At 46.7% G+C, this 60,948-nt stretch overlaps 1 protein-coding gene across 1 annotated transcript; it reads left to right on the top strand.

Annotated features, from left to right (window-relative positions):
- Positions 1-10,852: 10,852 nt before the first annotated feature.
- On the top strand, positions 10,853-58,804 carry PLXNB3 (plexin B3). Its single transcript, XM_081844505.1, has 34 exons — positions 10,853-10,922; positions 14,106-15,203; positions 15,320-15,499; positions 25,470-25,595; positions 26,362-26,462; positions 26,560-26,692; positions 27,146-27,302; positions 29,265-29,373; positions 29,891-30,002; positions 30,340-30,468; positions 31,280-31,490; positions 32,195-32,367; positions 33,356-33,507; positions 34,876-34,981; positions 35,843-35,973; positions 36,086-36,262; positions 37,731-37,929; positions 38,021-38,260; positions 40,000-40,161; positions 42,103-42,251; positions 42,381-42,481; positions 43,285-43,502; positions 44,159-44,337; positions 45,041-45,107; positions 46,898-47,219; positions 47,428-47,531; positions 47,856-47,943; positions 49,035-49,204; positions 50,827-50,987; positions 51,156-51,303; positions 55,019-55,083; positions 56,060-56,135; positions 57,574-57,648; positions 58,023-58,804. The coding sequence occupies exons 1-34, from the start codon at positions 10,887-10,889 to the stop codon at positions 58,125-58,127; spliced, it is 5,760 nt and encodes a 1,919-aa protein (XP_081700631.1). The 5' UTR covers positions 10,853-10,886; the 3' UTR covers positions 58,128-58,804.
- Positions 58,805-60,948: the final 2,144 nt, after the last annotated feature.

Below are 60,948 nucleotides of genomic sequence, written 5' to 3' on the forward strand. Positions count from 1 at the left end.
ATGATGGGAGCTCTGGTTCAATAACACCTGGAGAGCAACTATGGATTTAGGTCAATAGTTTAGGCCTGCTCATGCAGCAGGTTTCCCACTTGTGTAACAGAACTCCCTCCTCCTCCGTAGCACCTCTCACACCCTCCAAATCTGCTCCAGAGGGTCAGTGGATGCTCTGGTGCAGATTTTGGGGAGCACACAGGAGAAGAGTAGAAAGGGAAGTCCCCACAAGACAAGTAGTCAAATGTGGCCAAGCCTGTTTCGCTCCCTAAGGTGAGACGGAATTGTGCCACCACTCCATTGCTGAAACCTCATTTATCGGGTCGCACAGCTACGACTTCTGGGGTCTGGTGAGATATTACATAAGGTCCCATCAGATATTGCCAGAACCTGGAAGCCACAGATGCATCTCTAGCAGCAGTGACGGTGGGCAGCGGGGAGGGCACCCACCCACCCACCGACCACGGGAGAAGCAGTGGTAGCAGCAAGATCTCACTGGAAGCCTCCATTGCTTCTCCTCGCTTCTCCAGTGGGGGGGGCACACATGGGGTGCCATCCCTTGGGATTCTGCCACCTGAGGCAGCTGCTTCAGTCTGCCTCATGGGTGGGCCGGTCCTGCAAGTAGTACAATAACACCCATGAGAGGATATTCCCAAGATGCATCTGCGCCATTATAAAAGCTGATCAAAGGCCTTTATGTTATAACAGTGCGTAAAACACTGCACACTAATCAAGTGCGTAAAACACTGCACACTAATCAAGCACTATGCTTGGCTCCTTCTCAGTGTTGTCCTCCTCACCAGACTAGACTAGACTTGTTAGAAATGCATTAAGCACTAGATGGTATGTTGAGAGTGGCTTCTAGTCAGTCACATGGTTGTTTTCAAATCCAACCCAAGTAGAAGTGGCCAATGACAGAAATGCAGAGGGGTTCTAACCTGTGTGAGGGATCTGAGGTTTGACCCAGCAGTGTCAACTATTATTTTTGTTTTATTTACCAAAGAAATAAAATGGTTTGTGCTTTCCTCAGGCTGAGCCAGCAGGAAAATGTCCACAAGGCTCTTGTCCAAGTATTTGCCAATCCCAATAGATCAGTTTTTCTCTAGGCTTGATAAGGATGTGGTGATGTGTGCATTCCTCTTCTCTAGTGGTCCTTTCTCTGGTGTCTGGAGATTAGTTTAATGCTTGAAAACAACATTTCAGGCATTTTTTTACTAAGCACAGTCCAGTCCAGTGAACTGAACAGTAAATTCTAAAGCAGGGAGGGACTTCACCTTCTCAGTCAATCCAATTTTCAACCTTTTCTTACTACTTCACTGTCTCTGTGCTTTGTAGCCAGGTTGCTTAATCCTTATCGAGGGTGTCTGCATGTGGCAAGGGATGAAAAAGTAGTTGCTGCAGATCAAGCACAATCAGCAGGATGATTCTGATGACATGGGCCCTTTTGCTTTCACATGGCTGTCCAACTCTGTGTGTGTGTGTGTGTGTGTGTGTGTGTGTGTGTGTGTGTGTGTCCAGGTCTGATTATCAAGCAACACACAATTTCATTGGGGGAAATTCCACATTCAGAATTCTTTCTGCAACTGTTTTAAAGTTATAACCAGTCAGGTGATCTTCTGCATCACATGTGGCTCACCCCCAGCCTATCACTGAAAGCAGGGAACTTTCTTTAACAGATACAGGGGAGTTTCCATAATTTAGGTGCTGAGTACAGCATATTGGATAGATGTCAGTAAAGCTGACACATAGGCAAAATAGTTAGTAAACGTTTTCTGTTGTGGGTAAAATGCTGATATTGTCTCAATTCCTCTTTTTGTGTGTGAGAAACACCACTTTTTGTTTTGAACCTTGCTGTCCCTGCTCCCTGATCAGAGCAGGTAGGACTTGTTATCAAACCCTATGCTTAGTGCTGACCACGTGTCTTCATTTTTCAAAAATCAGCGATGGGGCTGGGGCACTCAATCTGCCTTGTGACCCCACAACACAGGGGATTAACCTTCCTTTACCCTGCACTGAAAATTCATCCCTCCACCCGGTGCATCTCTCTCTCTTTTTTAAAAAATAATATTTATTACTTTTCCAACAATTTAAACACTACAAAAAAGAAGAACAATACAATACAATACAAAAACACTACATAACACTAACACATCAAACTAACAAAACAAAACAAAAACAGTTTAAAACACATCAAATAATCTCAGTATCTTATCTTTCATTCACTTATTTCCACGACCTCCTCACACCTCCCTTTTTGCATTCCACTTCTGTTAATTGTTTCAGCAATTCCTTTCCATCTTCCTCTGTTTTCTATCCTATAATTATCTTAACACATTCTAACATTATTTTTTCCTTTAATACTCTATTAATCTGTTTATACTTAATTCCTTATAACATTTCTACTAAAGCCATATAACTTCATTCCAACATTTTTCTAACATTCATTAATTTTACAGTATTTCCGTAAATAATCTTTATACTTTTTCCAGTCTTCTTCCACCGACTCTTCTCCCTGGTCTCGGATTCTGCCAGTCATTTCCGCCAGTTCCATATAGTCCATCAACTTCATCTGCCATTCTTCCCGGGTGGGTAAATCTTGTGTCTTCCAATACTTCGCAATGAGTATTCTTGCTGCTGTTGTTGCATACATGAAAAATGTTCTATCCTTCTTTGGCACCAATTGGCCGACCATGCCCAGGAGAAAGGCCTCTGGTTTCTTCAGGAAGGTATATTTGAATACCTTTTTCATTTCGTTATAAATCATCTCCCAGAATGTCTTAATCCTTGGGCATGTCCACCAAAGGTGAAAGAATGTACCTTCAATCTCATTACATTTCCAACATTTATTATCAGGCAAATGATAAATTTTTGCAAGCTTGACTGGTGTCATGTACCCCCTATAAATCATTTTCATTAAGTTTTCTCTTAGGGCATTACATGCCATGAATTTCATACCTGTGGTCCATAACTGTTCCCAGTCAGCCATCATTATGTTATGTCCAACATCTTGTGCCCATTTAATCATATCAGATTTCACCATTTCATCCTGAGTGTTCCATTTCAACAGCAAGTTATACATTCTTGACAAATTCTTGATTTTTGAATCTAACAATTCTGTTTTCAATTTTGATTTTTCCACCTGGAAACCAACTTTTTTGTCCAAATTGTATGCCTCCATTATTTGATAATAATGGAGCCAATCTCGCACTTTATTTCTCAAAACTCTGCAATTTTATTCTGTCTCCATCTTGTTCCAAAATTTCCCAATATTTTGGCCATTTGGCCTCCATATTGAGTTTTTTCTGTGCCTTTGCTTCCATTGGTGACAACCATCTTGGGCTTTTATTTTCTAACAAATCCTTATATCTTATCCAAACATTAAACAATGCTTTTCTAACAATATGATTTTTTAAAACTTTGTGTGCTTTTACTTTATCATACCACAAATATGCATGCCAGCCAAAAGCATTATTGAAACCTTCTAGATCCAACACGTCAGTGTTTTCAAGAAGCAGCCATTCTCTCAGCCAGCAAAAAGCAGCTGATTCATAATACAGTTTAAGATCTGGCAGGACAAATCCACCTCTTTCTTTGGCATCAGTTAATATCTTAAATTTTATTCGAGGCTTCTTGCCCTGCCAAACACATCTGGAAATATATTTCTGCCACTTCTTGAAACAATCCATCTTATCCAAAATTTGCAATGTTTGAAACAAAAACAACATCCTTGGCAGCACATTCATTTTTATCACAGCAATTCGGCCTAACAATGATAACTTCAAATTTGTCCATATTTCTAGATCCTTTTTCACTTCAATCCAACACACCGGGTGCATCTCTTGCTTGCCCCAAGTTTTAAAAAATGAAGTGATTGCTAGGGAACCAAAGGTATGCCTGGTGTAGATATATCTTAATTTACCGTATCACTGAAATAAGGTGTCAGGACAGAATTCTGAACTGCAGTACTGCCTCAAATGCATTTCTTTGGTTCAGACATGAAGATGGGTGTTCTTGGCGATATGATGGGAGCATTTGGCTGCCTTTGCACAGTGCCAACCCCATCCCATGTCAATATGCCACTATTTGAGCACTTGCCTCCCCGTCCACCGCAATCTCCATCCCGTCCAAATCACTAGCTGGGGGCGACCCTCTCTTAGGACCCTGCCTTTGGGACTGGGGCAGTCTGTCCCATTTCACTGCCTGAGGCAAAGCAGGAAGGTGCCATGTGCCATCACCAAAGCCTTGCTTCTCAGAGTTGTGCAGCCGCAGAGTCTGGAGAAAACCCCACAAGATCTCCCAGGGGCCTCCATGCAATTTCGTGGGGCTCTCACAGCAGGGGTGCCAATGTGAATAAAATATTGGAGGGGCCCTGTAGAAAGATATGTAGCACAACCAAGAGTAAAAAGGAACCCATGGTGGGAGGTGGGAGGAAGCCAAATCATGTAGAAGGATAATGGAGAATATTGTGAAATGGATGTACCAATTTACTGCAAAAGCAGAAATTAAATGAACAAATTAAAAACTAGAGGGGCCCAGATAAGTCCTGTCTGGCATAACTGATCACATGAGTGGTGCACACACACTCTTTGAATGGCAATGCCCATCAACTGTGGAGGGCCCGGCCCCCTAAAAGTTTTATTGGGGGCCCAAAGACCCTTCAGCCCCTAGGAGTTGGCTCCTATGCCTTGTAGGACTCTTTAGCATAGCTGTCAACGTTTCCCTTTTTTAAAGGGAAATTCCCTTATTCCGAATAGGATTCCTCGCAAGAAAAGGGAAAAGTTGCCAGCTATGCTCTTAAGAGAGACCTCGCAGGAACCTCTTCTCTGGGGGCAGCAAAGTGGGAGGCGCCCCTTGGCTTCTGCCGCCTGAGGCAGCCGCCCCAGTCCGCCTCGTGGGCGCCGGGCCCCGCCGGGCCCCCCTCTCTCTCTCTCTCCCCGCCTTGCTCGCCAGAGCCACTCCTGCGCGCCGGGAAGGGAGGGCGGGCGGGAGGCAGGAGGCGCGCCCGGCTTCTCCAGCGGCGGCTGCCTCGGGGCGGCAGGGGGCGCCTGCGGGCCTCGGCGCTGGCCAGCCGCGGGGCTTTGGGAAGGGCGGGCAGGCTGGGCGCCGCGAGCGGCTCGGAGAAAGGGAGCCGCTCCGGAGTTGGCAGCGGTGCATTGTGGGGAGTGGCCGCCGCCGCCGGGACAAGCCCTGCTGCCGGGAGCGGCTCTGGCTGGCAGCGGCGGCCGCCTGCAAGTTCTTCTCGGCGCGGGCTGCCAGGTAAGGCGCACGGGCGGCGCGCTCGGCCAGGGCTCTCCGCCGGGCTCCGAGGCGGCGCGACGCCCCCTTTCCCTGCTCCCCGTGGCGGCTCCTTGCTTGCCAGCGAGCACCCCCGGCTGCCCCGTCCCCCCTCCGGGATGCCGCCCAGGGCGGGGACGGCGAAACTTGCCTCTCCTTCGCTCCCCCCGCCGCGACCTCTCCCTTTCTTTCTCCCCTTCTGCGAGCGGAGGCGCGGCTGGGAGTTGCCGGGGGGGTTCGGGCGGCTGGGTGGGCTGCAAAGCCCTTTCTCCCGCGGCGCCCCTTGCGCCAGCCGGCTGCTTTGTGTGCCTGCCTGCCCGCCCGCCTGCCTGCCTTGCCCGCCTCCCTGCCCGCCCGCCAATGGCTCTTCTGCCCGAATTGTCGCGCTGGGAGATTCCCAGGCCGGGCGGCGAAACAGGTGCTTTGGGCCGGGACTCTTTGGGAAGTCGGGAGTTGGCGGAGGGTCTGGGCGCGCCAGGAGTGGGAGCCGGGGGTGAGGCCATGTGGGGCTTGCATGGAGGGGGGGAGCCACTCGCCTTTCGGAGAACCAGCCTTGGTTCAGCGTGGCGTGTTTTTGGCGGAGATGTGCAATCGGAAAGGCGGCTTGTTTTCCGTGCCTGGGTGGATTTCCATACTTTGTTTCTGCTTGCATCACACCTTCTCCGGTAGCTTCAAAGAGGTGACAGGTGGGAAGGGCATCGTTTGCCTCTCCCGAAATGCCAGAGTTAGTAGGGGCTGTTTCTGCGTCCCTGCGAGCACGCCCCATTCATTTGCAGAGAGGCTGCTTGATTTGTGCCAGAGCTCGGCTCTGACCTCTTTTCAGTGCCAGAATATTTAAAGTAAGAGAAGACTGCCAGGCCCTGAGAAGGTGCAGAGTGCGTTTTCCATACACTGGGCAACCGCAGAGACGCCGCACACATTGGGAATTAGGAGGAAGGGCTGTCAGATCAGAGATTGGTGTTTCCAGGCAGACTTGCGTTTTGTCACCATGTTGCATGTTGTATTTTTAATAGGCAACAAGCACTGCTCCTTTTTCACATGTCCACATCACAGATAGATATGATGGATTTTCTTTCAGTTTTCCCCATTTAAAAGTTCTGCAGCTGAGCTGGCCAATCACTTAACACCATGATTTCAGGATAGATTAAGAAAGAATGAATGCAGCTTGGAAAGTGACGTCCAGTCTGAGATGGGGATGGGCAGTAGCTCCGTGGCAGACCCTGTCGAAGGTCCCAGATTCAAATCTCATCATCTCCAGGTAGGGCTGCAAAAGACTCCTCTCAGGAACTGAGCAAAGCTGCTCCCCATCAGGGGGACCAGAGACTGGAAACCAGACCATTGGCTGTGCTGACTGGGGCTGATGGGAAATGGAGTCCCACAAGACCTGGAGGGCCACAGCTGCCCCACCCCTGGTGTAGACAGTACTGAGCTTGATGGACCAGTGGTCTGACTTGGGATACGGCAGCTGAGCTTTGGTGGTGGTGGTGGTGGGGCTAAGTGTTCTCATTTTGCACAAAGAGGCAATACTGTTGCATGGTTTGCAAGTACAGTAAAGTACAATTAAACTAGTTGGAATGATGCCTTCACCGCAAAATAAATGGGTCCCCCAGCCTCCTTGCACCTTAACGTGATCCCACCTGTGCTGAAAGCGGATTTCTCTTTGAACCCACTAAATTCCTTTTTATTAAATTAAGCAGATATTTGCATACAGAAATTATAACTTAAAATACTAATAATTATACATAGCAAGGAAAGGCACACAAACAATATGTATCTATGTATAATTATTAGTGTTTTAAGTTATACGGTAATTTCTGAGTGTGTTTGCCCCCAACTCCACCTCACGCCTCAAAAACCTAAAACGTAGAATGCTCCTAAGGATATATAACAAGGAAAGGCAAGTGGTAGGCTAGCTATCAGCAAACTGGGGGAAAGGACCACGCCCCCCACCATTTGCTGAATTTATGGAGTAGGCTTGCTAGCAGTCCCATGCCGACTTGTTTTCTCTCCTCACACAGAGGTGGGATTCTCTCTCCTCCCTGTGATTTGAAGCTAGGACAGCCAAATGGATATGTTAAATGTGAAACTCCCTTTTTTCTGACGCTGGGGTTACAAAGGAGTGAGGGGGAGGAATGCTTAAAGAAACCAGATGTGAAGGTGTTAGTCTTCAGGGGAAGGTTTGCAGGGCAAGCTGCCACGTGTAGGTGAGGGTGGGAGTCTGTCTCTCCTGCCTCCCCCCTTTGCTGTCGACTGCAGGGCAAGTCCCAGCAGGCCTGACTGCTGCCAGTCACACAGTTATTAAACTCACAATGGGTGTTTGTTGGTTTGTCTCATCTTTCTAAAGTGGTGTGTATTTATCGGGGTGAGGCAGAAGGGGGGGGGGGGAGACCACCTTCCTCCCCAGAGACTTCAGCCAGTGCACGGTTAAGCAGTGGCCAGTGGGTTGGGTTGGGGAGAGGAATGGATTTGCCAAGAACTCAGAATCACATGATTCTAATCCTGTCGTTGTCTGACTCTTCCCCCTCCTCCCCTCACACAGCAGGGGGTGGGGGAAGGATTAGTGCCTGTCTTCCTTTAATGGGACGGTTTACCATAGACTGGCAAATAGTGCTTAATGTTTGCCTGGATTATATAACAAACAAAGTGATTATCCTCCCCTTGTTTTCCTCCTCCTATATACAAACTTGGGAATGTGGGGGCACTGGGATGGCTGTGGTTGAGTCTGGGATCCCCTCCTGGACCCCAGCTCAGGTTTTGGACCCAGTTAGGGCCCCTCTCTCCCCACCCACCCCAGCGGCCAGGGTGTGTGTGTGTGTGGAGACGCTTCTCGTCCTCACCCATATACCTGCCACACATGCTGACACTTTGGCTGTGGTTGTTTTTAGATCCTTTTCTCCAGTGGAGGGGGGCTGCTGTGGTTCCCAGCCCCACTTGCTGCTGCTGCGTGAGGGATTACTGAGGCCGCCCACGGTTTGCTCTTGTGGGCACCAGCACCAGCAATGTGTGTTGCCCAGCCTAGGAACCTGTGCGAAAGGCAGCAGTGCCAGGCACTTCCCAGGAGGAGGAAAAACCTGCTTTCCCGCTGGAACAGGTGCACGCAGGGAGCCTGAGGCCGCGTAAGGAAGAAATCCACAGGGGACGGTACCTCCGATGGCCCTGGGCAGGGTGGTGGTCGATTGTGAGTGGTGTGTTTGTGTGTGTGAAGGTGCCTGTTGCTGGAAAATAGATATGCTGAGGTCCGTCTGAGGGGACATGATGTGCTGCCGTGCTTGGTAGGGCAATGCAAGTGAGAAGGGTGTGCATCTGAAGCCTCAAGCGTTGAGGAAATGAAGAGAGGTTCATGACAAGGTCCCAGCCCCCTCTCTTGGCTGTGGTTCCTTCACGTCTGCCCCACATTTTCTCCTCTTGTCTTTTTTCCCCTTCACGCTCTGACTTGCTTTGACGCCCTCTTTCAGCCTTCCGCGCGCTTTGCTGCCCCAGAGCTTGTTACCCTGGGAGGCACTCAAAAGCCCCATTGATTTCCTCCCACGCCACTGTCTGTGTCCATAGGAGTCTTACCCGCCATGCCTGCGCATAAGTGTGTGGCTGGTTATACACCATGCATTTAAAGCACACACTGCCCCCAGACAATCCTGGGAACTGTAGTTTGTTAGGGATAATAGGAATTGTAGTTCTGAGATGAGCAAGTTACACCTCCCAGGATTGCTTAGACAGGATGTGCTTTAAATGCATGGTGTGCATGCAGGCAGGGTGTGTGTGTGTGTGTGTTGGCACAGAGGGAGAGATGTCAGGTTATTGTACCTGCAATTTCCCCCTCCTTTCCCCACTTTTCTGGTGGGCTTTGGCACTTGTAGGGTTAAACACGCTGGTTCCGAACTCCCTGCGCCAGAGTCTCTCCTTATTCCCTGGACTGTTATCAGGGGTGGCTCTGTTCCTGCCCCCCTACCCCGAGCCAGACAAAGGGGGCATTCAGCAGCCCCTGGACTGGCATGGCTCTCCCCACGCCTGCTTCCCGCTGTGGGGGCGGCTGTGCTGGGCGCTCGCCAGGGAACTGCAGCTTCTTGCTGACCCCGACACCTTCTCAGCCGAGGCCTCTGCTGACTCCAGGGCGCCACAGGAGGTGGCATTGTGGGGAGTGGCAAAAGCATCAAGGGTGGGGCGGGCCTGAGCTCAAAGCAAGAGTGTGTTGTGTTGCCCCAAACCAAACTTTGCAGGGAAACGGAATAATCAGGACCCATTGTGACAGGGCTGAGGTACCTGGGGAAGGCCTCATGGAAGCAACACACACTCCTGACACCTTGGCTGTTTGTACTTTCTGTACACTTTTTCTCTCTCTCTCTTCTTCCCTGTCTTCCCCTTCTGCTGCTTCTCCCCACCCACCCCCTGCTGGCCGTAACCTTAATCTTGCACCCACTCCCTTGTGGGGAGTGTCCTGCCCCTCCCCGCTCAGGCCAAATGTCCCCGATTCTGCAGCTTCCTGGGGCCGGCAAAGGGGGATCGATGATTCCATGAGGCTCTAATGGAATTGCTATTATGCTATAGCGTGGGGTGGGCACAATAATTGCTTGGGAAAGCCAGGGAGGGGTGCTGCTCTGAGAGATTGAGGCTGAAATGGCATGAAATGGGCTGGACTTGACTGAGCTGGATTCTAAGCTCATAGCACACTACACATAAAGGCTTCTGCCAGGTGCCTCATGGTGGCAGCTGCCTCCAGGAGCAGATTTTGGGCAGGAGAATGGGAGACAGGCAAAGCCCTGATCTGTGGGACTCAATCCCCCCTTTGAGAAGTTTTGCACCAGCTCTGCTGAAATGAACAGCTTTGGTCAGTCTTGTGTGCAGGAGACCTTCCCAGTTGATTAGGCCCCCAAGTTAATTAGGGGGTGTTAACTGACTTCTTCTCCCACCTCCTTCCTCAGGCTTTAGGTAGCCCTGTAGCAAAATGATCAGAAAGGTTTGGGAATCAATTTTGGAAATGGGCTTATCAGACAATATTCCTTGACTGGTTTTGCCTTTCTTAAGCTTTTCGTTTAAATGGTTTGTACTGCTTTATGACCTGTCCCCACCCCAAAATTAAAAAGGGGCGCCCTCAGGTCCCAGCAAACCAGGCACAGCCATCCCCCTCTCCCTGCCCCTTCCAGTTAATCAATAACTTCATGCAAAGAAATCACAAGGGATTCCTCTGTTCCCCACCCAAGGGCCAGACACAAGCCCGACCTGTCCGTCTCTTGCAATCTCAGGACCCCCCCCCCCACTCCCAGCCTGCAATAGCTGCCTTCTGTCTCTGGCAATGCCCTTCATTTTGCACCCACAGCCCCTCTCCCCTCCAGCCTGTTTCATTCTCTCTGGGGTGCCAGTGCTATGTGTATAAGTTGTGAGAGCTCTGTTTCTAGGGGATAATGGGCCCCTTTAGCCCCCGTGTGGCTCTGTGATGGCACAGCCGAGATGGAACAGTGGGGGCTTTGATTGGGGAAGGTTATCACAGCAGCCATTGATGCAGCCTTGAATTGCCATCTAACCTCTCCCCCTCTCCGTCCCCCAGCACCCATGTCAACTCACCCGCTGTCTTATCTCATTCTTCCACCCATAGGGATGCCTGCTGAGTCCTTCTGCTTGACGCCACCATGTGGGAGCTGAAATGCCCCCAGCGCAGCCAAACGGTAAGCCTTGGAAGTGTAGGAAGGGGAAATTGCAGAGGAGGAAAATGGGATTTAACAGGGGAGACGCAACTGTGCTGGAGTACCATAGCTCCTGGGCAGAGGGGATGTGCATGTGTGTGCATGTCATGAGCTGAAGCAGGTGCTGGAAAACCTTAGTTTGGTGTGTGACACATTTCTGATACTGCCCTGTGATATGCTTTGATGACAGACTTGGGTTGCTATTCCGTGCTAAGAAGCGGGGACCTGAAAGTGTGTGTGTGGTTCCTTTTGTCTCCCTTGCAGCCCCACCCCTGTGCCATTGTCTGCCTGTGTGTCTCTCTCTCACCTTCCCCAGGGATTTTGTGTGTGTGTTGGTGGTGGTGTTGCTACATGCGCTGCCTCTGCTCCCTTCCAGCTGTTGCCAGGAGGGAAGGGGTGGGGGTTACTGTAAGCTCTCGTTTCTGTGCTTCCTGCCTGCCCACCCCCACCTGAGACTGGGCGTAGGGGGAGATGGAGGGATGAGACAGAAGGTTTGGTTTCCAGCCAGGATGTTGAATATCTAGGTTCTGCACCCTCCCCTCCTCCAGCAGGCAGATGGGCCCATGTGCTGGGCAATGAGATAATATGGAAGGGTGGTGTTTGTGTGTGCTTTGCTGGGTTGGGAATTCCACTGGGGAGGAAGGAGTGGGACAAAGCACCTTCACATCTGTGTGTTTAGGCAACAGCTGGGTCAGGGGAATTGGAGCAGAGCAGAAGGGGGAGAGGTATCCCCCCCCCCCGCCGCCTTAGGTGCCATCTTCCTAATGGCATCTGTCTGGGCCCTGCGAGGGGGTGTGCGTGTGAAGAGGAGGCTATGCAGTTTCCTCGTTTTGAATTACGTTCTTTGCACACTCGTTTGCTTCCTGTGCTAACATGCAGATTGGCTTGCCAGTTCACACTCTTCTTCACTGGCGCTCTCTTTTTCCTGCCTTGGCTCCAAACTGAGATTGCTAAACCTGTAGAATATCCCACTCGTCTCCCTATCAGTGCATTATTGCTTTTTTAAAAACCAAAACCAAAACAACCTATTAATTAAAAAGTAGTCCCATTTCTGTCTCTCCTCTTCCTGCACTTGTGAGCACACATTGTGCTTTGGGTGTCTTGTAGGCATTGCCTTTGCAGGCCGTTTAAAGAATGGCAAATAGAAGCAAAGGCCAGAGTGAGGGGCTGGGCAGTGATGAAGTCGAGAGCATCCTTGTGCTGTTCATGCCCCCATTGGCCGCTCTCTCCTGCCTGAGTTGCTGTCTGAGCTGTGACCTCGCTAGAGGGAGGGGATTAATTCCGATGGGATGTGGCTTAATCGCCTTCCCTGGGCTGCTAAATCCCAGTTGGTGATGGAAAGGAGGGGGAGGATACTCATTTCCAAGGTGAAAGCGGACTGGATCCCCCCTCCTCTCCTTCCACTTCCTCTTGGGGGTAATTTGAGTGGCTTCTTGCAGCACCATGTGGGGAGACAAATGAAGGCAGGAGTTGGTGTCTGAATGATGCGCTCAACTCTTTAAACTATTGGCCTTCGGGAGGGGAGGGAGAATTCGGGCTGCTTCAGGCAGCAAAATGTCTTGGGTCTGAAAGGGCAAAGTGTGGGATCCTGGGCTCATTGTGGGAAGGAGGAACTGGAGTCACCTTTCTGCAGCATCCATTGTGGTGGGCAGAGCGGGGGAGAGGAATAATGTGCGGAACTGAGCACCAGTTGGGGAAAAGGGGCACTGAAACTGGACATCGAGAGGCATCCTAAGTCAGGGAGGTAGAAGAAGTGTGCCAGGACTCCTGGGCAGGGGCATAGGAAAGGGGGCGGGCTGGGGACGGACCGCCCCAGGTGCCATCATGGGGGGGGGGGAGTGACAAATTATCAGGGAACAATTACTGCCCTACGAGGGCGGTTCATAAAAAACTTTTTTTGAAAATGCCTGCTCCAAACGTCTGATCCTACTACACTAGGGATTAATTATATAGCTACATATGAAATTTCATGCATATCAGTTAATATCTTGACCCTCCTCCACGAAAACATCTGTTTACGTGGCCTTTTTCCTATGTCGTGAAGGCTGAAATTTCAACAAAGCACATGCCTTTGCTAGACTCTTTTTGGGCACCTGCTAAAAGCATTCTTCTTTAGGCAAGCATAACTAGATGCTTGGAAAGTTGAAGTAATTTTAATCTTAATATTTTAGCTTTTGTATGTTTTAAAGTAGGATTGTTAATTTTTCTTGATTTTACTGCTGCTGTGTTTTTTGTTTTGATAAACCACTTTGCAGGTTTTTAAAAATAAATTTTATTAAATAAATAAACAATAAATAAATATAAATAAAATAACACAAGCCAAAACACAATCCATCCTGTAGATTTAAGTATCTGTCCATAGTCGCCTACTTGTTATCAGAGGCTCAGAATCCACATTCCTTTGTAAGAAAATATGAAATAATGTAAAACCATTTTTGGAGGCAAAAAATAAATAAATATCAATGTGGTGGGGCGGGGGGAGACAAGAAATTTTCCACACCAGGTCCCACCTGACCTTCCTATGCCTCTGCTCCTGGGTTCTTGGTGCTGCCTTAAAAGTGTGGTGCACAAAGGATGCAAGATTGCACCTCTTTACTACAGACCAGTCTAGACAGTCCCTATCTTGTATTCACAAATGGTGATCAGGATTCCAACTTCACTTGTAAGTGCATAATTGGTGGAGTGGAAAGAGATCTTCTTTTGCCTCCTCATTAACCCACCCTGACAAGAGAAACCAGACAAAACATCATCAAATTGGCTTTGCATCTGTTTTGCACAAGTTAGTCTGGTTTTACTAGCCCTGGGGAGCAGTAAGGAGAGAGTGTCTGCCCAGACTTTTTGCCGAATGTTGATGGGTGCACTTCACTTCTCAGTGTCAAAATCCAGCAGCGGAGCCTTGATCAGCTGCTCCCCTTGGAATGTGGTACAGATCCTATCCAAGGAAAAAGATCTGGTGCAGAAACCAGACTATATCTCCAGCTTGGCGATTCCCACACAGCATGCTATGCCACAGTTCTGTGCTGCATGAGAGCGGCTAATGAGTCACGAGACTTATTTGAATAAGTAAATTAAATGACTCCTTTGAGCCTGGAGTTTCCACACGAAAGAGGCTGCCTGCTGTGTCTCTGAGTGCTAATCATGCCTTCTCTTTCTCCTTCTGTCCAGGATTTGGCCATGTTCCTAGGCCACTTGCTGCTGCCCTCGGTGGTTGCCCTGACACTCCTCCTGCCGTCATACCCAGCTGCTCGGCCCCCTTCCTACCCATCCTTCTTGGCCCCCAACACGACTTTCAACCACCTGGCCCGAGCCCGGGACACAGGGGCACTGTATGTGGGTGCTGTCAATGCCTTGTACCAGCTGAGCCCTGAGCTGAGGCTGGCAGGGCGTGTGCGAACGGGGCCCGCGCAAGACAGCCCCGAGTGTCTTCCTTTCCGCGACCCACGTGACTGCCCCCAGGCCCGGCTCACGGACAATTCCAACAAGCTGCTGTTGGCCAATGAGCGGGCTGGGGAGCTGGTGGTCTGTGGGCAGCTCTTCCAGGGAGTGTGCGAGAAGAGGGCCCTAGCAGACATCAACAAAGTGCTATACCGTCCCGAGGATCCTGGTGACAACCAGTTTGTGGCAGCCAACGAGCCGCGGGTTTCGACCGTGGGCTTGGTGGGGCAACACGATGGCCGTGACCTGCTCTTTGTGGGTCGTGGGCTAACTGCAAAGCTCTCCGGGGGCATCCCACCATTCACGATCCGGCAGCTGGAAGGACCCCAGGCGTTCTCCAACGAAGGGATGGGCAAGCTGGTGGTGGGGGACTTCTCGGACTACAACAACAGCTATGTGGCGGCCTTTGCCTCTGGGGGCTACGTCTACTTCCTGTTCTCTCGGCGTGGAGCAAAGGCACAAATGGAGTATCGCCCCTACCTATCGCGGAGCTGCGTGGACGACACTAACCTCTACTCCTACGTCGAGCTGCCCCTCGAGTGCCGGGACGCAAAAGGGCATGTTTACAATCTGGCTCAGGCTGGGCACTTGGCATCCGGCTTCCCCGGGGACGAGGCAACCCTCTTTGTCGTTTCAGCCGCTGGGCAGGGCTCCACTTCCTCCCCGACAGGGCAGACAGCTTTGTGCTCCTACAGCTTGGGCGAAGTGAACGCAGCCATGGAGCAGACACGGCGGCTGTGTTACACTTCGGCTGGAATTGGTGCCACAAATGAGCAGGAGGCCGCCATTGAATATGGGGTGACCTCCCGCTGCAATTATTTGCCTAAGGTGAGAGAGAGGATGGAAGTGATTGCCTTCTTTCCATGGGGGAAGAGGCAGGGGGCAGTGGAAAGGCTTCCCTAACCCAGAGGTGGCTGCATTCCAACCTTTCTGTTGATTTCCAGGAGTCGCCAGAGTCTTACCCTTGTGGGGATGAGCACACACCTAGTCCCATTGCTAGCCGGAAGCCACTGGTGGCCGAGGCTCTTCTAACTACCATGCCAAGACTGACAGCCGTGGCGGCCATGATAGAAGCAGGTCATACCATCGCCTTCCTTGGAGATGGTGTTGGGCAGCTGCATAAGGTAATGGGCGACGCAGTGACAATAATCTGAGCTGTGTGCTGTATTCCTGCTGTGCTGCTGATAGCTTCCACCCAGGTGTGCACCTGCTAAATGGGTTTTTGTGTTACTGTTTTCCTCCTCCCCCCTTATATATTTGTTTAAATTTATTTAGCCCATATTTCTGCATAGGTGGTTTTGTTTTTATTTTGGGTTCATCCTGTGTGTGGCAAGGATCCGTAGGATGATTTGGAGTGGAGAAGCAGCAGCAGCAGCAGTGGGGAGCAAGAGTACCTGCAGCTGCTTCTGTGCTCCAAATCACTGCTTCCCAAAGCTGTTCCTCAAGGAAAATTAAAAAGAGAACTCGTGTGCTTGTGTTCACATGTTTCATTCATATTTGACTTATTGCTTACTCACTTCAGTGTAGGCAACTTGGTCTGTCTGGATCCATGTTCTCTACATCAGTGTTTCCCAACCTTGGGCCTCCAGCTGTTTTTGAACTACAATTCCCATCATCCCTGACCACTGGTCTTGCTAGCTAGGGATGATGGGAGTTGTAGTCCAAAAACAGCTGGAGGCCCAAGGTTGGGAAACACTGCTCTACATTGACTGGCCTTGATCTTGAGAAGTTCAGGCAAGGTGGTCTCCCAGCCCCACTGGAGATGCTGAGGATTTAACCTGGGACTCTGCATGCAAAGCAGTTGCTATCCTACTGACCTATGTCCCTAAGTCTGTAAGCGAATCAAGAGTTAGACCCCAAACTGCGTGTGCCTTTTGATCTTGCTTTAACTTCTTCAATATCCTAGAAGGGGGAGGTACAGGGGGAAGGCAACTCCATACATTTCTGCAGTTTGGAGTTTTCAGACCTCTAATTATGTCTCTGATCCACATGTGTGCAGAGCTTGGTATAATTTCTTCAAGGTCTGGATCTCTTTTCCTCCAAAGCGCTCCGAATTTGAGACTCTGAATAAGTTAGCATCTGTGTGTCTTAATCCCACAGTACAATTTATTTGCATAGGCTTGGGAGATGCCTGCTACATGTGTGAGATAAAAAGTGGAACCGCTCATGCTGTTTGCAAGCCGCAAAATTTGGTATTGGTCACTAATTCAACATCCTGAGAATCTCTTCCTCTCTCCCTCCCTTCAGAGCAAGTCTCTAGCTATATTGGTGCAGAAATAATTGTTTAAGTAGGTGGTTGATGCCTAGTGGTGCTTCTGAAACCAGAGAGGAGACAAAACTAGTGTAAGGATTGGTCACTGCTCTTTCCCATGAGTAATAGAAGCAAATTGTAAACCTGTGCAGGCAAATGAAGAACATGCAGATCGGCTTAAGTTTTGTAATTCCTTTCAGATTATGGAGTATAGCTGTTTGGAGTGCAGAATTAGTTCGCCCCGGAGCAGAAATTTAGCTTTTAAAAAATGCAAGGTGTGTCTGGCATATTTCCTTCTCCTCCCGAGTCTGAGATTCCATTTTCCCACAAATTAAAGACCAAAAGAATATTCTACAGAGAGGGCTGATTTGGCACATCCTGCCTGTAGGGGTAGGACTGGGTTTGATTTTGATTTTTAATTGCGTGTTTCAAGCCATTTAAAATTGCATGTTTCATGTGTGCAGCGCCAGCACCTGCTTCCAAGCAGGCTGTCCCTCCCTCCCTCCCTCCCTCTTAGTCTAAACCTGAGACCTGCTACACTGTACAGAGTGAAGGCTGTTGTGTTGCTTATGCTGGAAGCATATTGTAAATTTTCTTGCATTGGGATGATTGCTGCTTCTCTTTTGCCATATGACAAGGAAGAGCTAAGAGTGGAGGATTTTAAAAAAATAAGTATATAATAAGCAGTTTCTCCAAATGCGTCACAGAGCAGGAAGCCCCATAAAAATTCTCCTCTCACTAAGAAGGAAAGTGATAGGAGATCCTTTCATGGCATAAAGTATTTACTGCAACTCTCAGCTCTGGAAAAATTGCTCTTGATTCCTGGTACTGAGTCTAGAAGAATCTGGAGACTTAAGAAGGCTTGTCGGCCTTTTAGAGTTTTTGCTGTCTATGGCTTTGCCATACTGTATTCTGTCATGCGGTTTCCCCTTTGGACTGGCCACTTACTAAATAATGTTTAGTTGATTGATCTGCCTTTTAATCAATTTTCTGATTTCAACCTAAGTTTTTAGGCTAAAAAAAAGAACCTTTATAAGCATATTGGGGGGGGGGCGGGATAATGAAGGAAATGTTAGACAGAACGTTACACTTCAGTAAACAAAGGCAGCCATTTATTCCTCCCTCTTTTCTCAGGGAAAACCCACTGTTAGTTCTAAATCAGAACAAATGTCAATCCGGATTCTGGAGGAAACCCACATTGCTGTTTGTTCTGATTGAACACTGAAGAGGAAGTGAGGACAAACCCTTTCACAGTAACAGTCCAGGACCAGCATAACCTAAAAACATGAGCATGCGTTACTCTCAGCCCCACTGTTCTAATATTGCTGATTTAACTAATTAATTAACTGTGGTTACTAATTTTGCTCACTATAAGGGCCTAGGGCAGTGATTGATCCACTCTTCATACCAATTGATGCTTGTAGTCCAAGGTTCCTATTCTCTTCCTCTCTAGTAGAACCTCTCCTCATATCCCAAAACACACACACATGTGCCTTCAACCTAGAATCAGTGGTGCCCAGTGTGTTAGTGTTTTCTGTCCAGGTGAGAAACTGCATCAGTAACATGGGTTAGTTTTCCCGCGTAGTTCCTCAACAGCTGCAGCCTTGCACTGCAGTTTATTCAGGTTTAGGCTGGCGTGCATAACTTTGGACTGCCCAGGGACAGACTTTGGCAGAATTGAGTATCCTGAAAACCTCAACTTTCATTTGTTAAAGCAGGTTTTTAGGTTGGAGCAGACCTGTATCTTAGGGGCAGACCTCCTTGCATTTTGGGGACTCAATCCTCTGTCGCACTTGGGTGGCAAATGCTAGGAAAGTCTTCTGAGCTGAGGTCCTGACCGTTAGAATAGCCACTACTAGATGGACCAGTAAATAAGGCAGCAGCATCATGTGTTCCAGCTGTGGAAGTAGCCATCCACATTGTTACAAATTTATCTGGTGAAGGTCTCCAAAGCCAGCCTGGCGCCGAGTAGGATTTCTAGAATCCTGTCAGTCATGCTTTGTCCTCCCTGCCCTGCCCTGTGGAGTGGTTTCAGACTGTTCTTTTTTTGTACCAAGGTTGGGTCCTGTGAAAACTCATGGCTGGGAGAAGAGAATTGGCCTGTGTGCTAAGCAGCAAAGGAGCAGTCATTCTTGTCGTACCAAGGGTCTGGGGTGTGGGTGTGTGTGTGCAGCTCAAGAACAGGGCACAGATTGTGCATGTTCGCCATATCCATTTCCCCAGTAATGAGTCAGCCATTGGCTACTCTCCACCACCCTGTCCTAGCTGGTCTGGGGCGTAGCACCCACACAACTTTCGCTATTGCTGGGCATATTCTCCAGGAACATGAGGGTCCTACACATGAGCACCCTGCTGCCAGTTTGGAGTGAGGATGATGCCAAGGGGTACTGGGTGCCCAATATTTCCTGCTGTCCCATTTGTTCCTCCAGCTTTCATTCATGCTATTTCATGGTCCCATGTAGTATGGATGAAGTTATTGCTCCTCTGTCACCCCTTTGTTCTCCCATATAAGTTTTTCTGGAGTAGTTTAGGGTTGAAGTGTGTGGGAGGGAAAGGGTGGTCTCTGTCTTTGAGTAGAGACCCTCTCCCACTCTCTGCTTCCTGCTATGTAGGCTCCCAGGACATCTGCCCCAGGCACTCTGCTTAACTACCAAGCACGGATACAGGGCAGATTGCCTTCTTTCCAGAAGAGATCCCCAAGGCTCTTGGCTGGGCCCTCCTCTCTTTATCCCTTTCTCTTTCGCCTGTTAGCTCAGAAGATGAAAAGCAGAGGTGACTATCTCTGCCTTTTGTTGGGTTTCAGCATCTCTGATTGTCTTGTTGCTATTTGTGATTGTGTTTTATAATTTTGTTAAAATTAATTGCTTGAAGCTCAGGGGTTGTGCTGTAGTTTTTTCCTTTTTTATTTACTCTGGGTAGTGCTTCTGTGCTTTAACTTGGGAATAGGGAACCTTGGGCCCTCCAGATATTGCTGCGTTACAACTCCCATCATCCTGGACCACCATTGGAAGGCTGTCCAGCAACAATGGGCGGGGGGGATGGGACACAGGTTCTCTTCCCCACTCTTTTCACTTTTTTCTTCTTTTGTTGGAGCCACTGCAAATACTTTGATGAGAAACTTTCTCATCAGCATCCCTCTCGGAAGCTTGAACTGCAGGAGAAGGTAGTGGCAGGGGATTGTTGCTACAGTTGTTCCCTGGTTCTCAGGCGCTAAAGCAGAGCTTTCCAAACTTTTCATGTCAGTGACACACTTTTTAGACATGCATCATTTCACGACACAGTAATACAGTTTTACTAGAAAACCAGAGGTTAAACTAACCCCTTTCCAGCCCTGGGTGGAGTGTGGGAACGTTTGTGTGACACCCCTTACACACTGCAGCCGCCACACTAATGTGTCGCAACACACAGTTTGGAAAGCTCTGCACTAAAGGCTCTTCCAGACGTCCTTTTTGTAGTGCGTTCGTGTTAGTTTGTGCTTGTGCTGCTATTGGGGCAATTATGCATGATCCTGCTGTCAATATTGTTTACGCTGGTAAAAGTTTCAGTTTCCTGCTGAAATCCTGTAACTCATCCCACAAATGTTTCAGAGGTTTTCTCCAATGTACTGTAATTGTGCTGCAGTGTAAGACTGCCTTTCTAGATGGCAATAATGTGATAATACTGAGGAGGCTTGACTGAAAAACTAATAAAGCAGGATGGTATGTGGATGGTCCAGTACAGGTATCTTTATCTTATGCGAGGGTCAGGTTCTGGGGTCCATGTGTAAATGTAAAGGAGCCATTGTCCCCCTGCAGGGTGGAGGGCTGCTTCCTGGGCTCTGGGAAGGGCAGTTACCAGCCCCTTCCCATGACCTTCTTGGAAGTCTTAGTTATCAGGCTTTGGGTAGGAGCCTTGAGGGGAATCTAGGCTGCTGCCAGGGCCCTCACACTGCCTTCCCAAAGTCTGGTAAGCAAGGAAAACCTGCTGGGTGCCTGGGTTGGGGAAAAATAAATACATGGAGGGTGGGGAATGGTGGGCTTACTCTGCTCTCCATTTATTTACTTACTTTCCCTCTACCTGCGCGAAGCTGAAATCATGTAAGTGAAAGCAGAGTACAGTGCTTGTTACCTGCACACGATCCGTCACTAATGCGCTGTTCTGCATGTTGTGGAATAGACCCACCAAATATCTCAAGGGACCCTAAGAATGTATCCGGTGTCTTTTTCTGTTGTGAACAACCCTGGGATCTTTGAATGAAGGGTGGTGTACAAATTTACTAAATCTTCTTCTTCTTCTTCTTCTTCTTCTTCTTCTTCTTCTTCTTCTTCTTCTTCTTCTTCATTTCCCCTTCCTTCAAGGATCTCCTGTTTTTTCGTTGCAATGAACCAATGGGGTACAGTTAGCTGAGAGACCATAGTAACAGACCCAAGGTTACCCAGTGAACGTCATAGCTGACAGGGAATTTGAACCCAGGTCTTCCCATCACTCACTACACCGCACTGGCTGTCCAGGGTAGCATGATGTCAGCCAAGACCCTCCCAGACAAGATCTCTCCCACTTGAGGGCAGAAAGAGGTTTCTGGCAGGCAGAGCGTTTGGATGGCTACCCAAGTTTCTCCAAAGTCTGGACTCATGCTTCTTAATAGTGCTACCCTTTGTTTTCTCTCCCTCTGCCCACAACAACCACATTTGTCTATTCTCTTACACTTTCTTGGCTTGATGACTAATCCTCATCTCTCTGTTTTGCCTTTTTTCTGGTTTCATCCTCTCTCTCTCCCCTTCCTTCCCCTTATTCTCAGTTCTGGTGCCCATTCTTCTCCCCACCAGTCATTCCTTCTCATTATCTGTTTTGCCCTTGTTTCTCCTTTTTTACATCCCCCTCTTCACCAGCTTCTGTTTCCTCAATGGATCAATTTGAATGTGGCATTCAGTTTTTTCTTTTTTAAAAAAGCTTGGCTCTTTCTTATCTACTTTCCTTCTCCTTATTTGCCCCTTAATTGTCTTTGCTCTACAGATCTGGGCTACTTGTTTTTACTTCATGCTGGTGTCCTTTTCTCCCTTTTTTTCTGGAACTCCCTGTGCCCCCCTCCTTGCAAGTGTCTGAAAACTGATCTCCCCTGCTGAGCCTTTAATCCAGCCTTGCAAATAAGCCCATAAAAATTACTAGCCTGCCGAGCGGCTGGCAGATGAGGGATGGAGAACTCTGTTCTCTCCAGCAGCTTGCTGCATTTCTAGGCTTGGTGTGCTGGGAAGGGCAGCCCCCTTTACTTCTGTGCTGCGTGCAGAGGAGAGAAGGAGCGCTCCATCCCCTCCTCTGTCAGCCTGCTCACTCAGCTGCATAGCATTCCATGTGCTCATCTGCATACAGTTCCTTGTCACCAGTGCTACCAGCTATTGCTTAAATGCAACCCATCTCTAACCTCTGATCTCTGCCTCTTCTCAGTCTTCTTTGGTGTTCCTTTCTTTATAGTTCTGTTTTTGTGTTTGGTTTGAGATTGTAAGCCCAGGGGCCTGGCTTTGTTCTCTTAACCTTCATTATTCTACAGTGCCTTCTGTCTATAATTATCACCATAAACATTATTGTTTTATGCCAACAGGCCAATGCAATTGTTTAAAATCTATCTTGAGTAGCCAGTCAACGATTGTATTGTATTTTGTATGTTGCTGATGTTTTGTGAGAGAGTAGTATAGAAATCCTTTTATTTAAATAAATAGATTATTCTCCATAAATGAAAGGAGTAGGGCAGGTTTTGCAAAGTAAAGAAATAATAATACAGTAAAGATTTATTCCAGTACCTGACGAATGTTTCTTAGTGCCAAGCTTGGAGGTTATTTTATCTTTTTAGTACAAGAATATGCATAACTCTGCTGTAGCCTCAATCAGGCTTGTGTGGAATCTAACCCAAATCGCCCTTCATTTTGCTAAATTACTCTAAAGTGTCTTAAAATTATTTTATTGCATTTTTATCCCACCTGCCCTCCAAGGAGCTACAGTGGTACCTCGGGTGAAGTACTTAATTAGTTCCGGAGGTCCATTCTTAACCTGAAACTGTTCGTAACTTGAAGCACCACTTTAGCTAATGGGGCCTCCCGCTGCTGCTGTGCCACCGGAGCATGATTTCTGTTCTCATCCTGAAGCAAAGTACTTAACCCAAGGTACTATTTCTGGATTAGCGGAGTCTGTAACCTGAAGTGTATGTAACCCGAGGTACCACTGTATCCCATAACGTCCCTGTGAAGTCAGTTAGGTGGAGAAAGGCTGACCTGAAGGGACACCTTGATCTTCATTGGAAACTGGAGCCCAGAGTCTAACTTTGTAGCCACCACACTGTGCTTAGTTAGCTATCACATAAAGATTAATGTCCCACATGGTATTTATTTTAAAAACCATAATTTTGCTGGGATCTCTTGGTATGTTAGTCTTTAAAATATCAATACTGGATATGACTTGACTTGGGGTGCCTACATTTGTGGCTCTGTAGGCAATCCTGAGCTCTTGCCTGCGTAGTTTTCTACACAATGGCCGTCTTGCGTAACCATGGCCCACATCTCTGCTAATCTGTTTGCCTTCTGCAAAAAACACCCTCTTCGGGTAAGATTACTATCACTTGGAAGCTGAGTGGGAGGAGAAGGTAGTAGTTGACATTCACCATTTTACACCCCAGAAGGACACTTCCTTTAAAGAACTGCATTAACAGGGAGTATCAGTGCTTTCAGAAACTATTGCAACCTCTGTGAAATCAGCCATTACTCCGCAATTGTATCTCTTGCTACACACCTTTTTAGCATTCTTTTGCAATCAAAGGGAAACACCTACCATGCTTAACAACCTGGAAATCTATGGTCAGGAATGTGTGTGGGCACCCAGAGCTGAGTAATAGCCAACATTTGCCTACCAATTCAGCTTCAGCCTGTATTTATGGCCACCATAGGCTTGCCCCCTGTATCTTGCAGTGTCTGTAGATCAGAATCTTGGAAGATTAGCCCTATAACTGGGCAACAGTTAAATCTAAATTTGTCAGATTAACTTCAGCATTGAGGAACCTGTGTTCCTTCAGATTGTTGCTGTACTAATGCAAGTTGCATAATCCCTGATCAAGAGTCACACTGGCTAGGTGATGGGGTTGGATAACAACATCTGGAGTGTGACACAGGCTCCCCATTCCTACACCATAGCAAGGCTGCAGCCAGATGAAAACAGAGAATGTGTGAAGGGCTGTAGCTCCATAGTAAAGCTGAACCCAGGGATTTATGCATAGAAATCACTTGTATGCTTAAGTTCCTGGGTTCAGTCCTTGCTGTCACCAGTTAAAAGGATCCCGGACTGAAGGACTTAGAAAGCCACTCACTTCCAGTGGAAATGAGTTTCCACTCAAAAGATGGATAATAATTGCTGTTTTTGTAGAAATTTGCAAAGAACTAGTGCCTGAATATGCTTTTTCCTCCTCCCTCCTCCTCCCCTTTTCTTTTGTGCAGTGTCTCTTAGATTGTGAGTCAGAGGGCAGGGTCTCTTTTGTTAGCAGTCTTATGTAAACAACTCTGGGAGCCTTTTCAGCTGAAGAGCGAAAAGTGCTTTAAATAAATAAATGACTTTTCCATGGTGTTCCTATCTAGTATTTGTTTAGTGGTCAATCCTATGCAAGTTTACCCAGAAGTAAGTCAACTGTGTTCAATGGGCATTATTCCTAGGTAAGTGTATTTAAGATTACAGCCTTTAAATGTTCTTTTGTTGGTTATTAGATGTTATCCAGCTCCCTCTTTTTCTGTTAAGAGTACTGGATTCTGGGTATCACTTTTACCTTTCTCTTTAAAAGCCTGCAGGCAAAGACAACATGTTTTCTTTCTTCCTTTCTTTCTGGGTGGTGGTGGAGCTTTTTGTCTTTCTCATGCTACCAGAAGGGCTGGTCTTCCCACTAAGCTGGGGAGAGGCAGCTGCCTCGGGCATTAGATGTTGGGGTGCCATTAAAGGGAAGCAAACTTTTATTTAGTTTATAGGTGTTGTTACCATGGGACAGGGCAAGGGAATCAGCTGGATTTTTATTTTGTTCATATCTGCCTACGAGTTCCTTTCTAAGGTGCCCTTCTACCATTTCCCTACGACATCAAAGTTATGTATACACACACACAAACACAGAAGCAGGTACTGGCTGCAAAACGAGCCTTGAAAACAAAGTCAATGAATGCAAAAGAGCTACCTGTGCATAAATAGATTTGCATAAGTAACTTTTTGGATAGGCGTTGGGACATTTTTACCTTAAATGGCTTTTATTTTAAAGGTTTATTGTCCCATTTCCCAAGAGCATCTCAGTCCCAGAGACCAGGATAAAATCTCTTCTTCCAGTTAACCATACTTATCAAAATGCGCTTAACTTGGCATATGGAATCTGGACCAATAGAAGAAAAAAAGCAAAGCCACACAGAACCCAAGGCAGAGCTACGTAGGATAAGCAACATGGTGCTGCCCTTCCCCTCTTCTCCAGCCATAAAAGGGCCAGAGCCTCTACTTGGGGCTTCTGTTTTCAGTGGTAACCCCATGTTGCTTATAACATGCTGCTTTGGGGAACCCCTGGAACTCCCAATTGCCCAATTGCCTAATTAATAGTCGGGGTGGTGGGAGTTTCAGTCCAGCGATACCTGGATGACACCCCAAAGTGTCAACAGGGTTGATCCAAAACAGGATCCTTTTTTACTGACTGTGGTCAGCGGTGGAATTTGAGGAGGAAGAATATGTAAGTACAAGGACCTACATAGGGTGTTAACCTATGTAGACTATTTCCAGAGGTGCTTAGCCTCAGAGGCCTCCTTGTCATGTGCTTCCTAAACAACTTTTTAATAGGCACTGATAGCCCTTACTCATTTGGCTAGGTTTACCTGAATGGCACCGTGGCGGAAGTCTACAGCACCGTTCCCACTGGCCAGCGTTCCCCAGTCAATCCAGACCTGCTACTGGATGGCAGTGGGGCCCACCTGTATGTGATGACAGCTTCCCAGGTGTGTGAGTAGTCATGGGGCACAATCCCCTTCTCCCTTTACTTCTACAGCACTTCTGTTTGTCATCCTCAGTTTGGATGCAGGAAAGTTCTGCATTGTATCTGCTTATGTTGAGTTTTCATAGGACTCCCCATAAGTTCTTTTTATGTTGAAAACTTGCAGCATTGCTGTGCTGCCTTGTGCAAAAAAACTTTGTTATGTGCTCAGAGGTAATCTAAGCCCTGTTACTAGATTATGAGATGGTACAGAGTTTATAACAATCAATCTCCTTTATTGGCAAAGAAAAAGTGCATGGATCAGAGCACAACACAGTTAACGAAACATAGTAGGAGATACTTTAGGATAAAACTGTCCAGACATTGTGAGGTACGAAAATGGCTTTTAGGACCTATGGTGACATACTCTGGTTTCTCTTCAGATCGTATGGTACAAAGTTGAGTGCTACTCTGAAATAAATTTTAACTTAGAATGTATTTCTTTTCCTGTATCATCTTTAGCTTAGTTCATTGGTGTTGTCTGGAGTGGTAGGATAAGACAGTAAGGGTGACCTGTAGTGCCAAACTTCCTGCCCCCTCAAACTCCACTCCTGTTTTAACCATCCTTTTCCTGATCGATACCTTTTCTCTCCCACCCCTTTGCCCTTGGCCTAAAACTATTCCCTTCTGAATATATCTGAAATGCAAAAATGGATGCAAAGTAGCCTAGATTCTACTGATGGTAGTGGTTTTTGAGTATATAGTGTATGACTTGCCTTTTTCCAACCCAGGTCTCCAAGGTCCCAGTCTCTGAATGCCCTCACTTCCAGGACTGTGCCTCCTGCCTGCGCGCCCAAGACCCCTTCTGTGGTTGGTGTGTTCTGCAGAGTAGGTGGGTCTCAGATGAGAACTAGCAGAGTGTGCTTTATTTCAAATTAAAAGACACACCTTCTTTTTCTCTGTCTCTAATATAATTGGCTGATTGGCAGGTGTACCCGGAAGTTGGAGTGTGAGCGCCATGAGATGGCCAATCACTGGCTTTGGAGCTATGGAGCTGAGAGCCAATGTTTGAGAGTGGAACAGATGTCACCAGCCAATCAGAGCCGAGAAGAACAAACAGAGGTGAATGTGGAGGGTCAAAGGTTGAAACCTGGGTTGATTGTGATTTGGATCAGGTGGTTATTCACATGTTACCCTCTTAATAAGCATGTGTGTGGAATGAAGCATCATCGTCACCTAGGTTTTCCTCAAACACACATTGCTTATGGCATGTATATTGACATTGATGCCTGGAAATTCCTTTCCTTGTGCTCATCAAGTTCTGGCAAAGATTGATCCCTAGCTGCTACCACACTCGCCCTGTGCCTGAGAGGGATCACCAAACATTGGCTCACCAAACAGTAATTTACTTAAGATCAGTGATCTGCTTTTATTTTCAAAGCTGCTCATACAGTCCTCCTAAAAAATAACTTAAGGAAAATATAACATTAAGACCATAAAAAATTATACCACAAAAAGTGGCCCAGCCAATTAAGCTACATTCCTATAAAACGATGTGTCTCCTGCTCTGCCCAGGTCTCCATGTTGGTCCCACGTCTCCCTGCACTGGCAGAGGGAGAGCAATACCACTGTGCCTTCGGGAGCCAAGACAGCCAAGCACACCTGCAAGACTCCTGGGTTCGCTGCCTCTCACCTGTTCCCCAGCAGGTGCCACCCACCCAAGAGGGCAAAGGTGAGCCAGGAAAGTATGCCTGACCTCTAACCTTGCAATACAGTGGTACATCTGGTTACGTACTTAATTCGTTCCGGAGGTCCGTTCTTAGTGCGCGATTTCTGTTCTCATCCTGAGGTAAAAGTTCTTAATCTGAGGTACTACTTCCAGGTTAGCGGAGCCTGTAACCCAAAATGTTTGTAGCCCAAGGTGTTTGTAACCCGAGGTACCACTGTATTGTACCCTTTACAGCTATTGTTTCCCCTAGAAGAGGGATGGTTTTTCAGTGGGACAGCATCTTTGGATGAAGGGCAGTATATAAATTTAATGAATAATAATAATACCGTGATACAGATAAGGAGCATGCCCTTGATCAGTGTGGCTATTCTTCCTTTGAAAATAAAACTGACCCAATATGTAGCTTGTCCCTGATTTCTCCAGAACAGCTATCACTAGGGTTGTCAACATTTCAAGCAATCTCTGCTTCTGTGCCTGTAAAACAGCAGCTTGATCTTCAGCAACTAGTAGGTGCCACTTTTTGAAGTCTGTAAATAAACTTACTGAATGTCTGCTGATCAAGTTCCTCTTAAAAACACAGCAGTAGCCCCCACTTGAAAAGTTGGCAATCTGTTTATTGTTTGCTGCTTCCACTTTGGCTTAGTGCTGACAGTCATTAAAGTAGAATTATGAAGTTACATACATTTGTTAAACTGAAAAAGAAATTGCTTGATATCCCTCCTTTTTAAAAACAAAAAGGATCTTCATATGCAAAAAAAAAAAGGGTGTGTGCGCTAAAATATCTTTAAGTAATTAATCTATGTGGACTGACCTTGAGCATGTGCTCTAGGTGTCATAGTAGGATTACTGTGGGGAATTATATCCTGGTGCTATTCTGTTTTCCAGCAGGCAGGGGGGGAGCAGCGCTTTTGCAAAGTATCAAGCCCAACTGTTGATTCTTCTGGCAAGGCCTTAATAAACCTCTGGGAGTTCATGCCCAGAGGCATGTGGAGGCTTTGCTATGAGTGCCATGCTTCAAAGCCAGTCCTGTTCCTTTTGCCAGGGGGTTGTAGGGAGGAAGTGCATCTCCCCTTGTGTGAATGTATTTACAGTGCCCCACATTCTAGGCCAGGTATCCCCAAACTCGGCCCTCCAGCAGTTTTGGGACTACAGTTCCCATTATCCCTGACCACTGCTCCTGTTAGCTAGGGATGATGGGAGTTGTAGTCCCAAAACAGCTGGAGGGCCAGGTTTGGGAATGCCTGTTCTAGGCCATCCATGGACTCCCATGGAGGCTTATAAACCAATCCAATAGGTATTAACTATCCCCCCCCCCAAAAAAAAAGTTTTAGATGCTTAAAACAATCCCAAAAAACCTTTTGGCAAACGTGGGGCTAGTTCTTATGCCTACACCAAGGCCTAGTTCTCACATGAGGTGTCACCTTGTGCCTGGATCCACCACTTCAGGCTACAGGTTGGAGCAAAAGAAGCTCAGGGACAAGTGTGCTAGTCCCTGACATTCTAGTTTTCTCTGTGGAAGGTTTTTTTCCTACGGAATCTCAACTTGCTGACTGAAGTGGTGCAGCCCAGACACAGGTTTGCCACCTTGATAAGAACTCTGACTTGGTCATCTATTATATTTTTATCACTGTAGTGGAAGGCAGTCACATCCACATGTCCTTTTAGTCTTTTTTAGCTTTGGGCATCGTGGCCTCCCTTCAGTTGCCTTTGCCTATTCTCAAAACTATAAAGCCATCTGAGAAAATGCCTGTCTGTTACCCAACAACCGTTAAATGCTTCTGGCCTAGACCAAGAGATAATCTCTGAAGGGTCTTCACCAGAAATGCCTAAATGGTGGGAAAAGTCAAGAGGCCATTGGTGCGCATGCATGCTGATGCTGTTCAGAGGGTGCGTGGAGGTAGCCATTCATCTTGCATTATGTGTCAGTGCAAGGAAAGTTTCTTACTGTGCTTTTCCCCTCCTCAGATCATGTGACTGTGGCGTTGGCCTTGATGTTCCAGGACGTAGTGGTGGCGTCTGTGGGATTTTCCTTCTATGACTGTAATGCTGTGAGCCAACTTGCTGATGCCACCCCGTGAGCGAATGTTGAGTGGGGATGAGGGCATTTTGGGGGGAGGGGGCTGCAGGCTGGATATTGAGAAGCATCTGTAAGATTTTTTGTGAGGGTGGGAGGTTGGAGGGGATATAGTAGAACTTGCCCTAGCTAGCAAGAAGCTTTTATGTTGAAAACAAAACTGTGTTCACTCTTTGTACTAAAAGGTTGAAATTCTGCACTAAGGAAAACTGAATTCTGGAACTTTCCTATGCACATGCATATAATTGCTTGTTTTACATAAATTATTCTGTTTCTGAGCAAGGGCAAAGCAGAGATCTAATGCCCCAGTCTCTGTTGAAAACAGTCTCACTGAATGTCCCCCCTAGCTTTGAAGATCTCACCTGACACTTCGAAGCACATTCTTGCTGCCTTAAGCTAGAATCTTGCTTGTTTGTTAAAAAAAAAAGTATGTTTCACCTCCCTTTCTGAACTTGCTGTCCACATACAGTCCTGGTTAAAGATCCTTTTCCTTTACTCCTCCCCCCTTTCCCCATAGGTGTGGGACATGTGTGGACAGCCCCTGGATGTGTCATTGGTGCCCTTCTAGTCACCGCTGTGTCCCTGGAGGGCCCTGCCCAGATGGAGAGGGGCTTGTGTACAATCAGAAGGTGAGTAACTGTATAGCACAGGGGTCAGCAACCTTTTTCAGCCATGGTGGAGCGGACTATATTTTTTTGGGTGGAAATGAACGAATTCCTATGCCCCACAAATAACCCAGAGATGCATTTTAAATAAAAGGGCACATCCAACTCATGAAAAAACACACTGATTCCTGGGCCGTCTGTGGGCCAGATTGAGAAGGCGATTGGGCTGCATCTGGCCTCCGGGCCTTAGGTTGCCTATCCCTGGTATAGCAGGTCCCTCCTTACTTTCCAGAATAAATTATGTTGGTGGGGGGAAGAATGGGAGAAATGTTTCTGCATCTAAGCCCTCTGTGTCTCCTAGTTAATTTCTGAAGAGCCCCGTGGTGCAGCTGCCTGCCCCAGTGTGGGGGACATTGGTGAGACCCACCTGATTCCTGTTGGTGTAAAAATGCCACTGAACCTGATAGCCTGGAATCTGCACTTGTTAACGGTAAGTGACAAGATTAAAAGTCCTAGAAGTTACTGGTGTGTCTGTGTGTGAAAGGAAATAGGGCTTGACAAGACCTCTTGGGACACAAGGGGCTCTTCATTTCAAAGTTAAAATGCACTTGAGTCTGCCACGTCTAAGTACCCAAGGAACATCTCATTTTTGTATGCATGTTCATAACTTTTAAGGGAATCCATACCCCAGGGATGAGGAACTGGTGGCCTTCTAGATGTTGTTCCACTACAATTCCCATCAGCTGCAGCCATCACAGACAATAGTCAGGCATGATGGGAGCTGCAGTCCAGCCACATCTGGAGGCTCACTTGTTCCCCCAGCTCCTCTGCAGAACATTATTCCCAATATTGTGTGGGGAACTGTGGAAGTTTGTACATGTTTCAGATCGGTCTTGCAAATGAGCTAGGAATTTGAAGACATGTGCTTGAGTGCTATTTTAATATTTTAAGCACGGCCTCTCACAGGGTTGTTGTGGGGATTAAATGAGGAGCGGGAGAACCCTGTATGCCACCTTAAGTTCCTTAGAGGGAAAAGGTGGGATATAAATGCAATAAAAAATAAAAGTAGCTGCAGCATCATACATACCAGTTATTTGTATGCAAGTCGTGCCTTTGTTGTCCTCTGAGGGGCTTCAGCTTGCGATGACAGATGTGGTTGGCATTGCCCCTCTGAGTTAGGACTGGCAAACGAAAGGGCAGGGAGAGCAGGACTAAGAGTGAGCAGACTTTGTGGCAGGACTGGGGAAGGAGGGGGCAGGTGTGGCGTGCAGGGCCCTGTCTCACCCTGTCCTCATCCTCAGGCCCCAGTGACACTCTCCTGTGTACTGGAAGTGGAGGGAACCCCGGTTGTGGTTCCAGCATCCCTGGAAGAAGGGGACAGGGGAACATCCCGTCGTGTGCAGTGCCTGCCCCAGGCATATAACTACACACAGCCTGCCCCTGAGCTACATGTCCCTCTCTACATCATGATAGGGGAAGACCGGCGCCTTGACAGCCATGGAGACCTGCATGGTAAGGGATGATGTCTTGTGGAGGTTGGATTTTATATGTGTGTGTGTGTGTATATGTGTGTGTGTGTGTGTGTGTGTGTGTGTGTGTGTGTGTGTGTGTGTATATATATATATATATATATATAGTTGTGGTTATGCCTTTGTGTGTGCCACAATTCTACAAGGAGTGCAGAATGTGGTACTGGGTGCAGGATTCAGTTTCATGAAATCCCCTGTTTTATAAATTTCAAAAGGAAGAATGCAGGCTTCTAACCCTCACAGCTGCAGAAAGATGCTTAAACAATTATGCACAGAGCCTTGAAAGCTTGACCTGGGGATGGTAAGATTTTCAGTGGTTGGAGATGCGCCTTCAGTGCCCTGTGCAACGCTGTGCCCTTCCCCACCATAACAAAACTAGAAGAAATCAGGCAAAATAGTAAACCCCATATAAATGATTATGCAGAATAAGCAAATAAATTGCATAGTTGATGCAGGCTGCGTAATTCAGGTTTTCTTGGTGCAATTTCTTTTTAAAAAACCAGCGCATGGTATACTAAACCCTGGATATGTCCCACCACTACCCTTGAGTTGCTCAAGGCCCTGCAGTCTTGCACTTTCCTGTCTTCCCTGGGTTAAGAATGAACTGTTGCTGGTCTGGAAAAGGCAATATTAACAGTATGACTTGAATCTGATATTCACTACTTACCTTCTTGCCTCCTTCTCCAGTGACTTTGTACAACTGTTCTGCTGGCCGTTCTGACTGCAGCCGCTGCAAGGCTGCTCCCCAGCATTTCCGCTGCATTTGGTGCCAGCTAGGAGAGGTGGCCAGCTGCATCTATGAGGACCTGTGCCCATCCAAAACTGACGTAGCTGCTTGCCCATCACCCGTCATCCACTCGGTGAGAATCAGCACAGTTAGGTCTGCTACTCTGGTTAACTGCTGGTCCATTTCTTGGGAAGTTTTTGTATAGAACTTGAGCTGGGAAGCTAACTAGGACCCACTTCTGCTAACAAAAAACTGAGACCATTTTGTAAATGAGGTTTTTGTTTTTCCACAATCAAGCAGTATATAAAATTTATGAAATAAGCAGTACCAGTGCTTGTCCTGTTCAGATTGCTGATGGTGCTTCTCCACTGAATACTTCTCCATAGGAAAAGTTTTTCTAAATGTAGAAAACTGACATGTCAGGGAGAAGGGTTCTGGTATAGCTTTTATCCTGACATCCAGTTTTCTGTGAGCAAGAGAGTGTGTTCTGTGAATATTCAGATATGTGACCCTTGACCTGCAGTCTGAAGTTGTCCACTTAATACCAATTCAATGGAAACTAGGCCTCAGCCTGTACTTTGTGTGTGTGCATCTGCTTCCTTCCCAGTCTCTCACATATCTGGTAGACTAGGTTATTGCCTGAGAGAACTCTTGTAGTAAACCAATTCGTCTCTAGTCTGCTGTCAGTGCTTTTTGTATCTTTTAGTCCAGTCTGGAGCAGGGAGGACTTGGTTTGGTGCTATGCGCCCAGTCTGGGTGCTACTACTAAATGAGGTGTAATGGGTGACCACTGGAAAAAGGGGCCTTCTCAGAATGCCCTCCCCACACAGGTTTGCCAGGCCTTGTGGTCTTTTTGGTGCTCGGTGAAGACTTTCCCATAGCCTCCACCCCAGGCTTTTCAGTTGCAAGTTGCTGAATCCACTGAATTTTAGGTCAGTTGTATACTTATAATGACACTGTGTTTTTCTTTATGTTTTTTAAAGATGTTTTTATGCTGAATTCTAAAAAAACCCAGAATCTGTTGGTTGTTTTTTATCCTCATGATTTTTATTATTTTTATAAGCTGCCCAGGGAACTGGGCAATACATAAATGCTGCTAATAAAATATTCCTGCTTTGTAGATCCACCCCATCACTGCACCCTTGGAGGGGGGCCTGACTCTCACAGTGACGGGATCCAACCTCGGCCGTCGCTTTGAGGATGTGGCCAAAACTGTGACTGTGGCTGGACTGCCATGCATCCCTGACCGGGCTCAGTATCTGGTTTCTACCAGGTAAGGAGGCCTGGGAGAAGGGCATGGCTCTCCAGTGTAAAACATTGAAAACCAGATTTTTATTAAGGGCTACAGAGAGCAATCAATTCCAACCAAGAAAGTTGTGGCTGAGGAACCTATTTTGTTTCACTGATTTGCCTTATCAGTTTTATTTGGTATTATGCATGTAAAGCTATATCAGTTGCATGTGTTGTTGAATGTTTACTGTGTAGCATTCTACTGATTTTCATTAAATGTGAGGAGTCTGAGCCAGTAGCCTGCTTTATCTATTTAAAATATTTCTTAGCCTCTTTTCCTTATTCAGGATAGTGTACAAAAGTGAATCAAGCCAACTTACACATCATAATTCACCACCAAGGTCTAGCATCTTGTTTCTTCCTGCAGCAGCCAGGAGGGCGTGGAGGCAGTAGCCCTTTCCCTAGCAACTGACACATGGTGGTTTGATACTTTTGGATTGGGAGCTTCCAAACAGAGGCCTTTATTCATCTATCCTCCTATGATTTTTTTTCTAACCCTCTTGTAATGCCTACCAAGGTAGTGCCATTCAATGCATCTTGTGGCAGCAAATGCCATAAATTAATTTACATGTTGTTGCCTGTCCTGAACTTGTTGCCTGTCACTTTTATTGGAAGGCACTGAATTCTAGCGTTACAAGGGAGCTGGAGAAAATTTATCTGCTCACTTTCCTTACCTAATCCATATCTTTTTAAGCCTTCATATTGTCTGTCTTTAATCATTTCTCCTCCCTAAACCAAAAAGCCCCTACGCTTTATAGCAGTTTCTCTAGCTTATCTGAATGCTTAGGTTTTTGAATAGCATTCCTTCTTGCCAGCCTCGAGAAAGAGGCTAGTCATGACTCCCACTTTTCAGACGGAGGGCTGAGGACCAAATAGAAAGCTTGGCCTTGCACCACTCACTGGATCTGTGACTGAGCCAAATTTGAACTCTGGCCTCTCATGTTCAAGTAAACGCTAGGCGCAGAAACTGAAACACATAATGGGTAGTATTCAACTAAGTTTTACTCAGAGTAGACTTGTTCAGTCAGTTTCAACTACCTGGTTCTGTTGCCAGAAACCAGTACAAGGACTCTAGCTAGCGCAATGGGGCTTCTCCCACACCTCCCCCAAATTCACTCTGCAGGGTCAGGAGAACCCCCCAGTATAGCACATAGAGGAGAAAAGGGGAGATCACTCCATCAGGCAAGCAGAAATGGTTGAGTTTATGGGATGATCTCTTTAGTGCTGTGTTTTGCCTCTTCTTCCTCTTCTGGTCCACCGGCTCTATCACTTTTGTCCTTGCTCTTCAAAATGTCTGCCATGGACTTTGGCAGGCTCCTTCATGACAGGGCCTTTCTGCTGTTCTCTACAGGATTGTGTGTCATGTTTCTCCTGGAAAGCGAGGCTTATCTGGCCCTGTCCAGGTCACTGTAGGAGACCGTCCGCCAGGAGTTTCTGAGACTCACTTCACTTATCAGGTCAGTATCTTACAGAGGACTGGCGGATGCCCAAGGGGTGGGTCTAAGGAAATACTCCAGCTTGGAACTGGGGGACCAGGCCAGAGATAAGTGTATTTGCTCCTAGTTGTTCCCATACACTGTAAACTTCCTCCATGTCACTACTACTTGGGAGGGAAATGGGAGGGAGAAGTCAGATGTTGGCAACACACACAAGCGTGTCCCATTTAAACCATGGTTTAGTGAGATGTACATGAGCAGGAAGGAGCCCCTGCGAGCCTCGAGCTCAGGTGCTTCTCTCCCACTTCCCTTTCTCCCCTTGCAGCTGGAAGGCGGATTATGGCAGTTCCCCGCCCCCCATTTTCACTGAATCTCGACTTGTCACGTTGCCCAAACTCAGGACTCTGGTTCATAGGAACCGGTGCCTAGGGGCCCTAGGTCCCTTTGCCACCCCCCAATAAAATATTTGAGGGAGCCAGGCCCCCACAAAGTGGATGGGCATTGCCATGCAAATGGTGTGCATACACCATGTCTTGTGATTGATTATGCGAGGTGGGGCTTACCTGCCCCCCATATTTTATTCAAGTTGGCACCAGACTCTGGTTAGTTTTATTAAGCCAGCTTCAGAAATCACAATTGGGAGTTTGCTTGTTTTGAAACTGACAAGAGCTGGTCATAAGCCACAACCCCTTGTTCAGGCAACAAGACAAGGCCTTGGAAGAGCAAAACTGAAAGCTGCTGAAGTCTTCCTCCAGGTCACCTGGGGGGGGGACGGTGAAGGGGAGGCTTGTGACCACAACTTCCTGCCTGTACACATAAAGTTAAGTATAATATGCGAACCTAACCCCTTTCCACAGGCCTAATGGGTGCTTCTTTCCCCAGGACCCCACCCTTCTTGATCTGCACCCCCAGCTTGGCCCCATGGCTGGGGGCACTCGAGTCACCATCACTGGGGAGGAACTTCTGACAGGCACTGAGATTGCTGCTTACGTAGGGGCGCTGCCCTGTGTTCTGTAAGTGGTGTGGCTTTTTTCATCACCCTCTGACTTTGACCTTCCTTCTCCTCTTCTTTTCTCCGCTAGTCTTGCCTCAAGCCTTCACTTAACATCTTTACTCTCCCAACAGCGAGGAGCCGGTGCAACCAGGAGCCATCGTTTGTCGTACCAGTGCTAGCCTCAAGCCACAAGAGGTGTCTGTCTGGGTCCAGTATGAAGGGGCTGAGCGCCAGCTGCAGGGCAAGACCTTCCATTACACACCCAACCCCCAACTCACTGCGGCTTCCCCACTCACCAGCTTCCATGGGTAAAAAGAATATAGGGGAGCGGGAATGATCAGGGCTGTCACCCAGTTAAATAAAATATTGATTCATCAGTCAATTAAATCTACATAAGTTTGCTGCAGTTAAAAACTGTAGTTCTGCAAAAAGACCAAGCTTACTTTGTTTTTAAATGATGTATGCATATACCACAATGCATATATCTGTGTTTTTCTTTAAGTCTTCCCCTGCTACAAAGAGAAATGGGTGACTGGCCTTGCCATCTTCATTTTTATAACCAAATGTATTGAATTGGGATGGGGGGAGAGACATTACAGTCCCAGTGCAAATCAATATGCATGCATGCATGAATTTGCTGGCTATTTTTTACAGTGGTGCCTCGCAAGACGAAATTAATCCGTTCCGTGAGGCTCTTCGTATAGTGGTTTTTTCGTCTTGCGAAGCAAGCCCATTGACAGCTTAGTGGATTAGCACTATTAGCGGTTTAGCGGCTTTTAGCGATCAGCTGTTATGCGGCTTATCAGCTTAGGAAAAGGGGGAGGAAAGGGGAAAAACCCCGCAGGAACTCGCAAGACATTTTCGTCTTGCGAAGCAAGCCCATAGGAAAATTCGTTTTGCGAAGCGCCTCCAAAACGGAAAACCCTTTCGTCTAGCTGTTTTTCCGTCTTGCGAGGCGTTCGTCTTGTGGGGCACCACTGCATTTGTAATCAGCTCAGCAAGGGCTAAAATGTGAATGATCTTCTGTCTGGTTTGGTGCTAAATTCTGAAAGAGGTGCAGGGGTTTCAGGCTGAATGTTTGCAGATGGGTAACTGGGCTTCCTTTAACTTGAGGGGAATCAGTAAAGGAATAACTCAAAGTTTTGAAGGGAGTGAAATTTGGATGTGAGTAGATGTCTTGGGAGGGACATAATTATCATACCATCATTCTACCTGGACACTGAGATCCAGCATTGAGGACCTTCTGGCGGTTCCCTCACTGTGAGAAGCCAAGTTACAGGGAACCAGGCAGAGGGCCTTCTGGGTGGTGGCGCCCAGATGTCAAAGAGATAAACAACTACCTGAAGTTTAGAAGACACCTGAAGGCAGCCCTGTTTAGGGAAGTTTTTAATGTTTTAATGTATTTTTAATCTCTGTTGGAAGCCACCCAAAGTGGCTGGGGAAACCCAGCCAGATGGTCGGGGTACAAATAAATTATTATTATTATTATTATTATTATTATTATTATTATTATTATGCATAAGGAGCAGCAGGGGGAAGGACAGAGATGTTTAAGGGAATCGGGCACCTGAGGAGAAAATGGAGGCAAAGCAAAAGTAGGGTCACACGTGGACCCCTGCAGCTGTGAAATTCCCATGGGAATCTGTTTGGACCTCTGGTCTGAACCAGCAGGGCCACTCTTATGTTCCTGTGTCTGTGCCTGTGTCAAACTCATGGGTGACATGCCCTTCACTGCTTCAGCCACTTCTCACTTTCCTGGATGCTGTGTTTCTCCAGGGGCGGACGGATCATCTATGTGAAAGGGACTAATTTGGATGTGGTGCAGCAGCCACTCATCAAAGCCATCCTGGAGCCGGAGGAGATGGCAAGTGGACGCAGCCGGGAGAAAAGAGCCTGCGACTCCTTGCAGGGCCCCCACATCCCACTGACCCCAGCTCCACCCCACCCCTGCTCTGAGGTGGGAGACATGTTGGAGGTGAGTGCAGGGAGGAAAGGAATGCTTTGGTTTGCGGATTACAATTCAGGGGTCTCTCACTCACTCCCTCTCCCTTCTTGCATCTCCACAGTGCTGGGAGCCTTGCTGCGCCAATTCGTCCACCCTTCTCCTCTGCCCATCGCCTGCTGTGCCACCCAATGCCCACTTCCGACATCTTCGTTTTGAGCTGGATGGACTCCACGTCCCCTTCAGCAATGCCAGTGGGGGCCAGAATTTCTCCTACAAGCCTAATCCCCACCTGCGCTGGCCTGGGCGGGATTCCACTGGACGTCCTTTCAGTCTTAAACCTGGCAATGTCTTGGACATAGAGGTGAGTGGCCATATTAAAGTGGGGGAAGGCCTTGGAAGTGGGGAGTGGAGTCCCGAGGATGCAATAATCACTCCTTTGCCTCCTAGCACAATGATACTGAGTGGGACATTTCTTACCCCTACCCTAAAACTCGCTCAGCTGCCCTTTTAAGCTGCTTCCAAGGCCTGCAAATCGTCATCAATGCCCTGTATGTGGATTTATTGAACACACAATTGCAGTGAAGTGGTCTTGATTTGAAGCAGTCTTGCATTGACTGCATGTCAGAAGAGAGATCTGAACCGCACCTTGGAAAAGCTAAGCCACCGTCTGCAAATATCAAGGCCCACTCAAGGTATTTTGCTACCTGAGGCAGAGAAGCAAGTGGTGACCCTGTTCCCAAATCAATGGTCATTGTGCCCAAGGGCACTTGAGGCCGAAGATCACACAAGGACTTCTCCCTCTCACTGGCAGTAAAAATACAATACAGTGGTACCTCTGGTTACAAACACTTCTAGTTATGAACGCTTCAGGTTATGAATTCCGCTAACCCGGAAGTAGCTGCTCCTGGTTGCAAACTTTGCCCCAGGATGCGAACGGAAATCACGCGCCAGAGTCCCCATTAGCGAAAGTGCACCTCAGGATAAGAACAGTTTCAGCTTAAGAACAGACCTCCGAAATGAATTATGTTCGTAACCAGAGGTACCACTGTATAGTAAGTTAGCAATCAATATGCTGCCCTACAATCCCCAACCTCCAGCTGACTAGAAAATCAAGATGCCAGGAGGCAGTACATTAATAGGGCTGTTCTGCTGCTTCAATGAAGGTGGGGGGTTATTGGGTTTTTTTGTTACTAGGTTATAGGGTTGCCATACGTCTGCAATTTCCCAGACATCGCCGAGATTTGCTCGTTGGAAACAGCGTTAGGACGTAAATTACTCAAGTGTCTGGGAAAATCCGGACACATGGTTTTAAAAAGTTCAAAAACTTCACTTTTGTACCTGATTTTGCAAAAAAAGGCTCAACAACTTTGGGCAAAACATTAAAAAACCCCAGCTTTTTGAAATATAGCCACCCGCGTCCCCATATATGGATAATATCTATTTTTAATAATAATTAATACTAGTAGACTGCAGGTTGTGAATGCATTATTTGCAGTAACGTTTTCTAAACTTTTGATACCTGGGGCACAATTATTTTCTGAATTAATATAAATATAGTATAAATAAGTATTACTTACACTAATTCAGAAAATAATTGTGCCCTAGGTATCAAAAGTTTAGAAAACGTTACTGCAATTCATGCATTCACAAGTTTCAGCCTACGTATTGAGCACAGTCCAACAGCCCTATCTTGGCGGCCAGCTGTCCACTCAGCCCCCCCCCCCTTTTGATGGTGTTTGTGTGGAGAGGGTGGCCAGCCTTATGCAGGCAGCAAAACGGGTAGATTTATGGCGTCACTGGATGGCTGCATTTGGCTTGATGGGTCACAAATTGTGAATGCCTGGTGTCGTTTCTTTAGCTATTAGCACGTGAAGTTATTGCCTTGTTTTCTCCTGCTCTTGATGAGCTCTTGGGCAATTGGGTGGGTCTGTCTTTATGCCATTAATGGTGAGATCAGAAGGTATTGGGCTTGTATTACAGTGTCCAGCTTGGAAGCAAAGGGGATATGGGTTTATGCTGGCCCGCAGCACTGCTTCAACTTGTGTGTACATACAGGGAAATTCACCTTTTGCCTCTTTCTCTCTTTCTGCTGCCCTGCAGGGAGAAGGCTTAACCCTTGGCATCAGCAAGAACGAAGTGAGGGTCATCATTGGCAACAGCATCTGCACCGTCAAGACCCTAACACTGACCCATTTGTACTGTGAACCCCCACTGCAGCCCCCACAGCCACTTAATGCTTCCTCTGTGCTCCCAGAGTTCATTGTGAGTAGGTTGCAGGGAAGGGAGAGATAGGCTGCATGCAGGAGTTAACCTCTTTGGGATTCCCCTTGTAATGGGGAAAGTTCTTCCTCTCTTGAAACTTTGGAAAGACCTCCTGCGTGGCTTAGATTTTATCAGGCAACCCTCCCTCTCTTACTAAGAACGTAACTTGTTTAAAGTGCATATATAAGCTCACACCCTTGTAGTTTGCATAATGACAAATTAGTAGCTACCAGAGTCAAGTTTCCCACTCCACCCATAGTGTACAGGAATCAAAGGTCTGCACAGTAATGCTATATTGGTTTTATGCCTGTGTCAACTGCCGTTGCCGTGACTTTTTCCTGGTAAGTTGTTGTTGGGGATCCATACCCCATAACAAACAATTCCCTGAGGAGAGGGAGTGGCTTAAACTGGTTTATGTAGTGTAAATATGTACTTAGTGATCAAGATCAAATTTAGAATCCTTTATGTGGCCTTACTGTGTGTGCAAAGGTATTAAGGAGATAATGAATGGAGTTAGGTCCTGCTTATGCGTCCTTCCTTTTCCTGCTCCAACCAAAAGTCACTTGGTTGATGACTGGGATCAGGATTGCTAAACCCTGACCCAGAGGTCGTGGCTGCTTTTGCACACTTGCAGGCCACGCCCTGTGTGGGATCAGTGCTCAGAAATGCATTTTTTACCTGTTTCTGTCCGTTTTTTATGTGCCATGTAACATACCTTCAGTTTTTTCCCCCTTTGGCTGGTTTAAATTATTTGAAAACTTAAAGGAACGAAACAGGTTTTATTGCTATAAAAAAGGTCATAGAATCCTTTTATTTTTGGCTCTCCTGTATCTTCAAAAATGTTAACATGCTGATGTAAAGCACATACAAAAAACAGCTAGGAATTGTTTTAATGTAACATCACATACTGCTTTTGTAGCTCTTTACCTTTCCTTGTTCAGATTACAAAATAGAGTACATATTTCAATTTTATTTTAGATGTAAGCCTTTTGGCTGACATACGGGATTTTAAATGTCCATTTTCTCAACATCCCAGTGTCACAGAAGGTTGGTTTGCACACCAAACTGTGCCGTGTTTAATGTCCTACAATTTGTTTCCTATCATATTTTGTAAATAGTTTTGGTGTTGCCCAAAATAATTTTTTAAGTGGCTGCCATTTTGTGATTCCAACCCCCCCCCCCCCACTTAGGCATCTAAAAAGCTTTGTGTTAGTTATTAGGCTTGCCTTCAAAATGTCATCAAAACAGGTTAAGCAACAGCAAGAGTTGGTGTTTACACTCTTTGTGGCTACCCTGGACAGAGAGTAAAATGCATTGGTCAGATACAGACAGATTTTGATTCAGCCGGTCAAAACACACTGAAGCAAACACATTCCCCTTAAGTAGGCTAAAAGCTTGTGGAAACTTGCTGGCTATCATGCCCCAATCTTATGCTTCACTGTGCCTCTGGATTAAATGGTAGGTCAGAACTTTTCAGTAGATTGTGGGAGACTTGTCAGGAAACAAAGAAGAAACCAGTACAAGCTGAGGTTTCCTCACAGTAGTAGGAGCAACTGTTTCAGGGTTAGGTTTTGTCTTTGAAAAGTATGGAATCTCCTGTTGTATACAATTAGATCTGCAGGCTTGGAATGACCCTTCTTTATATATTGTTGGACTCCCAACTCCCATCAGCCCAGTCAGCATGCCCAGTGGTCATGGATGATGGGGAGGGAGTATTAAGCACATCTGGCAAGAGGGTGAACAGGGCAAAGGGGATGGGAGTCTTCAAATTCTGTAATAATTTCAGGTGATCATTTGACCTGGACTACAGTTCACAAAGACTTTTGCCCCAGTATATTTGTAAGTTCTTAAGGCGCCACAAGACTTTGCTGTTTTGCTGCTGCAGACAAATTGGCCACCTCTCTGGAGTCATCTTTCTGTGTTGTCGCTGTCACTTTACAGGTGCAGATGGGAAACTTACGCCTGGATCTTGGCCGAGTTCGCTATGACACTGAGCCACCCTCCCGTTTCCCGCCGGAAGCCCAAATTGGGCTGGGGGTGGGGGCAGCCGTGTTGGCTTTTGTAGTTCTGCTGCTCATCCTCATGTACAGGTATTAACATTACGATGTTTCAGGGGGAGGGGTGTGCAGGGGGAGTGAAAAGTTGCTTTTTTCCCTTCAGCACCCCCCCCAATCCTTGCTTCTGTAAAAACTGCGTTGCTCCTCCCCTCATCCTGGCAGGCGAAAGAGCAAGCAAGCCCTACGAGACTACAAGAAAGTGCTGGTGCAGCTTGAGAACATGGAGATCAGCGTTGGGGACCAGTGCCGCAAGGAATTCACTGGTATGGGATGGGGGGGGAGCAAGTATGGAGGAGGGAGGTGAGTTTGAGCCACAGGCAGGAGAGCAGTGGCATGAAATAGACGAAGGAACAGCTTGAGGAGGGTGGGGGAAGTGAAACTACGCTTTTCTGAAAGATACCTGAATGATACGGAGGGCTAGGAATAAGGTTGTGTTATCACTCCCTCCACCCCCTTGTAATAACCCTACTCTCGTAATTATAAGCAGCAGCCTGGGGCACAGAAATTAAGCAGGTGACATGGAGGGAGGTGGTGAGACAAATTTCACTTGCCTAATTTCTGAGTTCTGGGCTGTTCAAAGCCAGGAGTTGGGGAGCCAGTAGCCCTTCAGATGTTGTTGAACTTCATCTCCCTTCATCTCTGACCCGTTGGTTGTGCTGGCCAGGACCGATGTGCATTGGAGACCAAAAACACCCCAAAAGCCACAGGTTCCCCGTTCCTAGTTTAAATGTGCAGGATTTAATGAGTCTGTAGCTGTATAATGATTGATTGATTGATTGATTGATTGATGATGATGCACAAGAACAGAGTTCGAAGGGTATTTCCTGAAGGGATACATTTCCAGAATTTCATAAAGGAAGCTGTTTTGAGATGAATTGCAGAAGGATGTTTGCTGAGAATCGCTAACAGCTACATATTTGGGTACAGAATTCCATCTAACGGGGATCTTTTCTGCTAATGTAATGGTTGTGTGTTGCTCACTCTTTTCTTTTGCTTTTCTTCTCCACCCCTCTCTTCATTCTTGCCTTCCCACCCGTCTCCCAACGCAACCCCCTGCTTGCTTCAGACCTGATGACGGAGATGACTGACCTGAGTGGGGAGCTGGAGGGTTCAGGGATCCCCTTCCTGGACTACAACACCTACACCCAGCGCGTCTTCTTCCCGGCTCAGGGGGACGTGCCATTGCGGCGTGTGCTGGATCTGCCCGAGGGGCGCCGTGCCACAGTGGAGCAGGGCCTGGGGCAGCTCTCCAATCTGCTAAACAGCAAAGTCTTCCTGCTGACGGTGGGTGATCTGGGGGAATAAGGGGAAGGTTCTAGAAAGTGGCTGAGCTAGAGGGTCAGTCCGATGCCATACTTGGATAGGGAGTGCGGGGAGAGGTTGTCTTGCAAGTGGAGTTTTTTGGGGGATTTTGTGTGTGAGAATGCATATGAATGCGAGGTTATTGCATGGGAGATCAGCAGTATCTTTTTAAATTTCCAGATGAGAGAGCGAGCCTTAAGGAGCACAATTCTAGTTGTACTGAACAGTAGGTGGAGATACAGTATGGAGAGACTTCAGTTCGAGAGCAGCTGCTTCTGAAAGTCTCCTCCTGCATTTAGACCATGCAAAGTGTGTGCTGATAACCTCTGGGGGTTGCAGTCTGGCACCTCCTTGTTCAGGGATGGAGAACCTGGCACTCTTCAAGTGGTGCTAGATTCCAAGTCCCATCATCCACAGCCAGCATGGGAGCTGTAGTCCAGCAGCACCTGAAGATAGTCCAGCAGCACCATCAGGGTGTTTGTGTCTGTGTGTGCACTTTAGAGGTTTTGTTCTGCTGTATGAATGGATGAAGGCGCACAGAACATCTGCCCCGAGTTTTGTTTCCTGCTCTGGCGAAGGAGTAGGACTGAACGGGTTGTACCGCAGAGGTGACGAGAGTCTTCCCTTGCTGTTCCCAGTTAATCCGAACTCTGGAGGCCCAGCCTACCTTCTCCCAGCGGGATCGATGTCATGCAGCATCACTGCTCTCATTGGCTCTTCATGGGCGCCTGGAGTATCTTACAGACATCATGCAGACTCTGCTGAGTGATCTTGCTGCCCACTGCGTCACCCGCAATGCCAAGCTCATGCTTCGCAGGTAAGCCCTGTGTTTGGGATGGGGCGTTGTGGAGGTGGGGAAAGATGCCCTTGTTCCAAGAAGTCCCTCTAGGTGCCTTCTCCCACTCCTTCCCCTGGGGGGTGGAATGCTTTCACAGTTGGTGAGGGTTGCCAACTGGCAAGAATTTTTATTTGGCTGGCCAGAATTAATCCCCCTGGCTTGCTGCCAGAACTGAAGAACGCAATGCCCTGCCCCCCCAAAAAACCTGTTATATTTTGCTGGAGTTGTATGTCCACAAGGTAATTAATGCTTAAACTGGAATGTCTCAAACCACAAACATGCTGAAATAGAGATCAGGAGCATTTTAAAAACTCTCATTTTGCTGCTTTATATTAAAACAGTAAGTTTTTTATACTTATAAACAGAAAGCAGTCCCTTGAACTAGGTTTAAGCATTTTGTATATGTTGAGAGACTGTCCTGTTCTTATAAACAGCAACACTTAAACTTACTTTCCATCCAAAGGGCCCTCAGTACCTGTTTTTTAAAAAGTATTCATCTTAAGGTACCACAAGTTATTATTTCATAACCACTCTACTTAACCCTGCAGAACAGAGCTTTGAATTTAAAACTGTGGGCCAAGGATTGCTGTCACCATCTTGTGCCACAACTGGTAGCCTAACTTGGCATGAGGGGGGAGGGGGGACGCTAGCAACTCTACTTAGCTCCTCAACTGTCCTGCAGGACAGAGACCATGGTAGAGAAACTGCTGACCAACTGGATGTCCATCTGCCTCTACTCCTATCTCAGGGTAAGTTGTAAAGCCTGTCTGGATGATGCCTTCTGCGTCTAAGGTGGGACTTTGCACTTTTTAACTTAGAATCCATTGTTGTATATTGTTTTAAATGTTTGTTTTGCTATTAGGATTGTAGTTCCATTTGTGTTTCTCAAGCTGGTCTCTGACCGTAATACCGTATTTTTCGCACCATAGGACGCACTTTTCCCTCCTAAAAAGCAAGGGGAAATGTCTGTGCGTCCTATGGAGCGAATGCAGGGGGGAGGCCGGCGGGAAAAGCCCCCAAGACAAGCTCCGTGCGCTCTTGCGGGCTTTTCCACAGGAGAGAGAAGGGACTGACTGGCTGCATCAGTTCCTTCTCCCACCTCCCAGGAAAGCCAGGAGAAGCCGTGCAGCCCTTTTAAAGTGTGCACGGCTTCTGCTGGTTTTTGCCGGAGGTGGGGGAATTCCCCACCTCCCAGAAAAGCCAGGAGAAGCCGTGATCTCTTTAAAGGGGTTGTGCGGCTTCTGCGGGCTTTTGGGAGAGGTGAGGGAATCCAACCACCTCCCAGGAAAGCCAGGAGAAGCCCTGTGCAGCGTCTCCTGGCAAGGACAGGCTGCACGGGGCTAAAGGGGAAGCCAAAACAGCGAGTGGGATCCATCCCGCTCGCTGCCTTGGCTTGCTGCATAGCTGCGCGCAACCCCTCCGGCAAGGAGAGGCTGCACGGGGCTATGGCTTCTTTAGCCCTGCGCAGCATCTCCTGGAAAGGAGAGGTTGTGCGGGGCTAAAGAGGAAGCCAAAACAGCGAGCGGGATCCATCCCGCTGGCTGCCTTGGCTTGTGCCATAGCTGCGCGCAACCCCTCCGGCAGGGAGAGGTTGTGCGCAGCCTGTACGCTGCTCTTTGGGGCTGGGGGGAAAAGGTTTTTTTTCTTGATTTCCCCCCCTAAAAACTGGGTGCGCCCTATGTTCCGGTGCGCCCTATGGTGTGAAAAATACGGTAAATTTCATGTTTCATGTCCAAGGTAGGAGGTGGGAGATGCCACCAGGAGGAGGAGGTCTGGTTGAAGGTGGGGGAACAAAACTTGCCCCACATTTTTCCACGAGTGCTCACTCTCCTGCTTACTGTTCTTGCCTAGTCCTGTGGCTTGTTGAGGCTTCATAGGGGTAAACATTTTATCATGCTCTCTCGTCCCACAGCTAGTCCAGGGCATGCCTAAGACATTTTGATGCTGAAGGCAGAACAATCCAGAGTACCCTATCCAAACATACTTCAATTCAGAGTGGAGTACAATCCACCTTGTGCAAGTGATTATATTCATTTATTTATTGCATTTTCATGCTGCTTGAAGAGGCACCATGTGGTTTCCCTGCCCCCTTTTATCTTCTCAGCAGCCCTGTGAGGGAGGTTGGGCTGAGCAAGAGAGTGACTGGCCCAAGGCCAGTCTGTAAATGCCTGTGGATAAATAGGAATCTGGGTCTTATTAAATCTTGTGTGACACTCTAGCCATGACGCTACATCAGCTTTCATAGGAAATGTATGTAGGAAAACATCTCAGTGGATTGGATTTTTCTCTCAAGCTACACTTGAGAACTGAATTAAGTGGCCAGTACCACCAGCTGTGCTTTTTTGGCACTTTGCTTGGAATTTCCAAAAATGTACACTGCCCTGATGGTGGGTCCGGTAGAAAGATGTATGATTTTGAGGCTCCTACTTCTAGCTGTGCATGTGTGGGGTTGTTAAGTGCAGTGCAGGGACTGTAGTGACTCTGGAGCCCAGGCTTCCTTCTCATTCCTTCCCCTCCTCCTCTGTGTTTTCCTACGAAGGAGGTGGCTGGTGAGCCCCTGTACATGCTCTTCCGTGCCATTAAGTACCAGGTGGACAAGGGCCCAGTGGATGCTGTGACAGGCAAGGCCAAACGGACCCTGAATGATGGGCGGCTGCTGAGAGAAGACGTGGAGTATCGGCCCCTCAACCTGACTGTCCTGGTGAGGGGGGGTGGCCCAGGTGGCATGGGTGAGACTCAGCGCATCCCAGCCCGTGTCCTTGATACAGACACCATCACTCAAGTGAAGGAGAAAATCTTGGACCAGGTCTACAAAGGCGTCCCTTTCTCCCAGCGCCCCTCAGTGCACTCCCTTGACTTGGGTAAGGAGTCTCCTCCATTCTCTACTCCCCACCCCACCCCACCCCAATCTGTGGGTCTTCCTTTGGATAAGGAAGGACCAAAACCTGTTGAGGATGTTTAGTTCATTTTGAGAGAGGCCCACATGAAGTTGTCCTGGGCTTGCTGTGGAGATTTGAGGGCAGGGGGTGGAAGTAGGAGACCCTCACCTGCCACTCTTCCTTTCCTCAGAGTGGCGCTCAGGTGTTGCTGGCCACCTGACGCTTTCGGATGAGGATCTGACCTCCATCACGCAGAACCAATGGAAGAGACTCAACACTCTACAACATTACAAGGTATGGGGTTGGGTGGGATGCAGCTGAATGGTAGAAGCTGGGAGGGAGGGAGTATGGAGTCGGGTAGCCAGTGTGGTGCCCTCCAGACTCCACTTCCCATTAGCACCAGACAGAACGGCAAGTGGTCAGGGTTGATGGGAGTTATAGTCCAGCAGCATCTGGAAGGCATCACATTGGCTACCCTGACCGTGTCTGCAATGCTGGGCTTCCACGTTTTGCTTCTGGCAGGAGAGTCATGGTGCTGGGAACCCGTCTCTCACCTGAACTATTTCTCACCTTCTTGTAGGTGTTTCACTTGTTTACTGTCCTTCCTCTTTTCCCCAGGTTCCAGATGGGGCCACAGTTGGCCTCATTCCCCGCCTTCACAATGACGTCTCCCAAGGCACCAGCCAGAACTTCTTCTCTGGAGAAAGTGAGTCTGCTTGTCTCTCTCTTCCTTGAGCCATTGCTCTCCCATGCAGTAGAGCAACCTCCTTTTTCCCTCCTCTCTGCAACTGACACATTGCAAAGAGATGTGGTTTTCACTATGGCCATAAATGGTGAGCAGTGCAGCTCAATATGGTGGGTGGGGGAGTCTCTTGCCTGTTCATGGGGTAGAGAGAAGCACCTTAGCCCCTTTTTTTGTAATGTGTGTGAAGAGTTCCTTAATTTTCTAGCCTGAAAAAGTAATGGAAATGCTCCAGACCAGAAGACTCTAAAATTAATGCCTGTAGATGTTTCTTCCTTCTCCTTTTGTACATAATGGTAATTCAAGTTATCACATGGGAATAAGCCTGTTTTATTTCTGTATCTATAGAGGCCTTTTGTTTTGCAAACAAGGGAGTCAAGTTTTTTCTAGTCTTCTTTTAGTCTAGGAAAGAAGAGCACAGATTGACATTTGTTATAAATGCTCTGGGAGTGGCAACAAGAGATGCACAGGGCCAGAGGCAGACAAACTGGAAACTTTTTAGGGAGGTACTGGAATTAAGAGAGTGAGGTGCCACATTGGTTGGGGAAAGGCCTGTGTGTGTGTGTGCGCGCGCGCGCGTGCTGTTTTTGTAGGCCTTTAACAGAAACTCTAAACATTTTTTTAGATTTTTCTTTGTCACCTGGAGGATTAGATACTTCTTTGGCTCCCTTTTACACCCCCCCCCCAAAAAAAAACCCCTTCAAATAATAGCATAGTTTATGTGGGAGCCATTTAGATTCTGCATTACAGAAGAATATTCTGCACCTGGCCATGATAAAAAGTTCCCAAACTTCTGTGCTGCTTCCTTTATTCCTTGTGGGTGTGGGTGTAGGGGCCATGTCAGTCCCACCAAGCCTCCCACTGGGCCCGTGTCTCCTCCTTCCTTCTTCCAGGCATCATCATTTATCTCAGACCTTTGTTTGCTGCTGGTGGTAGCCCAGGACTGGGGCCCTGGCTGTTGTCTCAGCTGTCCACAGGACAGGCAGGTGCCCTGAGGGCTGCCTAGTGGACTGCCCCATTTTCCATTGTAATGAATCCTGTTGCACCCTTTGCAGACACTCCAATGCTAGAGGATGGGGAGGATGGGGGGCTACGCCTCTGGCACCTGGTAAAGCCATCTGAAGAGCCTGAACTCACAAAACAGCAGCAAGAGCGGCGCAGCAGCCTTCGGGAGCGTGCCAAGGCGATTCCTGAGATCTACCTCACCCGCTTGCTTTCCATGAAGGTAAGAGGGAAAGCATTCCCCCCCCCCCCGAGCCATTCTCCAATTATACCAGCCCTTTTAGAGCAGTGGGATTCTTCAGAGCCTAATCAGGATTTCCTCAGTCAGTAGATCAATAATGACAGACACATTTCCCTGCGTGAAGGTGACTAGGTGCCCTTGAACAGGGCTTCCCAAACCATGGTCCATGGTCTCTGCACTTCATTTGGGTGGTCCGTGCTGTGTCCATATTCAATATTGTATTGATTTTTCATATTGATTCTGTGGAGTTCAAGTTGTAACACAATAAAATACAATTGGAGAAGCAAAAGAAGAAATAAAAATACAGTTGAAAATCATATAGCGTCTAGCCCAGTGCATTACACTTGCTTACAACAGTCAGGAAAACAATTGTTGTCCACCGAGGCCCTCAGCAGTTTTCAAGTGGCCCAGGAATGGGATGAGTGGAGTTCAAGAGCCACTGCCCTAGAATATTTCCTGGGTTCCTTGACATGGTAAATCTGAAAATGTTGGCTGCCACATCTAGAAAGTACAAGGGCCTTGTCTCCCAGTCTGCAGGTAGTGCAGATGAAAAGTTTTGTGTATCTGTCATAGGCAGTGCTTTTTTACTAGAAAAATAGGCACTCATACTCACCAAGAAGTATCACACTTTTTAACAACAAAAAGAGGCTCCGGTACCATAAAGTTGTTACAGTAAGTGCCACACTTTTTAACAACAAGAACAAAGAGGTGCTGGTACTGTATACTCTTGAATCCCCCCTGAAAGAAAAAGCACTGGTTATAGGCATACAGTATTTTGCAGTTCCTGTAGACTAGACTTTCCTTTCAGATACTGTTGGACTCCAAATCCCATCACCTCAACTATTGGCACTGCTGGCTGGAGCGGATGGGAGTTGGAGTCAAACAATATTTGGAGGGGATCTGTTTGAGGAAGGCTGCTGTAGACACTGTTCTTGGAAGTACCCCAAGATTAATACTTAATACAATATAGACTAGAACCTTGTTCTGGTTGTTGCTTCTGCTTCTGCTGCTGCTGCTACTACTACTTTGTTTCTTACCGGTGTTTCACCATGAGGTCCCAGGTCCAGTTACCAACAATTTAAATTAAGAGGTTAGAATAGGGTTAAGTGGACAGCTGTATATTGATTACTCTAGGAATTTTTTTGTCACACATGCAACACATCAACAGTTGAACAGGTTAAATCTTGTTTGTTTGGGGTGTGATGATTCTTAGCCTAAGGCAGTTGCCAAAGATACTTCGTACAGCCCTCTAAACTGAAGGATAAACAACCAGTTCAATTTATTTGACAATTTTGAAACTAGTATGGTGGCAGATGGTTTGTTTTCTTCTTGGCAAGTTCCATTCCATAGAAGTCAAACTTTTCCATCCATATTAAATTTAGGGCTATAATACAGAGGTACAGTAATGTTGGAAATGTATTTAAGACTAGATGCTCCTGAGAGCATAACAGTTGTTGTTTTGAGAATGAAATGGGTTGAAAGCATTTTTGAAAGTACATTTTTGCTGTAGAAACATGCTGTTATTTATGTGGCTGATTCCTGGCTGTCTCAGCAGTGCACCTGTGAGTCTCTAATCCCCTCTTTCTTCCCTTTATTCTCCAAAGGGGACGCTACAGAAGTTTGTGGATGATGTGTTCCAGGCTGTCCTGAGTGTGAACCGCCCAGTACCAATTGCTGTCAAGTATTTGTTTGACCTGTTGGATGAGCTAGCAGCGCGGCACGGGGTCACTGAGCCGGAGACGCTGCACATCTGGAAAACAAACAGGTGGGGTGGGCACGGGGTTACTGAGGCAGCATTGCCTGGGAATGGATGGTGGCCGTAGGAGCTGAGACTGGGAAAGTGGGTTGTGGAGTCTGAACATTTTCAGCCAGAAGGGCTGAAGACAGTCAGCCAGTTGCTAACTTGGTTTCTGCCTTTCCCCCTCCTCCTTAGTTTGTTGCTGCGCTTCTGGGTGAACACACTCAAGAACCCACAGTTCATTTTTGATGTGCGTGTCTCTGACAATGTGGACGCCAACTTGACTGTCATTGCTCAGACATTCATTGATGCCTGCACAACTGCTGAGCACAAAGTTGGCAGGGTAAGTTTATACATCTGCACATGTCTAAAGGTCACACCCATATCAGACCAGGATCAAAAGAGGACAGGTAGTGCTTGCCTTGATCCTGATGAAGTCAGGCCTGCCCTCTGTTCTGAAACGGGATACTCCAGGCATTTAACTTGAATATGAATCCCATTGCCACTGACAGAGGTAGCCAGTTGCACTGGGTAAAGGGGGGGAGGGGCTTCATTTCCCCCAGTATTTTTGGGCAGGGGGCAGTGCCACCCCAGTACTGAGGGGGCCGCTGTCCCCACAGCTGTCAGTCACCCTCCAAGTGCCCCAGCCTCAGCCTCTACACAGCAGCCCAGAAGCCAGGCAGTGGCTGTGACAAGTGTGGGCAATCTTTGCTTCTCTCATCCCAGCTGCAGCCTGGCAGCCCAGAAGCTGGGCGGGGGCTGGGACGAGCAAGCATGGAGCTCGCCCTCCACATGTTTTGCCTGCACCCCCTCAGTGTGGGGGGCAAGTCAGCACCACTGGAGGTAGCCCTGCTGTTCAACTATGGATTTTAGATGCCATTTGGGCAGCAGATTTGGAGACTGAGGGAGAGGGCCTATGTGCGAGACAGTCCACTGGGCAAGTACCCTTGGGACTCTCCTATTCATTTTAATGTGGAAGATTCCCAGGGGATTCCCATGTTAATTAGCCATTTGGATTTCCTGCTTAAGCACCAAAATCTCTTGTCCTATGCCTTATAATTGCCACGATTTTAACCCTCACAGTTAGCATACTGCCATAAACAGAACAGGAACAAAATGGATGGCACACAGCAGAGAGACCTTAATCAGACTGTTTGTTTGAAGAGCAGCTGAATAAAACACTCCATATTGGCTCAAGGAATTGAAACAAGTGACACTTTTTGAAAACAAATCTTCCATGAAACCAGCCTTTCATGGGAGCAAAGGTGTCTGTCTAACTAGCAGAAGCCACCTTGTCCCATCTCTACTGAGGACCATTTCTGATGTCCCAGAGGAAGTGGAGAGTAAACTTCAAGATATTGGACAAAGTGGGAGCAAATTTTTCCCCAGCATCACAATTCACTGATTGCAAGTATGAGCATGACTGTTCATGTCTTCTTGCATATAAAGGTACTCATTAATGCAATAGTCTTGACATAAGAGCGAAAGTCCCATTCTTAGTTCAGTGGTATTTTATAATCCACCAAACTATCATCTGGATTCCAGTATGTCTGTTGTGGTTTTGGCCTGTTTCAAACACTTGCACAGAAGTACTGATTTCAAGATGCTTATTGCTGATTGTGTGAGAATGACTTTTCTCCCATCTAGGCCATTTAACAGTCAAACCTTGTTAATTACGTTGCATCACTCCACTTAACATTCTGTATTGCAAAACATATCATTTCCCGCACCTTAACATTTTAACCGTCTGGGTACATATATTATTACAATGTTCAAAATTGTGGTTACAAGCAGTTCCAAATCCAGGCATGCCAGCATACACTTAGGTTGCCAGTCAGAACTGTGGGGGCTGCACCTGGCCCCCCAGTTTTTCTGGGCTCCCCTCTACTTCCTCAACTTGAGCGATTTTCTTTGGGGATGTGCAAGGAGCTATGTAGAGCACTGAAATACTGCCCTCTTAAACTGGAAAACATTCTCAGCTGTTTAATGCCCTCTGATAATTCACCCAGTGTTGCCCACACAATCAAGCCTTAAGGTGTTTTAAAATGAAATCTGAGACTGCAAGGATGTTTGTGTGAAATGTAAAGGGAGCCTTGACTTATAGAGCCTTTTTGATCTAAAAGTCTTATCTCCGCCCTCATCATAGAAATGTTGGAGTTTTCCCTGTTTGTTTGTACAACAGTGAATGAGTGATGCTCTGCCATGCTTGGTCACACACACACACACACACACACACACACACACACACAGAGTGAGAGACAGAAAGAGAAAGAGAGAGAGATTTAGAGATTGAGATTAAGACACATCACCATATGTTCTAGACCTGAACTTTGGCTCAAATATAAGCCCCAATTTAGGGCCCCAAGTGCCTTTCCCACATTCTTGTCACTCTCTGGAAACATATGGGTTGAGGGTCTCAGCTTTGTTTTCCAGAATTTCTGAAAACAATTTTCAGGGGGTTTTTTGTAGATCCCTGAGAGAAGGTTTGCTGGGCCTGAAACATGTTGCATATTAAATCGTGTCTTTGATATATTGGGGCACGTTTTTCTTTCCTTTAAAAATAAAATACAGGTACAGCTTATTTTTGTCATTTCCACGCAAAACCCAGCAATTCTAGAAGATGAGGGTGGGGGCAGGGAGAACATCCTGTAGTATTGGGGACAAGAAGGATTGTTTCTGCATGTACTGTAGAAGTTGATCTCTCTCAATCTCTCGTAACAGCCTGTCAAACTGGTCAGACCTGACTGAGACCTGCTTTTGCCACCTCTCAGGCATCATTCCCAAGGACTGGTGGTTCTCTCAAATCATTTTTTTTCCATGACCAAGAGCTCACTTGATTATGTTTTTAAAATGTAGGCATTTCCATTTTTAATTTGGGGTTTAGTTCAGCCACCTTACTCAGCAGCTCATCATGCCCCTACAGTGTTTTGCCAGGAGGCCCTTTCAGAAATGCCGGCTCTGAGGTTTTGTTTGGAATTCTAGATTTGCTATAGAAAAAAGGTTGTGAGATCAGGTGGGAGGTCCCTCTTGGGGGAAGGGAAGCCATGATGTTTAAAGCAACACAATAGGTAGGGTGGTTGGTGTTTTTCACCTTTAAGCCACGTTCAGAAATACCAAATCATTATTTATGTTTGGATGCAAAAGTATCTTGGCATAGAAAGTATGCTGGGATTTAGAATTAGCACTTCTGTGTTTTCAGTTCTGCATTAATGATGCTGGCTGGCTGGATCAAGCCAAGGTCCATTTCATTCAGCATCAGTTCCCAACAGCAGTCAGCCATATGCCTTTGGGAATCTCAAAAGCAGGACACTGAGGTGATGGCCATCCCATTTGTTCCCAGAATCTGGTTATTATTTGTTTTAATTTAATTTAATTTAATTTAATTTCTATTTATTTATTTATTTATTTTATTATTACTATTATTATTATTATTATTATTATTATTATTATTATTATTATTATACTCTTCTTCCCCTCTCCCCTCCATGTTTTTTCTTAATACCTGATAGTAATGTCCTTGAAGAGGGCTTTACTGAGGTGGTAAATCTGTCTATGCTGCAAGTAGGTTTCAGAGAAAATTGGAGATTTATGCATGCAGACAACTATGTCAGAGAAAAAGCTATGCTGTAACTCTTTTCTCTAATATCTTTTTATTAATATTATTATGGATGCAGGGGTTTTTTGCATGTAGGAGAATTTCCTCACCTGCATATGAGGGGTAGTTTGACTCTTCACATGCTCAGAGGAACTTCCCCTCCTCTCTGTTAGCTTTGCAGAGTATTGCATTGGGAGCATGCTTTGGAATGGGCTCCTATTTAAATGCTGAATTGGTCTTATAAACTTTACATTTTCTGTCTCTCTTAAAATGCAGTCTGGACAGCCTGAAAACTAACCAGTTGCACACCATACCATACCATACCATACCATACCATACCATACCATACCTACAGGTGGAGACATAATTCTTGAGTCTGACTTCTGTCCCCTTTCCAAAACTTCTTCAAACCTTACATCACCTTTTGTTCTCTCTCCCTCCCTCCCTCTCTCTCCCTCCTCAGGATTCACCAGTCAACAAACTACTCTATGCCAGGGAAATCCCACACTACAAACAGATGGTGGAGAAGTAAGTGTGAAAAACAGAAAAAAGGTTGTTGTGGTAGAATAATACCTAGCTCTGCAGAAAATGAGAGGTTGTGGGCGTGTTTGGGGAAGCCAGGAGTCCTGGGAGCTGATTGCATATTTTCTACGTTTTTTAAAAAATATGCAAAAGGAAATACTAATTTTGCAACAGTTATAAATTATGCAAATAGAGCAGATTTACATCCCCCCCTTATTTTACATAATTCTGCTTCTGCCAGTGATATGGAAGAGTAAGGAGCTAGACACGGCTTTGAAGCCCCATCTTTAATGGGAATCTTATTAGCTTCCTCCATGGCTTTGGAGATTTCTCAGTCAGCATCCACAAACTTGAGAGCATATCTTCATAAATTCCAGATTCATAAATTTCTTTTATTTAATGAAGATATTCTAAGGGATGGAGTAGGAACCGGCAAGCCACTCCAGTATCCCTGCTAAGAAAACTCCATGGACAAAGGCGTGCTCTGGTCCATGGGGTCACAAAGAGTCGGACAAGACTAAACGACTAAACAACAACAACAATTCTAAGGGAACTGAATCCTGCATGTTTTCTGCACAGATGCAAAATCACACCTTCCGGACCACATCCATTTAATCAACATTGCTCAAAGATTTCACATACAAAAATGCATTGAAAGGGTGAAAAGGCCCACCATTTTTGTTACCCAGTATGAATGAGAGAAATGCTTAGTGGTCTTCTCCCAGTATTGCTTGCTTGCTTAATTAATTAATTAATTAATTAAATTAATTAAATTAAAGCAATGACATCTTTCAGCATACTACAGAATGAGGAACTGTAGTATGAGGAACAGAACTGTGTTGTAGACAGTGTTGGATGTTATGAATGTTGCTGGCTGGCTTGAGAATGTCATTTTTAGGGCAGGCAAAGGAGACTTGCATTGCAGTGTGGCCCCTCCCCACTAACCTTTCTCTTCTCTCCCCCCACCCTCCTCCACGGTTAGGTATTATGCTGATATTCGACAGACTGTTCCTGCCAGCTACCAAGAGATGAACTCAGCCCTGACTGAACTCTCGGGGGTAAGGGAATCCTGCCATGATTCCAGAACCAAAAATAGTATTTAAAAACTGCACTCTCTCCGCCTCACTAATTTTAAAACTCTCCCATGCTGACTTAATCTGCCACTTTCAAACAAGAAAAGGTTGCGTGGCAGAGCAAATAAATGCCTCAAAATCAGTTGACATATTCAGTGGATTTTCATGATGATGATGATGACTACTACTATCGTCACCATCATGAAAATCCACTGAATATGTCAACTGATTTGACTTCAGTATGTGGGTGGGTGGAGGGGAGTGGTTGCTACTCAGTCCCTTGATTCTGAGACATTTATTTGAGGCAGTAGTAGTACTATTACATTTACATGCAGTCCATCTGACTGGGTTGCCCCAGCTACTCTGAGCAACTTCCAGCAAAATATAAAAACGCAATAAAGCAACAAAACTTCCCTATACAGTGCTGTCTTCAAATGTCTTCTAAAAGTTATACAATTGTGCCGTTCCAAGTTATGTTGAGGATATGTTGCAAGAGATCTTGGAAAGTCTTTAAATCACAGGTTGAACAAGGGCTGCTTGCTGCAGTTTGGCCCAAACTTGGATTGTTTATATAGGCAACTCCCCATTTACGAGGGAGTTACGTTCCGAGGCACCGTGCACATACAGTATGTAAAATCCTGTATATTTGAAACACCATTGGGAAGAAGTCCCAGCAAAAGAAGAATGGATACAAAAACTTATGGAATATGCAGAAATTATGAAACTTACTGGCAAAATAAGAAATCAAGATAACAATTTTCTAAATAAAATAATGGAAATGGTTTATTGAATATTTAGAAACAAACTGTAAACAGATAAGAACATTGGCAGGATCATTGTAATAACGTGCAGTTTTATAAGCGGATGCTCACATATTGAACATGTGTCAAAGGGGGGTTGTTTGTATTTACCAGATCACTTCATCATATACCAGTCCACTAAAACTGGGGCAGGGCACCTCTCTGTGCACAGGCATGCATTGTGCTCCCTTGTTGGGATCCCATTATCAGGGTCTGCAATCACACATTGTCCCTCCATCAATTATTACTCCCTTTCTGAAGTCGTCTTAATTGTTGTTTTAGGATTGTTATAAGGAAGGGTGAGAAGGGGTATCAATGAGTATGATATAAACATAGCATAATGTGTAGAAATATGCAAAAATACAAGGACCGTAGTTCAGTGGCAGGGAGTGTGCTTTGCATACAAAACGTCCCACATTCAATTCCTGGCATCTCCTGGTAGGTCTGGTTGAGCCCTCCTTTTCTGAACCCTGGAGAGATTCTGCCTGTCAGTGTTGACAGTACTGAGCTACATAGACCAATGGCCTGACTAGATAAGGCAGCTTCCTATGTCCACGTGTATTTGTAGTGAAAATGTAATTAAAACATCTAACTTTTCATTTTCCACCCTCCTGTTTCGGCAGAAATATTCCTCTGACCTCAACTGCCTGGTGGCCCTGCAAGAACTTTATAATTATATTAACAAGTACTATGATCAGGTATGATAAATCCCTTGAGATTTTGTACTTGCAGGATGTTGGTGGGGGTGGGACAGAGGGACATAAACAGATCAATTTCTGCAGGAGAGGGTGGAGTGGGAGTGAACCCATCTATTCTAATCCATTCCCTGCAGAGAGGTTGGTTGCTGGGAAGGGAAGGCCTGTAGGACCGGGATGGGAATCATGTGGCCCTCCAGATATTGTTGGACCCCAACTCCCACCAGGCCCAGCCCATATGGCTAGTGGTCAGGGATTATGGGTGTTGCAGTCTGGCAGCATCTGGAGGGCTCTAGCACAAGTTAGCCAGCCCTGCTGTAGAAAGACTTCTGCTAGGATAGGTAGGCAAAATATTGACTTTGTGTGCTTTTTTGCAGATAATCAGTGCACTAGAAGAGGACCCACTGGGCCAGAAGATGCAACTGGCATATCGACTGCAACAGATTGCAGCTCTCGTAGAGAACAAAGTTACTGACTTGTGACACTCCTGGGTCCACTACCTGCTCAGATTCAGCACACACGAGGAACTGTACAATCCTAAACAGGTTGACTCAGCATGAAATCCCACTGAGTACAATGGGGCTTAATTCCCTAGCAACTGTGCTATTTAGGGTTGCAGCCTTTTAAGTGGGCAAGGTTGGGCCATACTGAAAGTTCCCGGCCACCTCTGTGCATGGATCTGTGCGCACACCATGCCTCCAGTCAGTGCCTTAACTGCATAGAAGCTGCCAGGGTCTCTCGCACTCAGTGCTCTTTCTCGCTCTCTTTTTAAACTAGCTGCAAAGAGAATCTTCCGAGTCCAATACACTGGATTTGTAAATAAAAGGGTGTATTTATTTCTGTGGCTCTCTAAAAAGGGTACCAGCTACTGTCTCCCACCTTTTGGGGGAGTGGGGTTGTGGCAGGTCCCTGCTGACCACTGCAGTCTCTAGGATTTGGGGGGTCGACCCCAATTTCCTGGCTGGTAATGCACTAATATTGGGGTGGAAACGCCACCTTCCTCTGAACAGACTCAACTAGTCTCTCTTTTAACTTTCCCCATCTCTCTCCCCCCCCCAACACCCCCATTTTATGTATATATGGGAGCTCCCTGCTCCAGGATTGTATTTATTTTAATGAGATTTTGAAGAATAAAAAAAACACACCACTTTTCAGAAAAGTACTGTTGTCTGGTTTATTCACACAACCTAAGGGAGGAAGGGAATGGAAAGGTTTGCCTTAAACAGGCTCTAGATGACTCCCACTTGGTAACTAAGGGGTGAAAGCTGGGAAGACTGAACTGCCTCCGGAGAGTTAAGATGGGGTGGAACTTGTTCCCTTTGGTCAGGCTCTTTGTCACCGGATTAGTTGATTAGAAACTGCATGTGTTCCAAACCCAAGTTGCTGTGCATTCTCTGATTCCACATATACATGAAATACAGTGGTACCTTGGTTCTCAAACTTAATCCGTTCCGGAAGTCTGTTCCAAAACCAAAGCGTTCCAAAACCATAGAGATTAATGCAAATTGGATTGATCCATTCCAGACTTTTAAAAACAACCCCTAAAACAGCAATTTAGCATTAATTTTACTATCTAACAAGACCATTGATCCATAAAATGAAAGCAATAATCAATGTACTGTACTATAAAATAAATAAAACAGTATTGTAGATGATTTTTTTTTTAAAAAAAAGTTATTATTTATCTGCACTGATGATAGTCATTGTTTGGATGGGGGGGGGGGCTTTTATCCATTTCTGCAATCACACAATCAATAAGTAGCTGAACTGGGTTCCACACAGTCACAAAAACAAATTAACCAAAAAAGCCTCAAAAACAAAAATGCAAAATAAATAGCAAAAGCAAAAGTGCCAAACAATCCATTCCAGAAGTCCGTTTGAGTTCTGAAATGTTCGAAAACTAAGGCGCAGCTTCTGATTGCTGCAGGTGCCCCAGAAACAATAGCTGACAGCCTCATCGGACGTTTGGCTTCTGAAAAACGTTCGAGAACTGGAACACTTCCGGGTTTTTGCCGTTTGGGAACCAAGGTGTTTGAGAACCAAGGTACCACTGCATGGTATTGGGTATGCTTGCCCCTGCACACCATGGGTGCACATCACTCTATGCAGTTGCTTCATTTTTTAAAATCCATTTTCTGCTAATGTGCTCTGCTCTGTTGCAATTGCTCAGAAGTCCTAAGCTGTGTGATCTATGTGGTTAAACTACTTGTTGTAACCTGCTGTTAACTATACTAACTGTTACGGTATTTTTTGCAAGTTGCCCTGAAGGCCCAAAGTGGGTCAAAAGAAGAGCAGGAAGTTTAAAACACACACCAGGGTTATCTGTGTTACCTTAAGAATTTACACATAATCAAAATTGCTGCTGACTTGAAATCTTCTGCTGGTGAAGTAGCAGTGCAAGTTCAACTGCTGCTGACAAGATATAACTGAAGTAGTCGATGCAGATTGAACATAAATAGGCCTAGAGTCCCAGTTTCAGTGTCTCCTCAGAGAATGCAACAATGGCTTTAACATGTGCATTCATTCATGCATATAACCAATCTTCCCCACACAGGGAGAGAAACCAAATCTGTACAGGGGGAAACCGTCATCATGGGGCAGCCTCTTTAAGTGCATTCAAGGGCTGTGAGCTCATGGTGAAATGAAGATCAGAGGACAGAGCAACTGTGCAAGGCAGAAAACCTGAATTCACCCACCTCTTGCAAGATGATCTTCTATGTGTTTCTGCCAATTGTTTTGCCCTAATCCTGTTACTAGGGATGCGGGTGGCGCTGTGGGTCAAACCAAACCCTGACGGGGTGAGGTCCCGTTGCTTGGTCCCTGCTCCTGCCCACCTAGCAGTTCAAAAGCACGTCAAAGTGCAAGTAGATAAATAGGTACCGCTCCAGCGGGAAGGTAATCAGCGTTTCCGTGTGCTGCTCTGGTTCACCAGAAGTGGCTTAGTCACATGACCTGGAAGCTGTACGTCGGTTCCCTCGGCCAATAAAGCAAGATGAGCGCCACAACCCCAGAGTCGGTCACAACTGGACCTAATGGTCAGGGGCCCCTTTACCTTTACCTTTTTAATCCTGTTACTTAACTAACTTCTTGGGACATCCCCAAATTATTTATACTTTTTAATGGGCCCAGGTCCAATGGCCAAGAGAATGAACCACAACAGTGTGATACTAATCAGAAGTAAGCACAATTGAGTTCAATGGGGCTTACTTCCATTTCAGTTGGGGTTAGGATTGCATCCTTAAATGGGAACCCCCTGGTTCAGTTCTAGACCTGCCCTGACCCTCAGCCTCCTTCCCTCACATC

Source organism: Podarcis erhardii (genome assembly GCF_964252035.2).
Source record: "Podarcis erhardii genome assembly, chromosome: 17".
Classification (NCBI taxonomy): Eukaryota; Metazoa; Chordata; class Lepidosauria; order Squamata; family Lacertidae; genus Podarcis; species Podarcis erhardii.

What these genes read in the sequence shown, in the direction of transcription:
- PLXNB3 (XM_081844505.1), top strand. Translation starts at nt 10,887, where the DNA reads ATGTGGGAGCTGAAATGCCCCCAGCGCAGCCAAACG. An exon ending in CTGTGCTCCCAGAGTTCATT is followed by an intron (nt 40,162 to 42,102) that starts GTGAGTAGGTTG and finishes GTCACTTTACAG; the next exon opens with GTGCAGATGGGAAACTTACG. An exon ending in CACATCTGGAAAACAAACAG is followed by an intron (nt 50,988 to 51,155) that starts GTGGGGTGGGCA and finishes CCTCCTCCTTAG; the next exon opens with TTTGTTGCTGCGCTTCTGGG.